We start from the raw sequence: 71,433 nt of genomic DNA, 5'->3' as shown, positions 1-71,433 counted from the left end.
TGTGCATGAATTATGTTTCATTTCAACAAATGTCTATGGAGAACCTATCATGTACCAAGGCATTGTGCTTGGAGCTAGAGACTAAGTAAATCAGTCCTCAAGAAGCTCACAATCCAGAGAAAGAAAAAGATAAACTTAATTCCACCTCTGGGTATTAAGCCAAGAAAATTAAAACGTACATCTACATAGATTTGTTCAAGAATGTTCACAGCAAAAATATTCTTTTTTTTTAACTGTAGTTGACAATGGGTAACTATATTCTTAATAGCTCCAAACAGGAAACAGCCCAGACATCTATCAACAGGTGAATAGATAAATGAAAATTTTAGTACATCCATACAATAGAATACTACTCAGCAATAAAAAGGAACAAACAATTGCTTTTATGTAACAGTGAGTTTCAAAAACATGCTGAGTGAAAGAAGCCTTGCGTAAGAGTAGTAAGAGTACACACTATGTGATTTCATTTATATGAAGTTCTAAAACAGGAAAAACCATCAGAAGAGTGGTTGCCTGGGGTGGAGGCAGGATGGAGGTTGCTAGGGAACTATCTGAGTGATGATAATATTCTATATGTTATTAGAAGTTGGATTATACAGATGTATGCACTTGTCCAAATTCAGGAAATATACACTTAAAATTTGTGTATTTCATTGTATTTGAATTTCATGTCCAAATAGAAAAGAACTGTTGGAGTACCTGGGTGGCTCAGTGAGCTGAGCATCCAACTCTTGATTTTGGCTCAGGTCATCATCTCAGGGTCATGAGATTGAGCCCAGCCTGTGGCTCTGCCCTTGGTATGGAGTCTTCTTGGGATTCTCTCCCTTTGTCCCTGCCCCTGCCCTTGCACGCTGCTCTCTCTCTCTCACTCTCTCTCTCAAGTAAATAAGTAAATAAAATCTTTTTTAAAAAATAGAAAAAAACTGGGGCGCCTGGGTGTCTCAGTGGTTGAGGGTCTTCCTTTGGCTCAGGGCATGATCCTGGAGTCCCAGGATCAAGTCCCACATCAGGATCCTTGTATAGTGCCTTCTCTCTCTGCCTGTGTCTCTGTTTCTCTCTCTCTCTGTCTCTCATGAAAAAATAAATAAAATCTTTAAGAAAAAAAAAACTGTAAAAGAGATTGATTAATTGTGTACATCTAGAAGTTTTTATTTTTTATTTTTTAGATTTTTTTTCGTATTTTTTTATGATAGTCACACAGAGAGAGAGAGAGAGAGAGAGAGAGAGAGAGGCAGAGACACAGGCAGAGGGAGAAGCAGGCTCCATGTACCGGGAGCCCGACGTGGGATTCGATCTCGTGTCTCCAGGATCGCGCTCTGAGCCAAAGGCAGGCGCTAAACCGCTGCGCCACCCAGGGATCCCCTCTAGAAGTTTTGTTTTGTTTTTTTTTTAATTTTTATTTATTTATGATAGTCACAGAGAGAGAGAGAGAGAGAGTCAGAGACATAGGCAGAGGGAGAAGCAGGCTCCATGCACCGGGAGCCTGACTTGGGATTCGATCCGGGGTCTCCAGGATCGCGCCCTGGGCCAAAGGCAGGCGCCAAACCGCTGCGCCACCCAGGGATCCCTCCTCTAGAATTTTTTAAAGAGTAGTGTACTGATGTCTAGAATTTATTGTGACATGTATCAAAAAATATGGATTAATAATAAATGAATAGCAGCACGGAAAGATGAATAGATACATAATAAAAATAAGCTTGATAAAGTGTTAACAGTAGATACAAGATGCTAGAGAAGTGGGTGTTAACCATAAAATTCTTTCAACTTTGCTGTACATTTGAACTGTTTCACAATAAAATGTCAGGGGTGATGAGATAATGCTGTATAAGTCAGACTTTGATAAATGGTATAGTAGAAAAATTGTTTCTGCTGGGGATGGATGGTAACAGGGGTCGAGGACAGTCTCCTAGAGAAGAGTTCCAGGAAATGAGCCCAATACAGAAGATTTTAAAGGCAGAGGAAGGAAAGGGGGGAAGAGGCATGCCAGTGGAAAAAAGATGGCAGTGGGAAAATGCAAGGTCCCTCCAGGAAGCTGCAAGCGGCAGGAGGGATTTTGAGGGCAGAGTGGCAGAAGAGGAGGCCAAGGCGCTGAACTGTGCCCAAGCTGGGACAGCCCTGAAAGATAGACAAAGGCATCTGGCTTTGACTCTGTAAACAATGGGGAGCCACTGAGCTGGATAGGCACACACGTGTGTGTGTGTGTGTGTGTGTGTGTGTGTGTGTGTGTGTGTGTTTAAGTCTTTGTCATCTAACAGCCAGGGTAGAGAAAGACCAGGGATAGAGCTAGCAGTGGGGAGAACAGCAAAGTAGGTGGTCAAAGTTTTCTACTACTTTTATTAGTCAACAATGAAGGCAATTTTTTTGTGACAGAAAAAATGGTTAAGATGTAACCTTCCCCGAGGTGAGAAGTCTTTAAGTGAGTCAGGCAGATAGTTCAGTTGGTCCTAATTCCCAGCTCTCTTGGAATTTTGATCTCCCTAAATCCTTCCTTTTTCCCTCTGAAGCAGTCAGCTGTCAGTAGACCTGCCCTCTGACCCTCAGCCACAGTCTAGAGGATGCAGCTCGCCCTTCAGCGAGAACACACTGGGAGTAGGAACTCCTTGTCTGGAAATTGGCTGTGCTGGCCTGCTTGTCCTCCATGATTCTTCCAGTTTCAAGACTTCTCTATCCTGGTCTTCTTACACACAGCCTCCCAGGCTCTCAAACGTTCATTTTCCACCTCCCTAGTGGCAAGGAATAAGAGTTTTCAAACGTACATTTTCCCCTTGACTTGCAGGTGTCTTTTTGATCACAGTCCCATCATCTTACCTGTCCTATCTCCTTCTTCCCAGTCTAGACTGTCACTATCACTGCGGTATCCAGCTTCTCCAGCTCCTTCGCTCCTGGCAGATCTGAGCTGGGCTTGAAAGAGCCCTGCTGGCATATCAGATATCTCTGAGCCTCAGGGGCTGAATGCGTGAAAGAGCTGACAATTCCCACCTCCCTGGGGCCTGCACCGGGTTTCTCTCCTCCATGCCTTCCTTCCATTTCCCGAAGCTCAGAGTGGACATGTAGCGACTTACCTAGCTCCTCTTTGCTTAGTAGCAAAGTGTGTAGCGGTCCTTACACCAGTCCCGCAAGGACAGGACAGAAATGCCCCATTTTCTCAACCCTCACTGAGTTCAGAGAGAGCCCAAAGTTTTACATATATCAGCTTTAATTCTCACAATGTTCTCTCTTTAACAGATAAGGAACTTAAGGCTCAGAGAGACTATACAACTTGTCCAAGGTCACACAGCCAGTTCTAAGAAATTCACCACCAGTGTATCAGAACAGTTTCACAGTGTTCTATGCACCCAGCACTGATTTTTAAAAATATATACTATCACCCCTACAACTAGACTCCAGCAAGGCCCGAGGAGCCTGCCCAGGGGTCCAGGCGTACGCATGGGAAGATGAGGGGGTGGCAGATTGCTCATCAGTCTGGGGCAGCAAATCGAAGGCCTGGCGGTGGCATTTGTAGCTTCTTGAGGGACACTAGGAGTTCCTCAGACTCACCCATTCACTGAGCAAATCCTGAAACTTGCTCTGAGGATCAGTTGTTGAGGGGAGAAAGAGACCAGCAGGGGAGGGCCTTCCAGACTCTCCGAGACACAGAGTCAAGAAGCTCAGAAATGGTGAGGCACGTGCAGGGCAAGCCTGTCCAGAGAAGCAGGAGCAGAGAGGGAGGGAAGACTCTAATAATGGTGAGGGAATTTGATGGGGTGGGAAACGAACCGAAGAAGTGTGTATACACATACAGTCTCCAGAGTACTTAAACTGTCCCGAAGAGCTCATGGTTTTCTCATAGGAGAATCTGTAGCCGCCTGAAAAGCTGTGTGCCCATAGTGAGTGACCTCAGAAGGTCTCAGCAGGTATGGGTCAGAGAGTGTCTGCTGCCGTGGTCAGTGGGGGTCCCTCTATGCCTCCAACACTCTCCCAGCAGGCAGACTATACATGTTTAACCTTCTGTGGGTGTCCCCAGCACCATGCCTGTGGGCTCAGTGAAAGCTTTGGGAGAATACAGCTCAGAGGCCACCCCCAGGAGGCCTTCCCTGACTCTTCTAGGGGGAAAGAGTTTTCATGTCCTCAGTTATCTTCTCACCAGATAATGAGTGCTTCCTGCCTTGGGCTGAGCCACCTCTGAGTCCTCCGTGGCATGCACTGCTGTGTCTTCACTGTGCTGTTCATTTTCACTACCTCATCAACTGATAGGGCTCACAGTCTGCTGGGTAGATAACACCAGACTGAGACTGCTATGTCCCCCAAGGAGGCTGGGTCCCTTAGGGTCCCACTTGGCCCTGAGAGCCCATGAGTTCTGAGCAGACAAATCTTCCCACCATCACCACGGTAATTTGAAATACATCCAAAAATTCTTTTGAGATTTTTCCATTTCACAGGTAACACCTACTTCCCCTCCCTTTGCATGTGTACCAGATTTAGTGATTTGCTTCTCGCGGACAGATGAAATGCAGAATGCAGCAGAAGGGATACTATGACAGGAGGCCAAGCAATGAAAAGGTATAGCTCCCCCCTGGCTCCTTTCTCTCATACTGCTCACTGGGGGAAGGTCAGTTAGCATATCCTTAGGGCACTTGAGCAGCCCTGTGGAGAAGCCCCTGTGAGAAGGAAGTAAGGTCTCCCTCCCAAGCCAGCAGCAGCCTCCCAGGCTTACAGAGTGAGCTGCATGAGGGAGGGGTGTCTCCCAGCCTCAGTCAGGCCTTCAGATGACTGTGGCCCCAGCAACACATGTTTGCAGAGCTTGAGATTCCAAGCCACAACCGACCAGCCAAACCAGGCTCCAATTCCTGATCCGCAGAAACTGTGAGAGAGGGATGCCTAGGTGGCTCAGCGGTTGGGCATGCCTGCCTTCCGCCCAAGTCGTGATCCCGGGATCCTGGATCAAGTCCCGCATCAGGCTCCCTGAGAGGGGGCTGCTTCTCCCTCTGCCTATGTCTCTGTCTCTCATGAATAAATAAATAAATCTTAAAAAAGAAAGAAAGAGAGAAACCATGAGAGATTACACGTTTCTTGTCAAATTAAGCTGCTAAGTTTAGAGGCAATTTGTTGCACAGCAGTGGATAACTGAGACATTATCCTTTTCCCCAACTGCCTCGCTCCAAGATCCTTCTGCTGCAGCCAAACTCAACCACTCGCTGTTCAAAGCAATACGTTTTGATTGAGTATCTTGTGTGTGCCAGCCCTGGCCAGACTCAAGGGATATGGCACTGAGCCGGCTAGACCAGCGTGGGCTCTGTCTTCATGTGCTTAAGTGCACACACACTCCAAACATTTACAGATCTGCTTTGGTCCATGTTGTGCCCTCCATCCAGAAAGCTCACCCTGCCTACCCCTTATACTACAACTGGAACATATTTGTTTTTTGTGTTTTTTTTTTAAGATTTTATTTATTTATTTGAGAAAGAAAGTGAGCGAATGAAACAGAACACAAGTGGGGGAAGGGGCAGAGGGAGAGGGAGAAGCAGACAGTGTGTGGAGCAGGGAGCTCTATGCAGAGGCTCAATCCCAGGACCCCAGGATCATGACCTGAGCCAAAGACAGACACTTAACCAACTGAGCCACCCCAGAGCCCCTGAACATGTTTTTGTTTGTTTGTTTTTTAAAGATTTATTTATTTATTTATTCATAGAGACACAGAGAGAGGAGGCAGAGACACAGACAGAAGGAGAAGCGGGCTCCAGGCAGGGAGCCCGACGTGGGACTCGATCCTGGGCCTCCAGGATCACATCCCGGGCTGCAGGAAGTGCTAAACTGCTGCGCCACCAGGGCTGCCCCCTGAACATGTTTTAATTGATTTTTCTCCTGCAGGGCTGAACCCAAACATTGTCTCCTCTATGAAGTTATTCTGATTGCCCCACTGGACATTATGTTTCTCATCTCTGAATTCCTATAATGCTTTATCTCAAGCAGCCTTAGTTTGGCTGCTTAACATCTTCTTTGTATTATTATTATGTTTATAACCTCCCTTATTAGCAGCTGGAGAGTCCTTGAAGGGGATGCCTTATTTATATCTGTACTCACCACATAAGCAGTGTACAAAGTGCCACATGCATAGTTAACATGCAGGAAATGCACATTATGCAAATGAACAATGTGAATGGCTTATCCATAATATAACAAAAACAAGCTGAATGCCAGCAGAGAAAAACAAATGCAATGCTAGGAAGTTGGGGGAGGGAGATGCCAAGCACTGGGAGAAAGAGCAGGAAGTATCTATGAACTAAGTTCTATTAAATTCTAATAATATCCACCATACAACACCTCTATGATCCAGCAATTCTTGTCCTAGTCATACACTTTTTTTTTCCTAGTCATACATTTAAGAGAAGTAGATGCATGTGTCTAAAAAATTACTTGTACAAAAATGTTCAGAGGGGCACCTGGCTGGCTCAGTCAGAAGAGCATATGACTCTTGATCTCGGGGTCATGAGTTAGAGCCCCATGTTAGGTGTAGGGATTACTTTTTAAAAAAAAAAGCTAAAAAAATGTTCAGAGCATCTTCGTACGTAACAAGCAAAAACTAGAACTAACCTAAAAATCCACAAAGGAATGGATACACCAACTGTGGTATAGTTAGAACACTGCACAGCAATAAAAAAATAAAAATAAAAAAATAAAAAATAAAAAAAACTTACTACTAGTTCATACATCATCATAGGTAAATATCACAAATATTGTATTAAACGAAAGAGGGATCCCTGGGTGGCGCAGCGGTTCGGCGCCTGCCTTTGGCCCAGGGCGCGATCCTGGAGACCCGGGATCGAATCCCACGTCGGGGTCCCGGTGCATGGAGCCTGCTTCTCCCTCTGCCTGTGTCTCTGCCTCTCTCTCTCTCTCTGTGACTATCATAAATAAATAATAAAAAAAAAAAAAAATTAAAAAAAAAATTAAATAAACGAAAGAAGTTGAGCACAAAAGAGTTGATAAATTCAATAATAAGTAATTCCATTTAGGGGATCCCTGGGTGGCTCAGCGGTTTAGTGCCTGCCTTTGGCCCAGGGTGCAATCCTGGAGTCCCGGGATGGATTCCCACGTCGGGGCGCCCGGCATGGAGCCTGCTTCTCCCTCCTCCTGTGTCTCTGCCTCTCTCTCTCTCTCTATGTCTACCATAAATAAATAAACAAATAAAATCTTAAAAAAAAAAAGTAATTCCATTTATACAGGCAGTACCAATCTATGATGATAGAAGTTAAAACAAGGATTACCTCTGGGGGTGGGGTCATTGCATAGGGGGGAAGAGCAAGAAAGAATTTCCTGGGGTGCTGAATTTTTTAATCTAGGTAGTGGTTAAATGGATGTATATGCAGGTAAAATTAATTGACCTGGATACATATTGTGTTTTACTGTATGTAAATTATACCTTAATTAAACAAAATGAATAAAACATTCATAACTCTGTGTTCTGCCTGAAACAGGGAAACTTAAGGGACCCCACGACAAACTGCTGTATTGGCTCCTTCTCCTGCTGTCGTTCTTGCTGGGACCTACACCCCCACCTCACACATGCCTTGTAGAACAAAGTATGTCCTCCTTGTAAAGGTAGAGGATTTAATGATTTCTTTGGAATCTTCCAACATAATAGATAACATCTAAGGAGTGACTGGGAGGGGTCTTCAGGAGCCAAGCCCACTGATTCATCAAGACCTTTGGCCCCAGGGTATAAGTGGTTTCTGGAGGACACCTAAACACTCATCTTTGTTCCTGAATTAGTGAGAAGACACTGTGTACCAGGCCAGGGTCCTCAATAAAAACTGCAAGCCCAGGGCACCTAGTGACTCAGCTAAAAGAGCATGCAACTCTTTTCTTTTTTTGAGATTTTATTTTTAAATAATCTCTACATCCAACATGAAGCTTGAATTTATAACCCTGAGATCAAGAGTCTCATGCTCTATCAACTGAGCCAGCCAGGCACCCTGAGCATGTGACTCTTGATCTCTGGGTTGTGAGTTTGAGCCCCAGGGTGGGTGTAGAGATTACTAAAAAAATAAAATAGGGGCACCTGGGTGGCTCAGTGGTTGAGCATCTGCCTTTGGCTCAGGTCGTGATCCTGGAATCCTGGGATCGAGTCCCACATCTGGCTTCCTCTGAGAAGCCTGCCTTTCCCTCTGTCTATGTCTCTGCCTCTCTCTGTGCGTCTCTCATGAGTAAATAAAATCTTTTAAAAAAATAAATAAATAAATAAAAAATAAAAAAATAAAATAAACTTAAAAAAAAAAAAAACCAAGCCCCAAACAAAGACAAGACTTAACGTTACTTTTAGTCTCTCAGATGCTCTACTGTATCTAGACTCTCTTGCTGTGTCTATACTCTCTCAGTATCTAGATACTCTCTCTGTATCTAGATTCTTTTAAGTCTTCAGTAAACTCTCCTCTCACTTCTTCTTGCCTTGATTTCCATCCTGAGAGAAGCAAGGACTCTCTTGGCTGGTCCAGAGGGACCCACTCTGGGTCCTCGGACCCTAACAGCTTGCATCAAGCTCAGTGCTCCTCATACGAGACTCATAATACATACAGACTAAGTAAATTAATCAAAGCACATCGGTCAATAGACTTCATTATCCTGTGTTGTGACCTCAAATCCAGTATGTTTTCTCCCCACACCATCAAGCAACTCTCAGACACTAGAAGGATCTCCGACAATTCAGTTCACCTTCTTCACACACCATTCACAAGTACAGATTGTAATCTGAACTCTTTTGACCAACTGAAACTAGAGGTTCCAACAATCTCTTCCTTGAGTTCAGTTAATTTGCTAATACAGCTCACGTGAGAAACATTTTACTTCCTAGAATACTGGTTTCTAATAAAGGGATATAACTCAAGAACAGCCAGAGGGAAGAGATATATAGGGCAGGGTATATGAGAAGGGGCTCAGAGCTTCTAGGTATAGTTAGAGCTTCTAGGCTCTCTCTGAGGATACCACTTTCTTTCTTTCTTTCTTTCTTTTTTAAGATTTTATTTATTTATTCGTGAGAGACACAGAAAGAGAGGCAGAGACATAAGCAGAGGGAGGAGAAGCAGGCTCCATGCAGGAAGTCCGATGCTGGACTCCATCCTGGGAATCCAGGATCATGCCCTGAGCCAAAAGCAGACGCTCAACTGCTGAGCCACCCAGGCGTCCTGAGGGTACCACTTTCCCGGACCTCCACATGTTCAACAACCTGGAAGCTCTTCAAACCCCATCCTTTTCTTGGGTTTTTTTGGAGGCTTCCGGACAGAGGCATGATTGATTAAATCATTGGCCACTGGCCATTGATTCAAACTCCCACCCCTCTCCTCTTTCCAGATGTCAGGAGAAAGTTCCAACATTCTAATCACGTGGTTGGTTTCCCTGGCAATCAAATCCCTTTCTTAGGTGCTTCCCAAAGGCACTTTACTAACATAAACTCAGGTGTGGTTGACTGTGATTTCTTATGAATATCAAGATACCTTGACATTCTTATCTCTTAGGAAATTCCAAAGTTTTTTTTTGTTTTTGTTTGTTTTTTATGATTTTATTTATTCATGAGAGAGAGAGAGAGCGAGGCAGAGACACAGACAGAGGGAGAAGTAGTCTCCATGCAGGAAGCTCGACATGGGACCTGATCCCAGGTCTCCAGGATCATGCCCTGGGCTGACGGCAGCGCTAAACCGCTGAGCCACAGGGCTGCCTTTTTTTTTTTTTTTTTTTTAAGATTTTATTTATTTATTCATGAGAGACAGGGACAGAGAGAGAATTCCAAGGTTTTAAGAACTTCATGCCAGGAAATGGGAATGAAGATCAAATATATAGTTATTATAAATCAGAGGGATGCCTGAGTAACTCAGTGGTTGAGCCTCTGCCTTTGGCTCAGGTCAGGATTCCGGGATCCCAGGATCAAGTTTTGCATCAGGCTCCCTGCAAGGAGCTTGCTTCTCCCTCTGCCTGTGTGTCTCTGCCTCTATCTTTGTATCTCTCACGAATTAAAAAAAAAAAAATCTTAAGAAAAAAATCAAAATATCACAGCTCAAAGTATCATGGTAGGTAGGATTTCAGATAAGCATAGATCAGTGTTATACTTGCCAAACTTACCTGGTAAAGGAATAGCTTATCTTCCCGAGGATTCTTGGTAGAGTTTGGGTTCAAGCCTTAAGCTCTTAACACTTTCTTTTAAGTTGTGACAACAGATAACATAAGGGAGCCTGGGTGGTGCAGCTGTTGCGCATCCGACTCTTGATTTTGGCTCTGGTCCTGATCTCAGGGTTCTGAGGACAAGCCCTGCATCAGGCTCCGTGCTCAGCAGGGAGTCAAATAAAAATTTGAAAAATACACATAACGTAAAATTTATCATTTTAGTCTTTCATAAGCATACAGTTCAATGACATTAAGTACGTTCACGTTTTTGTGCAACCAGCACCACCATCCATCTTTAGAACTTTTTCATCCTCCCATATTGAAATTCTGTATCCAATGAACACTAACTCCCCTCTTCTCCCTGCCCTCCTGCCCCCCAGCCACTGATAACAACTGTTTTACTTTCTATCTGTATGAATTTGACTTCTTTGGGTACCTCATGTAAGTGGAATCAAGCAATATTCGTCCTTTTGTTTCCTGTCTTGTTTCACTCGGCATATTGTCTTCAAGGTTCATCCACATTGTAACCTGTGTCAGGCTTGCATCTTTTTAAGGCTGAATAATATTCCATTGTCTTTAACACTTTTTTAAAACAATTCTTTGGGACGCTTGGGTGGCTCAGTGGTTGAGCATCTGCCTTCGGCTCAGGTCGTGATCCCAGGTTCCTGGGATCAAGTCCCACATCGGGCCCCTGTTGGGAGCCTGCTTCTCCCTCTGCCTATGTTTCTGCCTCTCTCTCTCTGTGTCTCTCATGAATAAATAAAAACTTTTTAAAAAAAGTTCTTTAAAATACTTAATCCCAGGGCACCTGGTGGCTCAGTGGTTGAGCATCGTCCTTTGACTCAGGGCCTGATCCCAGGGTCCTGGGATCGAGTCCCACTTCCAGCTCCCTGCGGGGAGCCTGCTTCTCCCTCTGCCTATGTCTCTACCTCTCTGTGCATCTCTCATGAATAAATAAATAACATTTAAAAATAAATAAATAGGGCAGCCTGGGTGGCTCAGCGGTTTGGTGCCGCCTTCGGCCCAGGGCCTGATCCTGGAAACCTGGGATCGAGTCCCACATCGGGTTCCCTGCATGGAGCCTGCTTCTCCCTCTGTCTCTGCCTCTCTCTGTGTCTCTCATGAATAAATAAATAAAATCTTTAAAATTAAATAAATAGGGATCCCTGGGTGGCGCAGCGGTTTGGCGCCTGCCTTTGGCCCAGGGCACGATCCTGGAGACCCGGGATCGAATCCCACATCGGGCTCCCGGTGCATGGAGCCTGCTTCTTCCTCCGCCTGTGTCTCTGCCTCTCTCTCTCTCTCTCTCCCTGTGACTATCATAAATAAATAAAAATTTTAAAAAAAAAATTAAATAAATAAATAAATAATTTAAAAATAAATAAATTAAATAAAATAAAAATGGATGTTTTATGAGCATCCTTGCCTTGAGCATAACTTGAGCTTTTCTTGATGCTTCAGCATTGACATTGCAAATCCTTCTTCTGTCAGTGCCTCAGTTTCTCTCTACAATGAAAGGACTCACACAGGTCTTCTTCATCACGGTGACTGGGGCTTTTGCTTTCCAGAATACTTAGCCCCTGGGATGCCTGGGTGGCTCAGCGGTTTAGCACCTACCTTTGGCCCAGGGTGTAATCCTGGAGTCCGGGTATCAGGTCCCACACCGGGCTCCCTGCATGGAGCCTGCTTCTCCCTCTGCCTTGTTGTGTGTGTGTGTGTGTGTGTGTGTGTGTGTGTGTGTGTCTATGTCTCTCATGAATAAATAAAAAATCTTTATTTTTTTTTAATAAAAAATCTTTAAAATAAAAATTAAAAAACAGAATCCTTGGGCCCTGACTCCATCTCTCCCTTGGGCAGGAGTGGGTGGACTATGTGTTCTCTAGGCAGAGAAGGGATATAACTTTTTGGTCAGCATCCCTTCTTGGCCTGGAAAGTCCATCATGTGGGGCAGATAAACACAGTACAATGAATATAGACAATGATCTTGTACTATAATTATGTAATGTGATAAATATCCTGACACAGATGTGGGTCTTCCAATTGAATGAGGAGGGCCACCACATATGGGGTGCTCCAATTGGGTGGAGGCCAGAGGTGTGGGTGGTGAAAGAATTCACCCGAGGCAGAACAAAAGAAATGCAAGTATATTGAATCCAGAGCAAGGGAGCTGCAGGGCAGGACAGCAGAGGAGAGGCTGTGTGGGGGGCAGGGTGTAGGGCCATAGTCAAAGGGCAGAGTAAAGAGAATATGGGGACTTATGGAAATTTTCCCTTTTTTTGGTAATCTTAGGAACTGTGCTTGGTTGTAATTGGTCAATTAGGGGCTATGGTTATTTCAAGGTGTGTCGCTTAATGAGCCTGTTCACATTCAGCTTGGTGGTTGCTGTTGGGCCACTTTGCCTTGTTCTCCAACAAGCAATCATATTATGACATATACATGTATCAAAATAACACATCTCACACCTTCAACTTACACACGTTACACATCAAAGTTATTCAATAAAATTAATTAATTAAAGTTAATTAAATTTAAAGTAGGGGCAGTTAAGTCAGAGGAGATGAACTCAGGAAGTCTGATGCCATAGCTGAAAACACACGTCTGGCTCCTTCATCATGACAAGCCACTCCCCTCCCTGCTCAAGCCGGTTGGGTGAAAGCCACCTGCAGGCATTTCTCCTGGCACATGTCACCTCAGAACTCAGCCAGAGATCAGCAGTGATGTCAGTGGGAAATCCCGGGCAGTTGGCACTCGTACCCAGGATCCAGCCTGCAGAGAGGGACATGGCAGCCTGGTTTCGCTCTCCGGGGCACCCAGGTGAGAAAAACGCTGCCTGGAAGTGTAGTTAACAGTCTAGGTATGAAAGGAAGCCCCTGCCCCAGAGAACTTGGCTGAGATTCCACAGATGTCATGCAGCAACCAGGTTCTGTATCAGCCTGTCCCAGACCTGAGACCCACGGATGTGTTCCACATCCTTCCTTAAAAGCATAGAAAGAGGGATCCCTGGGTGGCGCAGCGGTTTAGCGCCTGCCTTTGGCCCAGGGCGCGATCCTGGAGACCCGGGATAGAGTCCCACGTCGGGCTCCCGGTGCATGGAGCCTGCTTTTCCCTCTGCCTGCCTCTCTCTCTCTGTGACTATCATAAATAAATAAATAATACCTTTAAAAAAAAAAAAAGCATGGAAAGATGGGATCCTTGGGTGGCTCAACAGTTTGGCACCTGCCTTCGGCGTGGGGCATGATCCTGGAGTCCCGGAACCTGAGATCGAGTCCCACATCGGGCTCCCTGCATGGAGCCTGCTTCTCCCTTTGCCTGTGTCTCTACCTCTCTCTCTCTCTCTCTCTCTCTCTCTCTCTCTCTGTGTCTCTCATGAATAAATAAATAAAATCTTAAAAAAAAAAAAAAAGCATGGGAAGAGAATGGGGTGCCTGGGTGGCTCAGTGGTTGAGCATCTTGCCTTCAGCTCAAGTCGTGATCCTGGGGTCTTGGGATCGTGTCCCATGTTGGGCTTCCCTCAGGGAGCCTGCTTCTCCCACTGCCTGTGTCTCTGCCTCTCTCTGTGTGTCTCTCATGAATAAATAAATAAGACATTTTTTTAAAAAAGCATGGGAGAGAAATGTGACATTATGCACTCCAAAGTCACCCTGTATCTGGGCTATAGTCCTGGCTCCTTTATTACAAGCTGTGAGGCTTCTAGATGATTTCTGAAAGGTCGCAGTTTGCCCTTGGCAGATTGATTTGAAGGTCATCCTCCTCCTCAGCATCATGTTTGAGCTCGACTGGAAGGGAGAGTAGGTTGACTATGTTAGCTGTGGTTTTGTCATCCACAACAGGCAAATGCAAAAAAGACAAATGGGAAGCACACAATGGGCAGGAGTAGAAGGCTGTTTCCAGGCTGTTTGTGGACCTACTTGCTCAATTTATTTATTTACTTTTATTATTTTTTCAAGTAAGCTCTATGCCCAACATAGGGCTTGAACTTGTGACCCCAAGATCAGAGTTGCATGCTCCACCTACGGAGTTAGCCAGGCACCCCCCTACCCGCCGCTGATCTGCTCAATTTAGAGGATCCTATTTGGCCAACAAGCAAGACAAATACACACTTTGTTCCAAGACAGACTCTGAGGGGGCTGTGTTTAAAATGATTCCTCTGGCTCCTCCCGGGGCCCTGGGCACTGGAGGTCTTGCTCATTCATCAAGAATGAAGCGCCAAGCAAATAATTTGGGGCCCAAGCATCTGGCATGAGCACTGGCTTTGTCACTTACCAGCGGGTGATCTGGAACAAGTAGGTTAAATTCTATAAACCCCAAGCTGCAAGTCTATAAATCAAACAGACATACACCCTCCATCTCACAGGGTTAGTGAGTGAGTCGGGGGAGATACCACTTGGGTAAGTACTTGGTAAATAATGGGAATACCCGAATGACAGGGATTATTATTATGAACTAACTCCGTGGCCAGGAGTTCTGCATTCTGGTCTTGGCTCTGCCCTTCCTCTCAGAGTGAGTCCCCCCCCCACCCTCTGCCTTTGAATAGTTGAGCTGGATGAACTTCTCTGTGTGATGGAGGCTGCCGATCAATGATAACCGTGGTGGGAAAAGCAGGGAGTGTGAACCCTGAGTGGGAGGGCCAAGCGAGGCAAACAGACTAGCAGCACCCAGGGTTGAATGACACAAAGAAGAGACGAAGTGGCACCCCCCCCCCCCAATGTGTGGCATCAAGCCAAGCTTCTGCGCTCACTGGGTATAAGCAGGGAGGCCTGGCTGGTCCTCCTCAGTTTCCTGAGTGGCTCCAGGACATACAGAGCCAAGCGCCCTAAGAAGCAGGCCAAAGCTGGGGCGGGGCCTCTGGCCCTGCTGCTTTGAAGGCCAGTGGGAGCAGGACTGGTGTGTGCAGGACCGGCAGACATTATGTCATCCGTGCATCTGGAAACCACAGACCCACCCTCCCAGGGCTCTAGCGGCCCTCCTACTTTCTGACCAGGATCTCTGAGTTCCGCTCCCTCTGTATCCCTAGTCCTCCCCATTCCAGGCTCCCCAGGAACTGAGCTAGGACCTCCTGGGCTCCTGTCCAAGCAGCTAGCTCTAAATTCCCTCACCCTCCCATCCCCGGGGAGTAAACAATCCAACGTTAAACAAAGCCGGCTGCCTCAGCCTTGAGGAAAAAACACTGGGCATGTTGAGTGCTGTGCTTATTGTTTATTTCTTTGTACCCACGCTTTGTTCCAAGATAGAACCCGAGGGGGCTGTATTTATTGTACATCTCCTGTCCCCTCTCTGGGCTTTCAGACACTGTGAATCTTGCTCTCATTCACGAGGTCGGTGGGGTGACTGGGGTGACGGAGCAAGTGTGTTTCAAGACAGAAACTTGAGTGTTGGGGCGCCTGGGAGGCTCAGTATGTTAATCAACTGACTCTTGATTTGGGCTAAGGTCATGATCTCAGGGTCATCAGATTGAGCCCTGCATCAGGCTCCACACTAGATGTGGAACTTGCTTAAGAGTCTCTCTTGGGCACCTGGGTGGCTCAGTGGTTGAGCATCTGCGTTTGGCTCCCAGGTCCTAGGTCCCAGGGTCCTAGGATGGAGTCCTCCCTCCATCAGGCTCCCCATAGGGAGCCTACTTCTCCCTCTGCCTATGTCTCTGCCTCTCTCTGTGTGTCTTTCATGAATAAATAAATAAAATCTTTTTTTTTAAAAAAGAAACTGGAGGGATCCCTGGGTGGCGCAGTGGTTTGGCGCCTGCCTTTGGCCCAGGGCGCGATCCTGGAGACCCGGGATCGAATCCCACGTCAGGCTCCCGGTGCATGGAGCCTGCTTCTCCCTCTGCCTGTGTCTCTGCCTCTCTCTCTCTCTCTCTGTATGACTATCATAAATAAATAATAAAAAAAAATTTAAAAAAAATAAAGAAAGAAAGAAAGAAAGAAACTGGAGTGTTAGATCCCAGTTCTGCCTCCTTATTAATAGACAAGTCTCTCAGCTTGTCTGAATCTCAGTTTCTTTGTTCACAAAATGGAGCATGGTTAATAATAACGCAGACATCCCACGGCTGCTGCGAGTATGGTATGACTCAGGGCTTGCCAGGTGGCTGCATGCAGTCAGCACTCAACATAGATGACCTGCCTGGTGTCCGATAACCTTCCTCACTGCCCTGGAGGGGGTTGTTCCAAGCTCTAATTGCTAGGCTTCACTACCAGAGTGTCTGATTCAGCAGTTTCGAGCAGGGGCCTGAGATTTGCATCTCTAATCAGCCCCCAAGGGCTGCTGCTGTGGGCAGCCCAGAGGCCACACTTTGAGAACCTCTGTGTTAGACAAAGTTGGCACAGCCCTCCTCTCCTCTATGAGGAGGAGGTGGAAGCACTGCGCCCTCTACTCCCAGCCTGGCACACAGGGAAACTCTGGGATGAGCCTGTGAAAAGCAAAAGACTTCAGGTATTTGTTGACAGAGAATCGACTTACCGTAAAATTCACACGTTTTATGTGTACACATTTGTCGAGTGTTAATAAATGTACAGGATTATGCCAGCATCTCCACAATCCGGTTTTAGAACACCCTTGCCACCCCCAGGAAGTTCCCCCGGTCTGTCTGTAGTTGGTCCCCAAGCCCACTCCAAGTGCTAAGCAACCACTAGTCTGCTTTCTGTCTCTGTTTTGCTTTTTCTAGAAATCTCACATACACAGACTCATACAACACGTGGTCTTTAGTGTTAGGCTTCTTTCAGTCATTGCAATGTTTTTGAGGTTCCTGTATGTGTCGGGAAATTCTCCCTTTTCACTCCTAAGTGGTATTCCTACGTGCGGGTGTATCACAGGTGGGTTTGTGTGTGTGTGTGTGTGTGTGTGTGTGTGTGTTTAAGATTTTATTTATTTATTCATGAGAGACACACACACAGAGGGAGAGAGAGAGAGAGAGGCAGAGACACAGGCAGAGGGAGAAGCAGGCTCCATGCAGGGAGCCCGACATGGGACTTGATCCGGGGACTCCAGGATCACACCCTGGCCCGAAGGCAGGCGCCAAACTGCTGAGCCACCCAGGGATCCCCATCACAGGTGGTTTGTATGCTCAGCGCTGATGAACACCAAAGTTGGTTTTGGGTTTGACTAAAACTGCTATGGACATCCACATGCAAGCCCTTATGTGGATGTGTGTTTTCTTTCTTTTTTAAAGCACTCGTGAACAATCTTTAAAAAAAAAAAAAAAAGATGTTATTTATCTATTTGAGAGAGAGCACAAGCCAGGGAAAGAGGGGCGGGGCGGGGGAGCAAGCTACTCGCTGAGCACAGAGCCCAATGTGGGGCTCAATCTCAAGACCCAGAGATCATGACCTGAGCTGAAGACAGACGCCTGATCCACTGAGCCACCCAGGTGCCCCTGGATATGTGTATTCAAATGCTGCTTTAAAGGTAAACTGAGGGGACGCCTGGGTGGCTCAGCAGTTGAGCATCTGCCTTCAGCTCAGGGGTGATCCTTGGTCCAGGGATAGAGTCCCACATAGGGCTCCCCACAGGGATCCTGCTTCTCCCTCTGCCTATGTCTCTGCCTCTGTCTCTGTCTGTCTCTCATAAATAAATAAATAAATAAATAAATAAATAAATAAATAAATAAATAAAATATTTTAAAAAATTAAAATAAAAAAAATACAGGTAAACTGAGGGCATTGAGCAGGGAGTCTGCTTCTTCTTCTGCTCTCCCCCCTGCTTGTGATCTCTCTCTCTCTCTCTCTCTCTCTCTCAAAGATAAATAAATAAATAACCTTAAAAGAAAAAAAGGAAATTCACCAAGACCCTTCCCCACTCCTCAGGGTATCTGCAGCCAATGCCACTAGAGATGTGAGGTAAGGGATGGATTCCAAAGGGCCAATGGGAGAACCCAGCCTCTCTCACCAGAAGCTAAGCAACTGAGATCAGACTCAGACCCCTCCCCAGGCCCCTCCACCCTGCAACCTCACCTCACCCACTGTCGCTGCCCTCCTCCCCCCTCAAATCCCAGAAGTTTCACCATAACTGAGATCTGGCGATGAAAGGATTTTGCCTTTCTGTTAAATTAAATTGCTCAAAGCAGCCAACAGCGAAGAGAATGAAAACAGGATTGACCCAGATCTCTTGAAAGTCCTAGGGCTTCTGAGCATCACGAGACCTGTGATGTTCCCAGGGATGAGACACTGTCCAGTCCAAAAGTAGCATCCTCTTTGTGCATAGTAGTCAGAATGAACTAAGGACCCAAACCCTGGTCTTCTACCCCAAACCCCCTGATTCTTTATGGCTATTCAGCTGCCCGGACTTCATGTCTAAAGCACTTAGACTCGAGAGAAAGAAAGAAAGCAAGCAAGCAAGAAAGAAAGCAAGAAACCAAGAAAGCAAGAAGGAAGGAAGGAAGGAAGGAAGGAAGGAAGGAAGGAAGCAAGCAAGAAAGAAAGCAAGAAAGCAAGAAAGCAAGAAAGCAAGAAAGCAAGAAGGAAGGAAGGAAGGAAGGAAGGAAGGAAGGAAGGAAGGGAGGAAGGAAGAAAGGAAGGAAAAAAGAAAGCACTTAGACTCTGTTCCTTATAGCTCAGGGACAGGGAAAGTATTTTTTCTGCTCCATGTCCCTGGAAACTTCAGCTTCTATCTGCCGCAGGGTGCCACACAGCACCAAAGCTATGATCCTGCACACATACACTGTCCCTTGCAAGGGCCTGGGAGGAATCAATAGAGCAAAGGCTATTGAGTGGCCTTTGCCCGGAGCCAGGTCCCCTCTCCAGTTCCAGTAAACCTCCCTTGTGTCCAGATAGTTTTTGGGCTCAAATCTTAGGTCAAGCCATTTGGTAGAGAGGGTTCTGAACTCAGAGTCCAAAGATCTGGGTCTGCATTCCTGTGCAGACCTGTGACGGCAGTGACCTCAGGCCCTTTTTACCTATGGTGGGGGTGATGCTTTGCATCCTACCTGTCTCGGGACAGCTGAGGTAACAGGAGGAGATTGGTGGGGGGTACCTGCTGTGAAACTCATAGGGGCTAGAGACCACTGGTCTGACAGATTCAGGGAACAAGAAAGACTTCTCTTCCAGCACCAGTGAGAGTGGAAACAAGGGCCCTTTGAGGGAAACAGCCTCTCAGGAACTGCCATGGCAGCGATGGACAAAGTTACGTTTTTATGTAGTAATAAAAGGATGGGGGACTTAGGCCAAACTGTTGGGAAATGCCTGGGCATTTACTATATTGTGGAAAAGATGATAGCAAGTGGGACAAGAATAAAGGCCCAGAAGGTGAATCTCAGCCCTGTCACCTACTAGCTATGTGACCTTAGGCAAGTTACTTAACATCTCTGGGCCTCAGTTTCATCATCTATAAAATGGGAGTAGTCATCTCCCAAGGTTACTGTGAAAATTAAGTGAAAGAATGTATGTGAAGTTCTTAGCTCATTAGCTGACAATATGTATACCAGAAGTGGCATTTTTCTTCAGGTTTTATTTATTTTTTAATTTTTAGAAAGATTTTATTTATTTATTTATTTGAGAGAGAGTGCTTGTGCATGAGAGAAAGCCTGAGCAGTGGGGAGGGGCAGACGGAGAAGGAGAAGCCTTCTCCTCCCCCCACTGAGCAGGGAGTCTGATAGGCAGATGCTTAAACAATGGGGCTATACAGACACCCCATGTTTTTTTTTTTTAATGCTTTGACTCGCTCTTCATCTTTTATGTATTTATTTTTAATATTTGTTTTATTTATTTATATATGATAGTCACACAGAGAGAGAGAGAGAGGCAGAGACACAGGCAGAGGGAGAAGCAGGCTCCATGCACCGGGAGCCCGACGTGGGATTTGATCCCGGGTCTCCAGGATCGCGCCCTGGGCCAAAGGCAGGCGCCAAACCACTGCGCCACCCAGGGATCCCCCCATGTTTTATTTTTAATAAAGCACTTCCTGAGTGCCTGCCATCTTTTTGATCATCTATTTGTTTCTTCATTTGTCCATTCAGTAGAAACGTTCAAGTGCCATAGTGTGCCAGAATCCATGAAATACTCTATTAAAAAATAAAGTGTAGGGGAGCCTGAGTGGCTCAGTCGCATCTGACTCTTGGTTTTGGCTCATGTCATGATCTTAGGGTCATAAGATCGAACCCTGAGATGGGCTCCACACTGGGCATGGAGCCTGCTTAAGAGTCTCTCCTTGGGCAGCCCGGGTGGCTCAGCGTTTTAGCGTTGCCTTCAGCCCAGGGTGTGATCCTGGAGACCTGGGATTGAGGCTCCCAGCATGGAGCCTGCTTCTCCCTCTGCCTGTGCCTACTTTCTCTCTCTCTCTCTCTCTATCTCTGTCTCTCAAGAATAAATAAATAAACATCTTAAAAAAAAAAAAAGTCTCCCTCTGCCCCTTACCCTCTAACTCTAAAAAAAAGGAGAGCTTGAAAAGGATGAAGGGATTTTTTTAAAAAGTGAAGATTTATATAGTGCTGGGCCACAGCTCTTTTACACACATTACTTCGTTTTACCTTCCCACATCCTCCAAGGAGAGGATAAGAACACAGAGGCTCTGGGGATGCGGCAATTTTCCCAAGATACCAACTAACACGTGCCACAGACTTAAACTCAGGTCTCCAGAAATCCAATTGACTTTACAGGACACCTCACTGCCAGAAGGACAGGGCAATTAATAAATGAGTAAGATGGGACCCCTCCCTACAAGTCTCCACTACTGATGCTCCCAGAACCCTGGACACCTCCCTTCATTGTTGTCTTTTCTGGGGTGCCCTATTAGAGTTAACTACACTGACTCATCTCCATATTCTAGGAGCCTTCCCAGAAAGAGGTGTTGCATCTGGTGGACAACACCTGTGTCCATCTGGCTTAGTTGCCAACAAGGGAGCAGGAACCAGGTCATGGCAGTGCCCCAGCTGCAAAAGGGCTGAGAAAGTGAAGGTCTAGCTTCTATCTGGAAGAGTGGGATTCAGAGCAGAAGAGTGTTCAACAGCTATGGAAGCCAAAGAGAATGCCAGATGTTCTGTGTCCTGGCCTGAATCTGAATTGGAGCGGGGTGGGGGCGGGATGGAGCAGAGAATCCTTCCAGCAGAGCCTCGGAGTCCTTCTGGGGGCTCAGAGCCAGGATCTTAGACTTCTGAGGCCAAAGGTGTTCAGGCGGATGCCTAGCCAAGGAGGCCTCGCTCTGCACAGGCATAAAGACACAAGCCTCTGACCTTGCCCTATCCGGGTGCATTGGCAGGGTTTGCAGGGATTTGGTCACTCACAGTGCAGTGGGAGTCTCACTATTTAGAGGCAGGTATGGCTCCCACTGGGGCACCAGCTTGGGGAGGAGTCCTCAGGTCTAACATTGAGCATTCCAACCAACAGGGCTCCGCCGAGCTGTGGGTTCCAGGGGACAATCTGGATACCCACAGTCTGATACCCTAAAATGTACATGAGCCCTCTACCTACCTTGGTTTCTCTAAGGCAAACTATTGAGACTAGGGAAGAGCCAGAGAAACAGGAAAAGAATGAGAGAAATGGCAATTAGGATAAATGTAAGATAATCGCATGAACAAGCCCAACAGAGAGAGAGAGAGAGAGAGAGAGGAGGGCGAGGTGACTGATGCTGCGGGGGGGGGGGGGTGGGGGGGGTGGGGGGGGGTGTCAGGTCAGCTCTGGGGGAGGAGAACTGAATCTGGTGAAAAGGAGGCGGGAGTTTGCTGTGCAAAGCCGGGGAGGGAAAGGTGTTCTGTACGAGGGAACAGCATGTCCAGGGACAAAAAGCTTGGAGCAGGCAAGTTGCTGAGGAATGCTGACAGCTGGCTGGCTGGACGGGACACAGGAAGCAGGCAGGGCAGGCCAGCAGGGCAAAACCAAAAACCGGAACAGGAGACCTGGCCATGACCTTCGGAGGGAGACCAAACCGCTTTTGGGAGGTTGAGCAGTTTTGCATTTGAAAGGGCAATTGGCATCTGTGCTGAGAAATAAAGCGGTGTTTGGAGTGTCAATGCTGTGCCCAGAGGCTTCATGGGAGCATTTTTCTTTCCATCACAGTATGTGAGCATTTCATGGATGGGGACAGGGTTTTCTATGGGAGTAGAGTAGCCTGTGTGAACCGAGAGCAGCACAGAAGGGACCTTGGCAGAGCCACACCACACCCTCCAGGGTGAGGACTCCCTCACATGGAAGAGAGCAAGTTTATTAAAGAATTCTCTCAAAAAAAAAAAAAAAAAAAAGAATTTTCTCTGGGGCACCTGGTGGGCTCAGTCAGTGGAGTATGCAACTCTTGATCTCGGGATTGTGAGTTTGAGCCCCACATTGGGTGTAAAGGTCATATAAAAATAAAATCTTTAAAAAAAATTCTCTCTTTTGATCTTAAGATCTGAAATCTGAGTACCCTCTCCGGGCCTTCATCGCACCACACCAGGTCACAACACTCAACACCTTAAATGAGCCATCTGTTAAGGAACCCCCAGACAGAGGCTTTTCGGTGATGAGGCCCACGTGCCCGATGCTTGGCAGACACTTAGTAACAGCTGTTGGATGAAGTCTTCTGTAAATAATACCTTTGGTGATTTCCTAGCTTCAGCCAACTCTTGGTCACTCTGGTTCACCGAAGTCATGCAGAAAGGAAGGGGCGCCACGCACCTCTGTCATGTGACCCAGGGCAAGCATGTTCCCTCCCCAGTCAGGTGAGTCAGGGAGGGAAGGCTTCCTGGAATAGGAGAGGCCTAGGTGACCCCCAGGGGAAGTGGGGCTTGGGCTCAGGAGTGAGGACAGAGGCTGGTGGAGGCCACGTGGGGAAAGAATGTCAGCTTCTCACCTCTCGATGCCATGTCTCCGCACCCGTGAAAAGCAAATTCTCATACCTGCCTCGGCAGGCTCTTCTGAGGTGGTGGGTGTCGGGAGAGGGTGGAGGAAGGAAAGAAACCAGCCCTGCCTGAGCCAGCATACGGACCAGGTCCTCTGCTGGGCGGCCACTCCATACCTCCTCGCTATGTGTCAGCCTCAGCAGGTTATTGGTGGTGAGTCACAGACCCTCCGTACCTGTTTACCCACCGACTGAGTGGGTTCAGTAATGACACTGACCTGGTAGGGTTTCACGAGGCCTTGGTGTGAGGTTTTTGTTGCTCTCCTGATCTTGTCTGTTTTTGTAGCTATGTGGAGGATGAGGTGAACCAGACACCGAACCTGCTGTATGTACCCTTTGGGGTGGACTCCTAACTCACCCTGGAACTTGTGAGAACTTACCAGAACTGTTCTAAGTTCCTTATATATGTATCAAGTCATTTAATTCCCAATCCCACCTGCTGTTATCCATATCTTGCAAGTCATAAATCTAAGGCTTCTGTCCCCCTTTGCCTTATTCGCTCAGCTGCCCACCAAATACTGTGCTTACCAGGTGCTCAGTAGCCTGGCTTTGGGTCAGCCCACACTTGTCAACACACCCAGTCCTCCTGGGCCAGCCAGATGTCTGGGCAGGCCTTGGAGCTCCCAGGCCTGTCACCGCACCCTGTCTCAGCCCCACCTGGCCACCTTCCCTGCCCAGCTGGATAGCTCAGCAGCTGCCAAGGCCTGTCATTCTTCCCCTGCGCACCCAGTTGTTTGGGTGCGGGCAAATACCAGGCAGGTGAGGAGCCATGGCTCCTCCACAGACCTCGCTGCTTTCACCCTCAAGGTACAGGGTAGGCATAGGCCAGGGAGCAAGGAAGAAACAAGGTGTCTCCCAGGCTCAGGAGTGCTGAGACTGGATGGCCGCTGAATCACGGTGTTAACTCATCTGGAAGCCAGAACAAATGCCTGTAGGTGTCCAGCTGGATCCAAGGAGAGGCATGGCATCCTTGATGCTGAGTACAGAGCTGTCATCTGCCCAGGTGCAGGGACAATTTATCTCGCTTTTCAAACTTGAGGCAACTGGTCCCAACTTCTTCCCCCTATTCTGAATCTTTCAGGGCCCATGATGAACCCAGGAAAGAGGGGGAAAGCAAAGCTTCCCAGCATGAATTAGGAAACTAAGTCTCATGGGAATTTGACAGCATTGCAGTTGCCCCCAGTGGGGTTTTCTGCCCTCAAGAAGCTGAAGCTTAAACATAGAACTGAAGGCCCAAGAGGGGTGGCCCATCACCCTCCTCAGCAAGCCAGCCAACACCAACCTCCGCTCTTCCCACCACCCCATGCTGCCTGGCATTGGAGGAAGGAAATGTCCTATGTCAAAGTACTTCTAATAGAAAAAGAAGACAAAAATAGGTGATGAATGCTAAAAAGGACTTTGAAAATAATCTCCCAGTCATTCTAGGAGCCCATTCTTGGTGGGGTAGGCCCAGCATCTTGCAGAAAGGGAGCATATCAGACCTTAGGGCACTTTCTCTTTTCCACACTCTCTTCTGTGGGCCCCTTTGCTCACAGTCTCTTACACACTTGGGGCACAGGCCCCTGGCTGCTTTCTCACCCCGGGGTTCACTGAACTCCACCTGTCACCTGACCTGTGTGTCCCATTCACCTTCCTGTGACCATAGACCATGCCTTGACAATGAGGCAGATGTGATCAGCTGCAGAGGTGAGAGGGAGGCTGGACCCTCATTGTCTTGTTTGGGCAGCAGCAGGCGTTACCAGGGTAAAGCCTGCAAAATCCAGCACAAAGCTTTGTCAGTCACTCACTCCAAAGCTCCCCACCCAGGGCTTCCGGAAACCTTGCCTTCTTGCTCTGCACTAGTCAGGCACTCTCTTCAAGCAGGCTCAGCACTGTGTGAGAGCCTCATACGAAGTGGCTTCAATGAGGAGAAAGTCAGGAAAGTCCTCGGACTTGGAACCTGCTGTTTGTTAGCCAACTAACTAGAAGCAACTCATCCACTTTGCTGAGCCAGAATGTTCTCACCCAGAAAATGGGGGTAAATTCCACTTGATAAGACTCAAGTGAGACTGGCCCCATAGAAAAGAAACCGGCATCCCCCAGATCAGCCCTCAGGAACCCCACTGTCATGAGATTCTCCATGGAAAAAAGGCTCCATGGGTGAATAGGTTTGGGAAAAGCTGTACCTTCTAGAATGTACGCTGGTAGATCAATGATTCTAAGACATGCCATAAAGAAGTCAGGTGGAAATTGCTTAAATCAGTGTTTCCCAGACTTGACCCAGAAATCCTTTTTTTTTTCTTTTTTCTTTTTTTAAAATAAGCATTCTATGAGGTGGTGTTCTGGGTGTCCCTTTTGGAAATGTTAGATGGCCGTGGGCCTTGGAGAAAGGCAACAAGTCCACTTTTGTGGGAGGAGAGTGTTTAATTTAAGAGGAGGGTGGCGGCAGGCTGGAACTTAGGTGAGCCTTCCGCATGCTCCTGTGCTGTGGGAAAAAGTGGACCCTGACATTGACATGATGAAGGGCAATTTGATTGCACTGATTAAAATGTTGAAGGCTCAAGGCACCTGGGTGGCTTAGTTGGTTAAGCATCTGCATTCGGCTTGGGTGATGATCCCAGTATCCTGGAATTGAGCCCCATGTAGGAATCCCTGCTCAGCAGAGAATCTGGTTCTCCCTCTCCTGCTGTTTCTCCTTCTGCTTGTGCTCTTTCTTTCTGTCAAAATAAATAAATTAAATTTAAAAATGTTGAAAGGTCAGGGGCCCTTGCTGGCCCAGGTTTTTTTTTTTTTTTTTTGGCCCAGGTTTTGTATTTATTTATTTATTTATTTGTTTGTTTATTTACTTATTTATTTTTAAATTAAGAAGTCTCTACACCCAGACACCTGGCTGGCTTAGTGGTTGAGTGTCTGCCTTTGGCTCAGGTCATGATACTGGGGTCCTGTGATGGAGTCTCTCACATAGGGCTCCCTGTAGAGAGCCTGTTTCGCCCTCTGCCTAATGTCTCTTCCTCTCTCTGTGTGTCTCTCATGAATAAATACATAAAAATCTTAAAAAGAAGTAGAAGAAGATAATGACTCTACACGCCCAAGATGGGGCTTGAACTCACAACCCCAAGAACAAGAGTGGCATGCCCTCTTGACTGAGCCAGCCAGTGCCCCCAGATTCTTGGGAGGATTTTGAAGAGCAGTGTTCTAATGCTGGGTGGGGGCACCCTCAAAGTTAGTCTGTGATTCATTTGTTGTCTCTGGTCTCTAGGAGCCCACAGCCTAGAAGGGACATGTGCACAAGGGATACCTGCCTACCCCGTTCCCACCAGAATGCAGTGAGTGTCTATTTGGACTTATATCTGTATTATGTTTACTAATGTGCTTGTTCCCTGTCCTGTCTTGCATTACTGGCCTTCCTTCTGGGACTCTTCCCTGTGCTTTGGTAGTGTATCCTTTAGAAGTTCATCTAGTTCAGTTCTCTTGGTGTGGAACTTGTTATTTTTGTTTATCTGTGATTCTTTTTATTTTACTTTTATTCTTATAAGGTGGCTTTGTTGGTTGCACCATTCTAGTTGAGGGAGACTTTCTGCACTTGGTGGGTAGTGTCCTGTGGTCTTTAGTCTCCGATGGCTACTGATGAGCGGCCACTAAGTGTCCCTGTGTAAGTGTTCTGGCCTTCTGTGACATGGGGCTGCATTCCAGGACTCTGGGATCATGACCTGAGCCAAAAGCAGACATTCAATTAACTAAGCCATCCAGGGGCCCTTACGTAATTTTTTTTCTTTTTTAAGATTGTATTTATTTACTCATGAGACACAGAGAGAGAGACAGGCAGAGACACAGGCAGAGGGAGAAGCAGGATCCATGCAGGGAGCCTGACATGGGACTCAATCCCGGGTCTCTAGGATCAAGCCCTGGGCTGAAGGAGGCACTAAACCGCTGAGCCACCGGGGCCTCCCGCCCTTAAGTAATTTAACATATTTCTCCAGTGAATTCTCTTCATTTGGGTCTAATCTGTAGTTTAACCTATCAATTGAGTTTTATATTACTTTTTTTAAAAAAAGATTTTATTTATTTATTCATGAGAGACACACAGAGAGAGGCAGAGACATAGGCAGAGGGAGAAGCAGGCTCCATGCCGAGATTTTATTTATTTATTTATTTATTTATTTATTTATTTATTTATTTAAGAGAGAGAGAGAGAGAGAGAGAGAGAGAATGAGCGTGAGCAGAGGGAGAGAGAAAGGGAGAAGCAGATGCTCTACTGAGCAAGGAGACTGACACAGGGCTCCATTCCAGATCCATGGGATCATGACCTGAGCTAAAGGCAGCCGCTTAACAGAATGAGCCACTCAGATGTCCCTATAGATTTCAATAATTATTCACTTTTATAAAAATTATGAGTTCTGGATGTTAATTCAGAAAATTCCTAGTTACACAGTCTGCTCCCCAGACACAAGGATTTGGCTCATGTGCTTGTTTCCAGAGTAAGTTAGTAAATTTTTTGGCATCATTTGAATTTGCTTCAGGGACAGTGCTTGTCTCCAACCCCTGAGGCAATACAATGCCTATGTTTAAACAGTAATTTTATTTTATTTTATTTATTCATAGAGACACACACAGAGAGAGGCAGAGACACAGGCAGAGGGAGAAGCAGGCATCATACAGGGAGCCTGACGTGGGACTCCATCCAGGGTCTCCAGGATCACGCCCTGGGCTGCAGGCGGCACTAAACCGCTGCGCCACCAGGGCTGCCCTAAACAGTAATTTCAAAATAAACAGTGATAGTACAATGATTCTGAAATTTAAAAAAACCTTTTGTGTTTCAGTCATTCTGTGTGACTAGTTATAATTCTTATTTGGTTTGGCTTACATATTATTTATGTATTAATTGGTTTAAATTTTAAAACATGAAATAGAGTGCAAACTGTAAGGGGTTTTTCTGTCATTTTTTTTTTAAAGGTTTTATTTATTTATTCACGAGAGACACAGAGAGAGGCAGAGATATAGGCAGAGGGAAAAGCAGGCTCCCCGCAGGGAGCCCAATGCGGGGACTCAATCCCCAGACCTGGGATCACATCCTGATCTGAAGGCAGATGCCCAACCACTGAGCCAACCTGGCATCCCTTGTCATTGTTTTTTAAGTAGACACTATACCCAGCGAAGCCCTAATGTGGGGCTTGAACTCATGACCCTGAGATTAAGAACTGAGCTGAGATCAAGAGTCAGACATTTAGCTGACCGAACCACCCAGGTGCCCAAGGGGTGATATTTTTGATAGTGCCAGTCTTACCTTATACTTAAGCTATTTTACTGAATCTGCATATTGGCCTAAAATGGAAATTTATTTGTTCATTGTTATTCTTTTTATTTATTATTTAACGGCTGGTATACTCTAATATTATTTATTATTGCAACAGGCCAGTATGTAAATGCAAGTTAAAAATATATATTCATGTAATTAAAATTATCAACTCACCTTCTTTCCCTACTTTGGTGGTAATATTTATTTTATTTTTTATTAAAAACTTTTTTTGCTGGTTTGCTTACATTTCAATAAGACAATTAAAAAAAAAAAAAAGACTGAGTTCCGTGTAAAAAGGACATTCCCTGGAAGTGTCAGCAACGATGAGGACATATGTGCAGGAATGGCACAGGAGTCCTGGGTCAGAGGGTTGGGGGTGTTGCCGGGACTCATCCTATGTAGATGAGACCTGTAAAATCCAGAGAAGTTAAATATTTTGTTCAGGGTCACACAACTAGTTAGGAGTGAAGCCAGAATTGGAACATAAGCCTTCTTATTTCTCGATTAGGGCCAAGCAATTGCTCAGGACCATCCAACAGGGAAGAGTTTAGGCATTGAAAACATTGAGATGATTCCCACCCTGTGTCATCCAAAATAAACCATGAATGAAATATATAGAAACCCAACAAAAGGGTGCCTGGCTGGCTCAGTGACTCTTGATCTCGGTGTTGTGAGCTCGAGCCCCAGACTGGGTGTAGAGATTAGTTAAAAATAATAAAATCCTGGGCAGCCCCAGTGGCTCAGTGGTTTAGCGCCTCCTTCAGCCCAGGGCCTGATCCTGGAGACCCGGGATTGAGTCCCTGCATGGAGTCTGCTTCTCTTTCTGCCTCTCTCTCTCTCTATCATGAATAAATAAATTTAAAAAATTTTTAAAAGAAAGAAAGAAACCCAACAAATATCTAGTGTCTTTCCATGATGACCACTTTGCTGTATTTATTAAAATATACACTGATGGTGGTGCGTCTGATTGGCTCAGCCAGTAGGGCTTGCAACTCTTGATCTCAGGGTTGTGAGTTCGAGTCCCATGGTAGATATAGAGATTATTTAAAAAGAAAAAATACATCAATGGGGCACCTGGCTGGCTCAGTTGTAGAGCATGTGACTCAATCCTAGGGTCTTGAGTTCAAGCCCTGCATTGGGCGTGGAGCCTACTTAAATAAATGAAAATAATTAAATATATGTTTTAATATACACATATATGTTATATGTGTATATATATATACACACACTGATAATGCACCCCTACCCCCTCCTTTTTGTTTCCAGTTTTGGTGCTCCTGCTTTGCACTACGTGCAGCACATGCTTAAACTACGCTTTTGGTTACTGCGGCCTGAACAAAGAACAGCCGCAGCTTTGCCTGTGCTCAGGGCAGGCAAGATGTCCTTAAATGTAGCTGGAAGCCAAGGGTGAGTTGGGGAGCTCCTGCAGAAACTCCAGCTCCTCCCAGTTACTGGTTCAGGGGAAGAGAAGCTGGAAGGCTGAGGCCTGGGAGGCTAAGCTGGGGCACTATCGCCACCTGCTGGCACACCCCGCCTACGGCAGTGGTCGCAGCTGCAAGCCCCGCGGGGCGAAACGAGAACAAAGGATGCCTGTGGGTGGAGGCGGCGGGCTGCGCGATCGGCCTTTGCGGGAAGAGCGACCCGCTCTGCGGTGGCTGGCAGGGCCCGCCTCCTGGGAAGGGTGAGCGCCCTGACCTGCGAGTGCGCAAGCTGGGAGCGCTAGCGCTGGCTTGAACTTCACACGACTTCCAGGCATCAGCATTTGCAAATCCGCATGGCCAGGGTCTTAAGATCTTAGAATCGTCAAGGTCACTCCCACTCCCAGGACCCTCCCACCCGGTCACAGTCGTGTCGAGGCTGGGAACTGCCCGAGATCATCCGGTTCGCCGCTGACGCTGTTTCTGCCTCCCTCCTTGTGGCTCCTCCGCCCTCGCCCCAGTGTGGGCAGCCTTTGTTCACCAAGGTCGTTGGCGGTCGTGGGCAGCCTTTGTTCACCAAGGTCGTTGGCGGCGTTCCGGCCCGGCCCGCAGAACTCTGCCTTATCTCTCAGGCCTTCCTGCGGCACAGCCCGTGGCTCCCCACTCCCCTTCCCCGGCCCCTGTCCCCCGGCCCCCCGCCACCGGCCTCCAACCCGTCCCTGCCCCTGCTCCGGCTCCCGCCCCGGGCCCGGCCCGGCCCCGCCCCCCGCCCCTGCCGCTGCGCCTGCCCCCGCACCGACCCCGACCCCTGCCCCGGCTCCGCCCGGCCCCGGGCCTCTGACATCCTGCCCTCCCGCCCCTCACGGCTTCCCTGCGGCCCTAGGCGTCCCGCTCCCGGGACCTGAACATCCAATGCCATTTAGGTGCTTGGGACAAGCTGCTGTCACCACCCTGGATATTTCTCCAGAGCAGTTCCTCACGTTCACCCTCTGACCACCCAGGCATCTGGACACATCTGTTCACAGCTGCCCTGTCCACACAAGAGCTCAGCGCGAAAGTTCTCTCCCCTTCGACTTCGTTCTTTTAAAATAACATCATACTTACAGAAAAGTTGCAAAAATAGTACAAAGAACTCCTTTATTCTCTTTATCAAGAGTCATTAATTTTGGGGGGCGCCTGGCTGGCTCAGTCACATGCAACTCCTTACCTCTGGGTGTGAGCTCCAGCCCCACTGTTGGGCATAGGGTTTACTTTTAAAAAAAAAGAGGCCCTGGGTGGCGCAGCGGTTTGGCGCCTGCCTTTGGCCCAGGGCGCGATCCTGGAGACCCGGGATCGAATCCCACGTCGGGCTCCCGGTGCATGGAGCCTGCTTCTCCCTCTGCCTGTGTCTCTGCCTCTCTCTCTCTCTTTCTCTGACTATCATAAATTAAAAAAAAAAAAAAAGAGAGGCACAGAGCATCCCGGGTGGCGCAGTGGTTTAGCGCTGCCTTCAGCCCAGGGCCTGATCTTGGAGACCTATGATCGAGTCCCACGTCGGACTCCCTGCATGGAGCCTGCTTCTCCCTCTGCCTGTGTCTCTGCTGCGTTCTCTCTCGCTCTCTGTGTCTCTCATCAATAAATAAATAAAATCTTTAAAAATAAGAAAATAGGCGATCGGCTCTCTGCTCCTCCCCGGTCGACAGACAGCCGCATCTTCTGGTGCAGCCGCGTCCCCAAGACACGGTGGTGAAGGTTGGAGTGAACGGATTTGGCCGTATTGGGCGCCTGGTCACCAGGGCTGCTTTTAACTGTGGCAAAGTGGATATCGTCGCCATCAATGACCCCTTCATTCATCTCAACTACATGGTGTACATGTTCCAGTATGATTCTACCCATGGCAAATTCCACGGCACAGTCAAGGCTGAGAACGGGAAACTTGTCATCAACGGAAGTCCATCTCCATCTTCCAGGAGCGAGATCCCGCCAACATCAAATGGGGTGATGCTGGTGCTGAGTATGTTGTGGAGTCCACTGGGGTCTTCACCACCATGGAGAAGGCTGGGGTTCACTTGAAGGGCGGGGCCAAGAGGGTCATCATCTCTGCTCCTTCTGCTGATGCCCCCATGTTTGTGATGGGCATGAACCACGAGAAGTATGACAACTCCCTCAAGACTGTCAGCAATGCCTCCTGCACCACCAACTGCTTGGCTCCTCTAGCCAAAGTCATCCATGACCACTTCAGCATCGTGGAGGGCCTCATGACCACTGTCCATGCCATCACCGCCACCTAGAAGACCGTGGACGGCCCCTCTGGGAAGCTGTGGTGTGACGGCCGAGGGGCTGCCCAGAACATCATCCCTGCTTCCACTGGCACCGCCAAGGCTGTGGGCAAGGTCATCCCTGAGCTGAACGGGAAGCTCACTGGCATGGCCTTCCGTGTCCCCACCCCCAATGTGTCAGTTGTGGATCTGACCTGCCCCCTGGAGAAAGCTGCCAAATATGACGACATCAAGAAGGTAGTGAAGCAGGCATCAGAGGGCCCCCTCAAGGGCATCCTGGGCTACACTGAGGACCAGGTTGTCTCCAGCAGTGACTTCAACAGTGACACCCACTCTTCCACCTTCGACGCCGGGGCTGGCATTGCCCTCAATGACCACTTTGTCAAGCTCATTTCCTGGTATGACAATGAATTCGGCTACAGCAACCGGGTGGTGGACCTCATGGTCCACATGGCCTCCAAGGAGTAAGGGCCTCCTGGACCACCAGCCCCAGCAAGAACAAGAGGAAGAGAGAGGTCCTCAGCTGCTGGGGAGTCCCTGCCCCAACTTAATCCCCCAACACACTGAGAATCTCCTGACCTCCAATTTACATCCTAGACCCCGAGGAAGGGGAGGGGCTTGGGGAGCCCTACCTTGTCATGTACCATCAATAAAATACTGTACCCAGCCAAAAAAAAAAAAAAAGAAAAGAAAATAGGGGATCCCTGGGTGGCTCAGGGTTTAGCACCTGCCTTTGGCCCAGGGCGTGATCCTGGGGTGCCGGGATCGAGTCCCGCATCGGGCTCCCGTCATGGAGCCTGCTTCTCCCTCTGCCTGTGTCTCTGCCTTTCTCTCTCTCTGTGTCTATCATGAATAAATAAAAAAATTTAAAAAAATAAAAATAAGAAAATAAAAAGAGGCACAGAGTTTCCTTTAAAAAAGGCATTAGTTTTCTTAAAAAAAAAAAAGGAAAAAGTCATTGATCTTTTACATTTGTCCTATTTGCTTTCTCTTCTATATCTCCCTTACACAGACACATTTACATCTTTTTTTTTTTTATTTTTATTTATTTATGATAGTCACAGAGAGAGAGAGAGAGGCAGAGACACAGGCAGAGGGAGAAGCAGGCTCCATGCACCGGAAGCCCGACGTGGGATTCGATCCCAGATCTCCAGGATCGCGCCCTGGGCCAAAGGCAGGCGCCAAACCGCTGCGCCACCCAGGGATCCCTGTTTTTGTTTTTATTAAACTACTTGGAAGTAAATTACATCAGTCTTTTTTTTCTTTCTTTCTTTTCTTTTTTTTTTTTTTTTTTAGAGAGTGGAGGAGCAGAAGGAAAGGCTCCATACCCAATGTGGGAGCCTGATGCTGGACTTGATCTCAAGACTTTGAGATCATGACCAAGCTGAAGTCAAGAGTCTGGCACTTAACTAAGCCCCACCCTCCCTACTTTTTCTTTTTTTTAAGTAGGCTCCACACCCAATGTGAGATTTGAACTCACAACCCTGAGATTAAGAGTCCTATGCTTTACCGACTGAGCCAGCCAAGCACTCCCCTACATCATAGTCCTTAACCTTAACGGCAGTGTTATATACTGAGAATAAGGATATCCTTAGATAATTATAAAATTCAGGAATTTAACACTGAAGCAGGGGCAGCCTGGATGGAGCAGCGGTTTAGTGCTGCCTGCAGCCCACGGCGTGATCCTGGAGACCCAGGATCGAGTCCCATGTGGGGCTCCCTGCATGGATCCTGCTTCCCCCTCTGCCTGTGCCTCTGCCTCTCTCTCTCGCTCTGTATCTCTTGTGAGTAAATAAAATAAAATCCTTAAAAAATAAAATACTGAAGCAATCTTTTAACCTAATTAATAGTCCATATTACTATTTTGTCAATTGTCTCAAAAATGTCCTTTACATCATTTTCTTTTTTATCTTGGTCTAGGATCCCATATTTCATTTAGTTGTCAGGTCTCTGGAGTCACTAAACCGCTGAGCCACCCAGGGATCCCCTGGAGTCTCCTTTAATCTGGAACATTCCTCAGCCCCTCTGTTGTGTATGACATCGACATTTGTGAAGAATATGGGCCAGCAACTCTACAAAGTGCCTCAATGCAGACATTTCCTTTCCTCCTATATCTTTTGCTCTAAGTGCCAGTGGTCTGCCCAGTTCCTCAGGTAGGGAGCCAGGGCGCCATCATGGTCTCTCCCTCCCCCTGCAACCATCCACCCACCACCAGATCCTAGTGTTCACCCCCCATCTCCCATGCCCATAGCTTCCCCTGTGACTGTGCGCTCATCATTCCTCCCCAGCCAGCCAGCCTCAGCCACTACTGCTTCACACAGGCTGGCTTCCCAAAGTGTGGACGAAGACTGTGGCATCAGGAGCTTGTTAAAAAGGCAGAGTCTCTTGGCGCCTAGGTGGCTCAGTTGGAAAAGTAGGCCACTCTTGATCTCTGGGTCATGAGTTCAAGAAAATGCAGAATCTCAGGCCCCATCCCAGGTCTATGGAACCAGAATATGCATTTTATTTTTTTAAGATTTTATTTATTTATTCCTGAGAGACGCAGAGAGAGGCAGAGACACAGGCAGAGGGAAAAGTAGGCTCCACGCAGGGACCCCGATGTGGGACCCTGGGACTCCGGGATCACGCCCTGAGCCGAAGGCAGATGCTCAACCACTGAGCCACCCAGGCGTCCCAGAATATGCATTTTAATGAGTTCCCCAGGTGTTACTTCTGCTCCATTAAGTTGGAGGAGCCCTGCTCTCAGAGATCCTGAAGCTTACAGAGCCCTCAGCTCCATCCATATCCAAGGTCCTGGGTGTCCTCCTCTACTAACCTTGCCCTCCCAAACTTGTTCCCTACCTCATCTATATTCATGAATGTGTGCTGTTTCGCCCTCCTAGTCCTTTCCAAATGCCCTAACTCCTAACACTTCTGCGCATCAGGCTTAAACATACATCACCTCCTGGGTGGTATGCTTCCTTCTATCCCTCTTGAGCACTATTTGCTCCATACCTGTCTAAATCCTAGCTTCTCTCCCATGGAAGTATCACTCCCATGCGCTCCTGGTTTCAAAGTGACTATTTCTCTAGCTAGTTGGTGAGCCCCTTGAGGAAAGCCTGCCTGCTATATATACATCTCCTCATCCTCAGTGCCCAGCACAATTGAAATGTTTGTTGAATCAGTATGTGAAAGAAACAGCTCTTCTTCCATCGATGCCCTTCTTCTGCGTAGATCTGAAGTGGGTATTGGGGCATCCAAATATCTAAGTCACAGAATGTTGGGACGGGTAGCCACAGTGGAACATCTACTTTAAATGCCCTTTGTGATCTACGAGGAAAGGCTTCAGGGAGGGACAAGTGACTTATTGCAAGTTCCTTGGCTGGAAGGGTGGGGCCTGTGAGTCATCACTGACTCATGCTTTGCCCTTCCTGGAGCCAAGTGCCCTTATGCAGTTTGGTATGAGAAACAAAGTAGTAAAAAGCAAAGTGAGGGTCGCCTGGGTAGCTCAGTCAGTTGGGCATCCAGACTCTTGTTTTGAGCTCAGGTCGTGGGATTAAGCCCTGCATTGGGCTCAGGACTCAGCACAGAGTTTGCTTGGGATTCTCTCTCTCCCCCTCTGACCCTCTCCATATGCATGTACTCCTCTTCAAATACATAAATAAAACCTTTTAAAAAAAAGATTTTATTTATTCACTCATGAGAGAGAGATTTATATATATAGAGAGAGAGGCAGAGACATAGGCAGAGGGAGGAGAAGCAGGCTCCATGCAAGGAGCCCCATGTGGGACTCAATCCCAGGACTCTGGGATCACGTCCTGAGCCGAAGGCAGACACTCAACCACTGAGACACCCAGGTGTCCCACATAAATAAAATCTTAAAAAAAAAAAAAAAAAACAAAGATGCAAAGAATGTGTACAGAATGGAAATATTTATGCAGCTTTAAAACATGAAAAGCAATTCTATATTTGCTTACTTAGGAAACAATCACAATGCCAGTGATAGCAGTTACCTTGGGAAGGAATGGGTGAGACTGGACAGTTAACCATTAAGCTTGAATTCACAAACCCGAAGCTCAAGTTGCATGCTCTACCAACTAAGCCAGCCAGGTGTGCCCCCAAAATTAAAATTTTACCCAATTTTTTTTAGTGAGTTGTTTTTCCCAAGAGTCTCAGGTAACTAGCTCTCAACCAAACTTCCAATCAAGGCTCAGAGGGCAGGGTACATTTAGAAACAGAACTCTGCCTGTTATTGGAGCATATGATGAACATAGGTTAGGTTTGGGGTTCTATCGTAGCACATGGGTTAGAGTTAGATTTTTTTTTTTTTTTTTTTTTTTTTTTTTTTTTTTTTTATTTATGATAGTCACAGAGAGAGAGAGAGGCAGAGACACAGGCAGAGGGAGAAGCAGGATCCATGCACCGGGAGCCCGATGTGGGATTCGATCCCGGGTCTCCAGGATCACGCCCTGGGCCAAAGGCAGGCGCCAAACCGCTGCGCCACCCAGGGATCCCAGATTTTTTTTTTTTATAGGCAACAAGGAGCCATTAAACTCTCCAGTATGAATGGGTGACCTAATTAGACATTTAGCAAGTTGATTGTGGCAACAATAGGCTAAACCAAAAGACCAGCTGGCTTTTGCAATAATCCAGAAGAGTGTTACCTGCTTGGAGCAAATTTAAAGAGCAAAGTCAGGGAGGAGTTAGGGAGAAGACTGTCTCTGAGTAGATGTTGTTGAAGCTTTGTAATGGGCAGAAAAGAGGTTCATTGGCCTATGTTTGGAGTTATCCATGATTTAAAAAAAGCCAATTTCTTGTAGAAATCATATCTACTTACATGACAAGTGAATCAAATCCTAATTATAAGAATGAATACTTGGGGAAAAGTTTTTTTTTTTTTTTTTTAAGATTTTATTCATGAGAGACACAGAGAGGCAGAGAGACAGGAAGAGGGAGAAGCAGGCTCCTGGCAAGGACCCTGATGTGGGACTCGATCCCCGACCCAGGATCATGCGCTGATAGATGCTCAGCCACCCAGGCATCCTGGGATAAAGTTTTCATACATGAACTAGAAAGGAACTGTCTTCTCAAGTAATTTGGGTAAAAAAGATAGGTTCAGGGCAGTCCGGGTGACTTAGCGGTTTAAGTGCCGCCTTTGGCCCAGGGCGTGATCCTGGAGACCCAGGATCAAGTCCCATGTCGGGCTCCCAGCATGGAGCCTGTTTCTTCCTCTGCCTGTCTCTGTCTCTCTCTGTGTGTGTCTCATAAATAAATAAATTAAATCTTAAAAATAAAGATAGGTTCAAGGAAACCAGTACATAGCTCAAAAACAAATGCTGAAGTTTTAAATTATTTTGAAAACTTGAGGAAGGGACACCTGGGTGGTCCAGCAGTTGAGCATCTGCCTTTGGCCCAGGGGGTGATCCTGGAGTCCCGGTATTGAGTCCCACATCGGGTTCCCTACATGGAGCCTGCTTCTCCCTCTGCCTATGTCTCTCCCTCTTTGTGACTCTCATGAATAAAATCTTAAAAAAAAAAAAAAAAAAAAAAAGAGGAAAGGCAGCATATCCAAAATAACATTTTTTTTTTTTTTAAGATTTTACTTATTTGACAGAGAGCGAGCATAAGCAGGGGGAGCAGCAGAGGGATAGGGAGAAGCAGGCACCCCATGGAGCAGGGAGCCCAACATGGGACTCGATCCCAGAACACCGGGATCGTGACCTGAGCAGAAGGCAGATGTTTAACTGACAGCCACCCAGGTGACCCTGTGGTCTAATTAATCAAAACTTTTGAATCTTTTCACTAGGAAGATGGACTCTGGTCTCTTGGAAAGTGTTGGAATATGGGATGCATTAAGAGTACAGCCATCGGATTTTTTTTGCAATTGAAAATCATCTCTATATACACTCTGTGCACTCTCTCCAACATACAGTGTGACAAAAGTTGAGTGGAGGGAAGAGTGGGGATGCTTACATACCCGAGGTCTCCTTGGAAGGATTAAAAAAAATTCTGGGAGAGGAAATGGGATGTGAGTTGAGAGCGCTCCGGTCCCTTTAATAATCTGTGGACTTGGGATCCCTGGGTGGCGCAGCGGTTTGGCGCCTGCCTTTGGCCCAGGGCACGATCCTGGAGACCGGGGATCGAATCCCACGTCGGGCTACCGGTGCATGGAGCCTGCTTCTCCCTCTGCCTGTGTCTCTGCCTCTCTCTCTCTCTGTGACTATCATAAATAAATAAAAAAATTAAAAAAAAAAATCTGTGGACTTGTTCTCTCCTGTCTTCCTGACCTATAAATATGTAATACTGGAGATAAGAATTACAGGGGACTTTCTTTCCACGCTGACAATTCCAAAATAGTTAAAATAATGTCTCTATTATAGATGCAAATAGAAGGGAATCAATGTCTCAATGAATCTTGACTTGAGGTGGGACCAAGGGTGAGATATTTTAGGTTTTGGCATTTGCTGCAGGTTTAGGAAGATCTGTGTGTGGGCTCATGACTTCCCAGCACCCGTCCTATTTCCTTCGGCGGCATCCTCTCCATCAGAGCACAACTGAATCTCCTATCTCCTTTAGGAGCCCGATGTAGGACTCAATCCTGGGACTCCAGGATCATGCCCTGGGCCAAAGGCAGGTGCTAAACCGCTGAGCCACCCAGGGATCCCCAGGATCCTTTCCTGGGGAAATTGAACTGTTGCTTCAATGCCAATGGTTTGGGTAAGCTTTGGATGGCCCTATTTCATCTTGTAAATCAATCTGAATCGCAAGTTTTTGGAGTCAGGGCAGCAAGTAGAAGTCGTTCTGCCCACCCCCAGAGCCATGCCACACAGGAGCCCTTTGGCCTCTTGAAATGTAACCACCCTTATACTGATTTTAGTTGAATATGATTCCTCCAAAGAAAACACAATTCTCTTCAAATCCACCAAGAACTAGGCAGAGAACATGGGTTCAGGACTGTTTTTATTTTCAGAGCCTGCAACAGTTGGTCGGCCATGCTGGGTAAGCTGGTCCAATCTGAAGGCCATCCCACCTCCCTTCCCAGGCATTCAACCAACAGAATCCCTACAAACAAGATTAGAGACCAACTGAGATGTGTCTCAATGTGTGGTGAGAGGAGGGGGAGAGGCCTTCCTTTCTTCCCGTTCCCCTCCTCCCCACTTACTTTTTCTAACAAGATTGTTTTATAGCCAAATGCAACTCAAACCCATAACAGCAACAAGCCATCTCCTATACCACTGCTTCCCTCCCTACCCCCCAAAGGGGGAAGCAAAGTAAGCAGGGAGACTGGCTCTTGTGTTTAAGACAAAGCTGGCTACACCCCAATGGAGCAAAGATGGTGAAGAAGCTGGTGCCTATTGGTGGGGATAAGCAGAGACCAGTAGGCCTGTCCAGAATCAACCAAGTCAACCCCAGCTCCTTGGATAGGAGTTGTTCCTCTGAGACCCCCATTTCCAAGGGGTTAGATGAGGGGGCAACTAGTGATGATTCATCACTTCCTGTCCCTCAAATTCAAACATGATAAACCTAAAGTTTTACCTTCAAAATCCACCACGCTGCCTCCTGAGAAACACATTTAATACAGTCATCTATCTGTATGCCAGCACCCACAGCCCTCTCCTAAAGCCCAGGGCTTCCAGCCCCTATTTTCACTCTTGGGTGGCCCAGCCAACACTGATTTGATACTCCTTGACTCATAAAATGCCTATTTTTAGAAAATTAAAAGCTATTCAAGAGTATCAGAGTAATAGAAGACACTCGGTGTATGCTCCCCTCCCCCATCCCACAGAGCCCCCCCTGCCTTGGTCCCCGCCTACTCTAGGACACCTACACTACCACATTTCAACACTGGCCTGGGGGTGGTCCAATGGAAGCTGTCTGAAGTGCTTTCCTGACTGTGACTCCTATACCAGCCAACATCACAAGGAGCCGGGGTGAGGAAGAACAGGGTCACTCCCCCACAGATCTCAGTGGCCTTCGAGGTAGGTCTGGGAGGTTTAGCTTATGTCCTGTAGCCAAGTCGGAGTCCTGTGCCTGCTCCTACCAGTACCTCAGTCCTTGGCTTTAAATAGCAGCAGCCCCAGTACCACAGTGCCCCCTGGGGGTGACAGAGCTGGTTCTGTCTCTCAACACAAGTTTGCCTCTTCTCCCCCATTTTTTTTTTTTTTAAAGCAGAGGTAGTCCCTGGGATGATAAAACCCTACCCAGAATGGCAGTATTATGACTTAAAGAAGCAGTTAAATAAGTCTCCAGGAGTTAAAAAAAAAAAAAAATTAAAGTGATTGATGAAGTTGAATAAATTAAAGATATGGGTTATCCCACAAAGACCATTCCCTTCCCAGGCTGTCTTTGGTATTTGGCCAGCAGCATCTCTGCTCGTGGACTTCTCTCCCCGCCCCCGCCCCACACCCCATAGAACAGCACCTAGGAAGGCCCCAGGTGGCCTGTCCGACAGTGGTGGTGTTGAGAAGTCAGAACTTCTTGAAGTAGTACCCAGAACCGTACTGTGGCAGGCGACAGCCCTGGCAGACAGTCCCGAGGCAGAAGGAGAAGGTCTTACAGAGACAGAAGAGGCGTGGCCGGCAGGATGTTCCAGCCCCGCAAGTGCAGCAGTAGGCGCACAAGCCCCGGGTCCTCTCTCCACATGTCATGCCCGTGGCTGGTCCCTTTGCTCAGGTTTCTCTGCAGCCAAGAGGGAAGGGGGGAGGCACAGAGGGCAGCTCAGGCTGCTGCTGTCTGGCATGGCCGCCCTCACAGCTTCTTCAGACGGCTATACATCTCCCTTTTGCTCTTTTCCCCTGCCCAGGTCCGGCTCTTGGTGCGGAACTTCTTCAGGTCTTCTTTGAAGTCCTCATGGTGCATGGGCCGGTAGCTGGGAGGCTCGCAGTGAGACTGCAGACGACAGAGGACGAGATGAGGGGCCCATGCCTCACACTCCTAAGCCGGCTCTCCCCCCATCTGGGCTTGCAAGGCTGGGATGCGCAGCAGGGCCTAGGGCCCTTCTTTGTGTGAGGCAAATCCCCAGACCCCGAACAAGAGACAGCCACGACAAGCACACGGATCTGCCCATCCAGCCTGGGTGAGGGGTGCACTGTGCTCTCCAGAGACCTCGCCTCACCTGGCATTTCAGGAAGAATTCCTTGTACCCGCCCTTCAGGACATACAGCTCCGGGTAGTGGAGTTTGGGATACTCGTTACCAAGCCGATCTCTCTCTCTCACGTACCGGCACCTAGCAGCGAGGAGGCAGGACAGAGCAAGGTTAGCTCTCCTAACTTGGGGCAACCCGAACCAACGGCACGGTGAGCACAGCAGTCCCGAGCGAATACTCCTGACACACAACTTCTCACTTTCTCAGTCATTCTTAGAAACCAGCATTGAGCTGTGGGTCCCAGGCCACATGTGGTCTTTAGGAAGAGTTCATAGGGAGATGGATGGTCTCTCCCAAGCTGTCCTTCCTCCAGGCTCAATGGCCCTACTGTCTGGCCCCTGCCCACGGTCCTCTATGCTACCACCCACACCTCATGTGGAGTGATGGCTCCCCATTGCAATCTCCGCTCACCACACCCTCCAGCTCCTCACCACTAGGGTCCCTCCCTCACTTCCTAACTAAGCCAGCTGCTTTCTTCCTGTGGCTTTTAAATAGGCAGAGCTTGGGATGCCTGGGTGGCTCAGTGGTTGAGTGTCTGCCTTTGGCTCAGGGCATGATCCCAAGGTCCTGGGATGAAGTCCCTCAGTGGGCTCCTAATAGGGAGCCTGCTTCTGCCTCTGCCTTTCTTTGTGTGTCTCTCATGAATAAATCAAAAATTTAAATAAATAAATAAACAAACAAGCCAGCCAGCCAGCAGCCGAGCTTGCTCCTGCCTCAAGGCACCTACTTGTACCCCTGCATGGAATACTAAATACTCTCACTAATACCCTCACCTGGTATGGCTTCTTACCTACCAACCCTTGGTACAAAAGCCAAAGTCCTTACAGTGGCCCCCATCTGGGTACCCTGCCCCTGCCTCCTCCCCCATCACCCTTTACTCCAGCCACTCTGGCCCCCTTGCTGCTCCTCCAAACTTCCTGGGAGCACCCACCTCTCATCTTATTTGTCTCTGAAACAGAGTAGTTAACATATTATTTATTAACACAGAGTAGTTCTAACTCTAACACAGAGTAGTTAACATATTATTTATTATATTTGTCTGCTCCTGCCCAGTCTGAAATGCAAGCTCCGTGAAGGCGGGGCTTTTTGTTCTCCTACATTTTGCTGTTCTCCACAGTAATCAGAACACTATTTCGCATGTGAGAGGCAACGGGAAGTACCTGTAGAGTGAGTGAACGTTAGTCCTCACCCAAATCCTACCCCTTCATGTGATCACAGTTTTGTGCTTAATGCAGGACAAGTCCTTGTCCTCAGGAGGTTGGTGGGGAGACAAGTTCCTGTTGTAGTTGTGTGTGTAATTCTATGTGTGCTAATGCAGCAAAACAGAAGCTGCTGATGAAGTCAGGTGAAGCACACGCGGGCAAGTGGCCTTTTTATTTTCTTAAAGAAAAAAAAGATTATATTTGAGGGACGCCTGGGTAGCTCAGTGGTTGAGCATTTGCCTTCAGCTCAGGGCGTGATCCCGGAGTCCCCAGATCGAGTCCCACATCGGGCTTCCTGCAGGGAGCCTGTTTCTCTCGCTGTCTCTCATGAATAAATAAATAAAATTAAAAAAAAAATAAATAAAAACATTATGTTTGAGCAAGAGCATGTGTGAGCAGGGAGAAGGGGGCAGCCGAGGGAGGGAAATAATCTCAGGCAGACTCCCCGCTGAGCATGGAGCCCACATAGGGTTTCATCTCACAACTTTAGCATAGAGTCTGACACTTAACAGACTGAGCCACCCAGGCGCCCCCGTGTGGCCTGACTTTAGAACTGGTTCAACATGAAAAGTCTGCACAAGGATCCAGGCTTAGGGGGCCTATGAAAAGTCTACTTTGTCCTACCCCAATCAAGGCTGCATTCCACCCAGCCTCAGCCCTCACCCCCGTCTCCAGCTGGCCCTCTGTACTCCCAGCACCTACCATACTAGCCAGAGACAGGGCTGGGCTGGAGAAGGCCTAAAGCCCTTGGCCACAGAAACTGATAGGTCAAGCCTATAAAAAGCCATACTCAAGGAAGCTGTTCATCAAATCGACTGCTTAATAGATAAGGATTTGGGCACACATCTGCTACACATGAATTTGAAATTTCACAAAAGTGAACATTTACAAGTCATGTGCGCAGGCTAAGGCATGGAAATGATTCAGGATGTGGGAGAGGGTGCTTGCTCAGTATGCTGAAGTACGCCCTGAGGGTGAGCCATCCATTGCCACATCCCACCAGTCTCCGCAGGCCTGAGCCGCAGAGCCCAGTTTCATGCAGTACTCACATGCGAGGGCCTCGCTCAGAAGAGAACTCGCAGTGGAACACGACAATGACGCGCTTGCCATCAGAAGGTACAATGGGCTTCTTTAGTAAGAAGTCCTCAACCTCCTCTTCCATGTGCAAGTTCACTGCACCCTGTGAAGGCACCAGAGACTCTTGGAACCTGGGCATAACATACTTGCCAATGATTCTTCTGTGAGAGTCACCTGTAATTGGGCACCTCATATTCTGTTATGACTATGGCAGACAGGAGTGGTATTTATGAATTCGGAACTTTTGAAAGCTACTAAGACACTGGCAAATACTAATGTTGTATTTATTTAATGTACCCTTTAATTGTATTTCAACCCTATTTTATTGGTTAAAAGATGAAGTTGGCACAACCAATTACTTCTTTCCTGGGAAAGCATGACCCAATGCCTGCCCTCCACCCTGCAGCTTAATTCAACTACAGACTTAGAGGCACCACTAAGTATAGCATAGATTAGGACATGTCACCAGACTGGCTTCTGGTCAGAAGCCTTGGGGTGCCCAGGCCTGGCTTAGAAATCAGTGGGCACCACCTAAAAATGCCCTTGATGGTGATGGTGTGAGGCAAAGGACAGGCAGCATTTGCTGTACAATGTGGTGAAGAGCAGTGTAGGGCAGGGAACGTTCTTCAGTGCACTAGGAATCAAATTGTCTTTTAAAAAATCTCATAACCAGGGCAGCCCTGGTGGCTCAGCGGTTTAGCAACGCCTTCAGCCCAAGGCGTGATCCTGGAGACCCGGGATCGAGTCCCATGTTGGGCTCCCTGCATGGAGCCCGCTTCTCCCTCTGTCTGTGTTTGTGTCTCTGCCTCTCTCCCTCCCTCTGTGTGTGTGTCTGTCATGAATAAATAAAATCTTAAAAAAATATATTATGTGTGAAATTAATATTAATATTAAAAAATTAAAATCTCAAAACCAGCACATGAGCTATTAAGTAGCCAGATGTTACCACCTCTCTCCTTTATTTTACGTTTTAATTTTATTTTATTTAAAGATTTTATTTATTTATTCGTGAGAAACACAGATAGAGAGAGCCAGAGACACAGGCAGAGAAAGAAGCAGGCTGCATGCAAGGAATCTGATCTGGGACTCAATCCTGGGACTCCAGGATCACACCCTGGGCCGAAGGCAGATGCCCAAACGCTGAGCCACCCAGGTGTCCCTTATTTTCATTTTTTAAAATAGGCTTCACACCCAGTGTAGAGCCCAGTGCAGGGCTTGAACTCACAACCCTGAGATCAAGACCTGAACTGAAGATCAAGAGTCGGACGCTTAACCATCTAAGTCACCCAGGCACCCTGACCATCCCACACCCTTTTAAAAATCACAGATTCTGGGACACCTGATCCCGGGATAGAGTCCCACATTGGACTCCCTGTATGGATAAATAAGTAAAATCTTAAAAATAATAAATAAAAGAACCCATACCTTGATGTGGCCTCCCTCATATTCATACGGGTACCGGCAGTCAATGATAACAAATTCTTTAATGAGGTTGGCAAACTTGCCGTTTAAAACAGATGCCATCTGTGGAGACAAAACCCAGGAGAATCAACTTTGGTTGTCAGGAACAACTAGATCCAAATACCTCATGGATGACAGGATCCAAAAAGAGGACTTACAATTTCTGGAGAGATGTATTTTAAATCCTGATGCTTCCCAGCAACTGTATGAAAGAGATAACCCTTAAAAAAAAAAAAAAAAAAAATTTTTTTTTTTTTTTAAGCAAATCTCAAGGCTGATAAATATAACAATTATAAGCACACCAGCAATTACTCATTAAGGCAACTGGCTGAATCAAGAGCTCACCCATCCCCATGGCCATTGGCAAGGTCATTATGACAAATATAACCAGTTTCAATTCAAGTGGAAGGTTCCACCAATGGAGACACACCCAGTCTTTGCTCCTTCTTCCATTCAGATGGAGTTGTTGCCTATTTTTAATCCCCTTATGTGTCCCTTTTTCTTCAAAACTCACCTGGCTGAAATATGAAATATGGTCCAGACCCATACCTTCCACAATCTTCTAGGTGAGACAACTCCCTTTTATTTCTTCCAGGCTGCTCACACTGCCCTCAAAAAACTTCCATCTACTGTGTGGTCGACAGCATGACAGGTCTTACTGACCACAGGATAAGTTGTTTGAGAGAAGGAACTGGGACTTAATTTTGGAATCTTTGCTTAACATGTAATAGTAAGTGTTTCAACAAATGTTAGCTAAACCAATGATGCTCTGGTAGCCTTCACATGCATCCTATGTGTATAAACAAGCTGCTACTGATACATTCCCTGTCCCACCCTCATATTTCACCACAGCCCAAAGACAGCTAACTCTTCCACTCAGCAAATCCATACATATCAGGCCATCAGCAGATCTCCCTCTGCACTCCCCTGAGGGCCTTCTCCTTCAAAGGCTATATTTCTCTGGACAACAGAGAAATTAAATTCATCAACCTTGGATATTCTAAGATAACCTTTGGATATACAATTGTGTAGTAAGGCTACAGGTTTATTCTTATTTCTTTGTACTTTACTGCATTACTATTTTTATAATCAGAAACACAGTTTCCAAAGAGCCTGGCCTTTGTGTTGGAGCCAAGGTGGCTGGTGGGTGGCTTCCTACTTCCTCTGATTAGTACCAGTAAGGTCTATAGTCCCACAGAGACCAAGATATATCTGATCATGAGTCTGTTTCCTTATCTTCAAAAAGGTTAAATTGTGTCCCCTTAAGGGCATTGCCAAGAGCCACTGAGTGAGGGAGAAAGGCAGGGGAGCCTTCTAGGAAGCACCTAAAGCCCAAATCACCTAGTCAGAGCAGCTCTCTTTGCATCTACTTAGAATTACCTTGGAGAAGTCTCCTATAAGATCCCTTGGGTCATTATCCAAAATGTTCTCAATGGTCCCTTTCGGGGAAGATATCAGGGATAAAGACTGATGTAGAATCTGTAACAAATCAGAGGTAGAAAATGAGGCCAGGGTTCTGAATAGGACTTTTGAAAACATTCACCTAGAACATGTCACCAGGAGGAGAGTGACAGGGCAGCCCGGGTGGCTCAGTGGTTTAGCGCCTGCTTTCAGCCCAGGGCCTGATCCTGGAGACCCGGGATCGAGTCCCGCATCAGGCTTCCTGCATGGAGCCTGCTTCTCCCTTTGCCCGTGTCTCTGCCTCTCTCTGTGTCTCTCATGAATAAATAAAATCTTAAAAAGAGTGACATGTAAATGTCTATATTTAGCAAATAAAACATTTTCCTTATTTGATTGAAAAAGAGAATATGGGTCACTGGCTAGTTCTACTATTATTTTAGCATCTAACTGAAATGTTCTGAAACTAAATTTTCCTTCTTTTCTACCTTTTTTTTAAAAGGGAAATTAAGGGGCACCTGAGTTGGTTCAGTCAACTGGGAATCTGATTCTGGGGTCCTGAGATCAAGCCCTGTGTTGGCTTTCCTGCTCAGTGGGGAGCTTCTTCTTCCTTTCCCTTGCCAATGTATGTTTCCACTCACTCTGCTCTCTCTCGGGGGGTACAATGAGCATTCCTAAAGGATACCATGGTCTCTAAATACTATTTTCCACTAAAAGAAACCAGGACTTGGCACGGGTTTCTCAGCAGTTAAGTGCCTGCCTTTGGCGGAGTTCTGGGATCGAGTCCCACATGGGGCTCCCCACAGGGAACCTGCTTCTCCTTCTATGTCTCTGTCTCTCTCTTGAATATATAAATGAAATCTTAAGGGATCCTTGGGTGGCGCAGCGGTTTAGCGCCTGCCTTTGGCCCAGGACGCGATCCTGGAGACCCGGGATCGAATCCTACGTCGGGCTCCCAGTGCATGGAGCCTCCTTCTCCCTCTGCCTGTGTCTCTGCCTCTCTCTCTCTCTCTGTGTGACTATCATAAATAAATAAAAATTTAAAAAAATAAAAAAATAAATGAAATCTTAAAAAGAAAAAAAAAGAAAAAAGAAACTAGGGCTTGAGGGTGTCTGGCTGGCTCAGTTGGTAGAGCATGCCAACTTTTGGTCTCGTTTTATTTTTTTTTTTTTTTGAAAGATTTTATTTATTCATGAGAGACACTCCCACACAGAGAGAAGCAGAGACACAGAGGGAGAAGCAGGTTTCATGCAGGGAGCCTGATGCGGGACTTGCCAGAGTGAGAAGATAAACAATCTTTAGTCCCAGGTTGGGCTCCTTGCATGGAGCCTGCTTCTCCCTCTGCCTGTGTCTCTGCCTCTATCTCTCTGTATGTCTCATGAATAAATAAATAAAATCTTAAAAAATAAAATAAAATAAAAAAAATCCTCTCTGAACGTATACAGTACTTCCACAAATAAGAGATAACCCAATAGAAAAATGGGCATTCACTTGGACTAGCAATACAGAGAGGGAAAATCCAGGACCAAAAAAAATGACTATCAGGGATATAAAAACTAAAACCGCAGACACTGTACACTCACCAGAATGGACACATACAACAGATGATTCTCACAAAAGTAATGCTGAACAAGAGAATCCAAACATAAAAGAAATACATACAGTAGGACTTCAAGTTTATAAGATTTGAATACAGGCAAAGCTCAGCTATAGCAACAGAGTTCAGATCAGTGTCACTGAGGGAGAGAGCGCAGGAGGGGCTCTGGGCTGCTGCTAATGTTCTTTCTTGGTCATGGTTAGCATTTACGGAGATATGTTTATTTTAAAGAGAGGGAGCATGCATTTTGCCTTTCCCACAGGTGACCAAAGAGTTTGATGCACGGAAGTTTCTCTTTGAGGAACATTCTGCCAATAAATGAAGAAAGAATGACAGAACTTTCTAAAAAAAACTATTAAAAAAAAAAATGACAGAACTACAGGATCACTTTTTTGAAACCTTGGTTAAATGAAATCTAGGCAATCATCATCAATGACTTCCCAGCAATGTGTCTCCTGATTAAAGTAAACAAAATCACCCATGAGATATTCATGCCAAAGAAAAGGAATCTCAATCTCATCAAGTCTTCCTAGTGTTTAGAGGCTTATGGGCAATATAAAGGAAAGAAGACAATATTAGAAGATCCCAAAGGACTATGGGAACTTCTACAAGGCAAATGGCCTGAGTTCTTCAATCACTAAATTTCAAGAAGGAAACAAAAAGATGGGAGCACAGGAGCCCAAATAATAAGAGACCTAGTGACCAATTGCAATGCACAGACGTTATTTCAACCCAAATTTGAAATGCATTTAGGAGACTATTAGAAATGATACTGGGGCACCTGGGTGGCTTAGTCAGTTAGGTGTCTGACTTGATTTCAGCTCAAGTCATGATCTCAGAGCTGTGAGGTAAAACTGTGTCAGGCCTACTTAAGATTCTCTCTGTCCCTCCCACTGCCTCTCCTTCCATAAATGAATGAATGAATGAATATATAAATGGGGGAGGGGGTAAATATAGTAAATGTACATAGGTTTTGCCCTAGCAACCCCATTTATTCCCCCCAAAATAAGCATGCAAGGACAGTGAATATTGTAATTGTTTATAGCATTTGAAAACTAGAAACAGGGAGGGACGCCTGGGTGGCTCAGTGGTTGAACGTCTGCCTTTGGCTCAGGGTGTGGTCCCAGGATCGAGTCCCACATTGGGCTTCCTGCATGAAGCCTACTTCTTCCTCTGCCTGTGTCTCTGCCTCTCTCACTCTCTCATGAATAAATAAATAAAATACTAAAAAAAAAAAAACTAGGAACAATCTAAATTTTAATCAACAGGATCATAACAAGGATAACAAGATCATAACAACAGGAACATAACAAGGATCCTCATGCAGCTCTTTAAAAATTATAAAAATCTGTTCCCCCAAGCCAAAGCACTGGGAAAAAGGCAGCCTATCCAGACAGAAAAGTTTTAGGCAATACCACCACTGTAGCAAAACACTAAGGGAAAAAGGAAGGCCCTACAACACGCCTGGTCAGCAAGTGGGGAGCTTAGACTTCCAACCCTCGCCCAGCTATCATTAAGTGCTTAGTTTCCATTCCACTGGGATGGTGTCAGCAGAGGCCTAGTGCAGACCTTGAACTCTTTACTCCTACCCAGCAATAATGACCCCACCCATTGTGTCAAGGGAGGCTGTGCTGGGGAATGCTTACCATCCCTGCAGTATCAGAGGCCTAAAACAGAAAATTTACATAGCCCAGAGTCTTACAATACCCAAAACACACAGGATACAATTGAAAAATCACTTGTCATACCAAGAACCAGGAAAATCTCAACCTGAATAGGAAAAGACAATCAATAGAGGCCAACACCACAACACAGATGTTGGAATTATCTGATAAGGGTTTTAAAGCAGCCATCATAAAAATGCTTCAATAGCCAATTACGAACATATTTGAAACAAATGAAAAACAGTAAATCTTAGCAAAGAACAAAATGGAAATTTCAGAACTGAAAAAACACAGTATCATTCTTCTTGAGCACAAAGGTACCTGCAAAACTAACCTCTTGGGGTTTCTCTGGACTTGCTACCTCTTCGGGACTGGCCCCAGCCATGCTCTTTCTCCGCTTCGTATTTCCGGGTAGGTACTCCTCCTGAGATCGGTCTGGTCTTTTTAACACTGACCGGGCGATGGAGCTACATGTGGAAGAAGAGTCAAACAGCTTGCATCGATTGCCCTAAGAGGGGGGGAAAAAAAGAGACCCATCTTCCATTAAAGCCTGCTATCTTGAGGGGTGCCCAGGTGGCTCAGTCAGTTAGGCAGCTGACTCTTGATCTCTGCTCAGGTCATGGTGTCAGGGTCCTGGGATCAAACTCTGCATAGGGTCTGCACTCAGTGGGGAGGCTGCTTCAGGATTTTCTCTCCCTCTGTCCTTCCCCCTGGTTGTTTGAGCTCTCTCTAAATCAATCAATCTTAAAACAACAAATAAAAAACAAACAAAAAGGGCAGCCCCGGTGGCGCAGCGGTTTGGCGCCGCCTGCAGCTTGGGGTGTGATCCTGGAGACCCGGGATCAAGTCCCACATCGGGCTCCCTGCATGGAGCCTGCTTCTCCCTCTGCCTGTGTCTTTGCCTCTCTCTCATGAATAAATAAAATCTTAAAAAACAAAACAAAACAAAAAAAAAAACCCAAAAAAACCTGATAGGTATTTCCCAAGCTTCCTTACTCTATACATAATTTATGTCTTTCAAGAGACCTAGTAAGTTTAGTCAAAGCATTTGTACTGAGATAATCTATTTCCTCATGACTATGCACATTAATTTAATACTATAACTTGTTAAGTGGTCTCAGGAGGATAATTCATAGGCAGTGATAGTTTAAAAATGTAAGTATATCAGGGTGCCTGGATGGCTCAGTTGGTTTAAGCATCTGCCTTCGGCTCAGGTCATGATCACAGAGTCCTGGGATCAAGCACTGCATCAGGCTCCCTGCTCAGTGGGGAGCCTGCTTCTCCCTCTCCCCGCCTGGTTGTGCTCTCTCTAGCTAGCTCTTGTTTCTCCCAAATAAATAAATAAATAAATAAACAAAATCTAAAAAATATATATATACATATAATAATAAAATAAATAAAACCTAAAAAAAATTATCAATTTCTATGTATACCTAAGGATATGGGGCTCTGAATTTGTACTGTGACAGTATCTAATGTTCTCCAGGTATTTGCACAATGTGAGGCTGTATACCTCGCTTCCAGCTTTGTTTGAAAATATCTCTGATGGAAACAGAAGTCTATAGGCTATATACTGATAGAAAATCTCTGAGTTACTGTTCGGCAAGTGTGGTGCTAGATGATGAGATACAAACACAGGAGAATGTTTAAAAAAAAAAAAAAGGCAAATAGTCTTCAGACTAAAGGCTTCATATTTGAAGTCTTATTCCAACTACCCTAGATGTTAGAGCTAGAAACAAATGCGGTCCTTCCCCTAATCAACACTCCTTACAAAACAAAAAACAAAACACTCCTTACTTTACAAATTGGGAAACACGTAGACAGATAAAGTGTATCACTAATGGTCCCCATTTGTGGGTAGCTCAAGTGGGATCTAAAACCCAGATCCCTAAGTCTTGTCATTCCACTTGACCTTTGATTGTACTCACTTAAGGCGGCATAATTGAGGGCACACCTCTACCATCACAAATGCTTTGGAGAAGGCAGGAGACAGCAGGCTCTCTATCTACTAAATGCACACAAAGACACCCAACAAAATTAAGGACATATTTTAAGAGTGCCTCTCACACTGACAACTTTGGTGTCACTCTCATGACTTCTCCTTTACCACTATTAACCTAAATACCACCCATTCCTAATTTAGGATTCCTTCAATCTATTCCCTCCTCTCCCCATAATACAGAAAAAGTCTTTAGCACTTTGCCAAATAGTCATAATCAGCTCCTGAGTGGCCTGTTTGTAACTGACTCCTCCTCCTTTCCAGTTAACAGTCACACTCACTGAATCTTTGTGTCCCTGGGGAAATCCATCCAAACATTTTAGACTGGCAGACAAGTGACATCTGTCACAACCTTGCCCCTGCCCACCGCACATCCCATTCGCAGCTTCACAGGGCTACGTGCTATGTCCTGAGATGAACTGTTCTTTCATAAAATATATCCTGCTCCTCAACAAGTCCCCACATATCCTGAGACCCTGGGTAAACATGCCCTCTCTGAGGGATCGCCCCCCAACTTCAGCATATGGCTCTTTCCAGGATAATGGACATTACTGCTCTTAAGTGTCCACAAGGCCCATCCATTCAATGGGATACACATGGCCCCATGCATGCATTTAACAAGGCCACACATCCAGGGTAAGCTGCTGTCTGTTTCACCCTCTGGTGCTCCATAACTCCAGTACTACCCTGAGACCAAGACGTGGAAAAACAACCTACTCCTGGCTGTCTTACTGCTTGAAGTGTGAAGTTTTAATATGGGATCTGAATTAAACAAAGATGTAACTCAGGATGACAGTGGGACAAACCCTATCAACCTGGCTAGAGAAAGAAAAGTCTCTTTGTGAAAGCACAGACTAAAAGTTCATCTACTGACCCCTCAAACTCCTGGAGGAAGCAAATATTAACGGCCACAGCAAGCACCCTGACCCTTTTCAAACTCAGACCACCTCTTAGAGCAGGTCAACCTGTGGGAGCCTGAGGGGGGCTCTGCTCCAAAGGCGTGAGGTGGAACTTCACTAGCCACTTTCAGACTCTTTTCCAATGAAGTAGTCATCCAGGGATATGCTTATATCCATAATAGTTGTAACCAAATGCCTGGGTGAGTCAAAGGCAATTCTAACTTAAACTAGGCAAGAGAAACACAAGTATCTGTCCTAAATACGTGCTGTGAGTGAGTCTATACAGGAGAAATGGAAAAACATAAAAATTATCTAAAATTTCAATTATCTACAAGTAATACTCTCAGGAGCTTTAAGCTCCGAAATAATCCTAAACTCCATATGGAAGATACCTGAAATAAAACAGAACCTTTGAGCAGGAAACAGAGATAAAATGGTGTTCCAAATGTTTGGCAGACTTTGTGCAAATGTTGAAAGGCAAGGACAAAACAACCAAACAAGCCTAGGAAAGAGGAGAGCCAGAGACCCAGGGAGAGAAGACAGCCAGCTCCCCATCTTGCAAACAGGAGCTCTAAAGAGCTCAGAGTGCCCACGCAGGTGTGTTCCTCAATAGCTGCTGAGAGGGATGCTGTGTTCTGAGGCCAAGCAAGGCCCCATCCTGCGAACTCAAGCCAATCCCCAGACTAACCCATACCTCCACCTACAGCTTAGAACGCAAAGGTGTCATCAATCACTGCCACTTGTGAGGAATTCAATTTAGCAGATATTTTCCTGAGATCTTAAACTAGAAAGAAAGAGTTGTATCGATAGGACATTAATACACACACACAATATTAACTTGACCAAGAATGGCTGGGATAAACTAGGAATTATCAAAACAAGAACTATGTGTATATACATTAGCCAGACTTCCTCACATACCAATGAAGATAAAAGAAAACTTGAAGAGCCAGCGTGTTTTACAACACCAGAGAACACTTGACCAATCAAGTCAAAGGGAAACTCATAAGCCCAAAGACAGAATCTCAGATGAAACCCTGTGGTGATATGGACAGAAGGATTAGTTTTCCATTTAGTCTAGTCCACTCTGTCCCAGAGGCCTAATTACTCAAGGCTCCCTCCAGACACACCAGGACAACTTACAAGGTTTGTGGTTCTTCTCATGACAAGGGGAGCTGTCCAGAGGCTTGCCATGCATGACGGGGTCTCTTCATCATTCTAAAAGAGAAAAGCTATTTATTATAAAGAAAGATTCAGCAGTGGGACACCTGGGTGGCTCAGCAGATGAGCGTCTTGCCTTTGGCTCAGGGCATGATCCTGGAGTCCCGGGATGGAGCCTGCTTCTCCCTCTGAGAAGTATCAGACAGGCCTGGATATGAAACCTCTAATGTTCACTCCTCCTTCCCACTCCCCAGTATGTTAAGGTCAGAAGAGCATCACATTTCACAATTCAGACATCTGAATGTAGCTACAAGCATCCCTTCCACCCTGAGGGTACATGAGGAGGTAGCCTTTGGCCCTCCTGTGTTACGCCAGCTCATCCTACGTTTCTCTAGTTCCAGGTCTCTTGCACAGAATAGACTGTCAACTCTATCAGGGTAAGAAGGATCCTCTCAGGTCTTCTTTTGAAGATGGCATTAATCCCACCCCGAACTGGGAGCAGAGTCTCAATAAATTCTCACCAAATGAACAAAAATATCAGTCACCCCAAAGGCCTGGGGAATTATTGTTCTTTCTCACATGACTTCTCCAGGGTACTTAGTGGAATGAGTAAGAACATACATACACAACACACACACACACACAGCACCTTTAGATTCTCTCCATCAAGAAGGTCCATGAAGCCATCATCCTCATCAGACAAAGTGGCCGTCACAGGGGACTGGGGCATAAAAAGAGGAAGGAAATTCCCTGGCTCGCTGCCATCTCTTTCATTGGAGGAAAGCTGGAAGATAGAATTCACAGCTTGTTAATAATTGATCAGATTGGATTTCCTTGGATGGGTCACTAGATTTTATGAGGAAACATACTGCATTTATTAGAAGTAAAATTTTACTCAAAGAAAATGCAGCCTAAGGTGTTAAAGGATTTGATGTCTATACATGGTCCTGAGTAAAATCAGGCCTGGAAACCTTCACAAAAATCTCTTCTCAGAAGCAATTCACCTTACAGTGGGATCTGGGGAGAGCCTTTGACGAAGAGCAAAGTTTGCTGTATCAGAGGACTATAATTGGTGAACAGTGATCAACATGCAGGTTGTGATACAGTATGAAAATCAGCTGCAATAGGGAAGGGTGAGAAGATAATCTCTGCTCACAGAGCGTCCTGGAGAATGCTTATGTAACTTTAGCTCCTACGGAAGTAAAGGGTGGCCTCATTCTAGAGAGTCTATCCTGGTCCATTAGACTTGGAATTTAAATGACAGGTGCGGGCAGCCCCGGTGGTGCAGGGATTTGGCGCTGCCTGCAGCCCAGGGCATGATCCTGGAGACCCGGGATCGAGTCCCACGTCGGGCTCTCTGCATGGAGCCTGCTTCTCCCTCTGCCTGTGTCTCTGCCTCTCTCTCTCTCTGTGTGTATGTGTGTGTCGCTCATGAAGAAATAAATAAAATCTTTATAAATGAATGAATGAATGAATGAATGAATGAATGACAGGTGCTCAGTTTTTTAACTGAGGAATTACTGTGTGCTGGCCACTATGATATCATCTTAAGTGCTTAGTCCCAGGGGTGCCTGGGTGGCTCAGTGGTTGAGCATCTGCCTTTGGCTCGGGTCATGATCCCAGGGTTCTGGGATTGAGTCTTGCAGCAGACTCCCCGTGGGGAGACTGGTTCTCCCTCTGCCTATGTCTCTGCTTCTTTGTCTCGTGAATAAATAAATAAAATCTTTAAAACAAAACAAAACAAAACAAAAAAACCCTCACGATACATTCAGGGGTGCTAATCCTTTTCTATGTATTTAACAAATCAGGAAACCAAGAGGTTACCAAGATCACAAGGCTCATCTGTTTGACTCCAAAGCCCACGCCTCTCTCCCCACTACATTTTCTCCTAGGAGAACCATTTCTGGAATAAAAATAGGGGAATCTCAAAAAGCAACCCTATGTTGTTGTTTTGGGGGAAGCCCCATCATAAAACTAATATATATTTAATATAGGAAATTTAGAAAGATGGCTCATAAGTCTACCATCTAGACTTGAAACATTATTAATACAAACATTGCTGATAGTCCATTACATCTTTTCCAGGTGCTTCCCAAAACCAGGAAAAATGATCAGTTATCTTTTTCCACAGTAAGGAAGCAGTCTCAACCTAAGTCCTACAGAGAATCCTTCAGACCCAAATCTCTTTGTGACAGGATGGCATTAATCCTCAAGTTGCCCTCTGGTTTTTGGAGTCAGTTGCCCACCTACTGAGATATCTGCTCTGCAGCTGGCCTACTCTGGTTCAGGTACCAACTTGTTTCACTCACGGAAGCTCTAGGCTTCCTTTGATTCTCCACAAATGTACCTGAACGCACTCTGGGGATGGTGGCAAGTTTTAAACCAGCAAACCAAGGGGCGGGTGACTTTATTGTGGGACAACAATATCCTCTGAAGGCTCACACTGTATTACTATTATTTGTGACCGAGGTTCTGGTATCCCTAGTGCACATGTGATACAGCAAATGATGGACAAGTCACCTATAATTAGAGATGGCCAGGTGACCACAATAAAACCCAATGCAGCAGTCTTCAAGAGGCACACTAAAGATACTTAGTTTTGGATACCCAGTGCTTAAAGAATTACTGTGTACTCAGGAATCTGGAGATTTTGTTAAATCCTAGTGTTCTACCTACGTGTGTCCTTTTGGCAAATCAGCCCAACCTCCCTGACCAGACGTCCCCAATCTATAAAATGGGTTAACACCAGCTACTTCACAGGCCTATGAAGATTAAAGACAGGAACATATATAAAAGTGCCTTATGCAAATGCTAGACAGAGCCATGATACTGGGTGAACCTCAGACCACAAGCCAGACTGTATATTTTCACATGCAAGTCCCCAGGAAAACCTGGAAACCAAATGTGGCCGTTTTGTTCAAGTTGGGCCTCACTAGCCTTCGCTAGCAGATCATCAGGAGGCAGCTTTGGAAATGGTGATGCCTCTTTTTGGCAAAAAATAACCCTGGGATAGGTGGCCCCAAATACTGTCAAGTAGCCCAGAGGTAAGGATTCACTAGAATCCTTAACAGTTCTTAATAAGCCACTTTTGGAAGAAGCCAAGTACTGTCCCCGAACACCACCATGTTGGGAACCTCTTAGCACTCAGGAGGCGCTATGAAAGAGCAAGGTTCGAGACATATAATTCCACTGTACACACATTTAGAAGAAAGACTCAGGATGCCTGCAGATTATTTCCTCAGGATTGACAAAGTCAAATATTCCTTGCTCAAGTTCCATATTGCAAACATACCATCTCTCACTCTGCTTCTGTCTGCTTTCCAGGCACATCAAAACCACCAAAACATGTGACAATCTAATTTCAAAAGTCAAGGAAAAGACAACAAGAGCTACTAGAGTGTCTTTGAATCCAGGTGAAAGTGAGTGCTTTAATTCTGTTCCCACCAGGAACTCCCCCATGAAAGCCAGAGCACATACCATCCGAGCTGGGGCAGAGTTCTGCCTCTGTGTGAAGAGATCTTTACTCTCCTCAAGTCCATGAGAGTGCAGGCAGCCACGAGATGCTGGTCTTACTGGCTTCTTAAACTCAAAGGCTTCCTGCAAGATAGCAGTCAAGACATCTTCCACTGTCCATGAAAACCAGGGCCCTAACTGTAGCTTGGGTGAGAGTCAAGGGAGCAGGCACTGCTCACCTTTGTAACTGCCTCCAAACTAAGGGTTTACCGATTTCTGAGCTTCACTCAAACATTGGATCGGTGTCTACGATTTTCAAACATCCTGTCGACAGCTAACTCCTAAGGCAGCATGTTTTTCTCTCACCACAAAGACTATTTCCTGACAAAAACATAATTATCTTCCAAGTACACAAAGCAACAACTTCCTCAAAACCAAAGCAAAGTGCTTCAATATTATTGCCTGTGAATGGGACTCACAACTTTTCACACTCAATTTGTTTCAAGATTTTATATTTTCCACCTTCTTCCTAACCAACAGGAGGTAATTATTTTCCACTTATAGTGATTGTACTCCATACTAGAAGCAATGGGAAATTTAAAAAACTATTGTTTTACTCAACAACATGAATGAATCAATCTCACATGTTGAGTGAAAGCCAGAAGTGACAGAAGACATTCTGTACGATTGCATTTACTTTGAGTTTACTTTTTATTTTATTTATTTTTTTAAAAAAAGATTTTATTTATTTATTCATGAGAGACGAGAGAGAGAGAGAGAGAGAGAGAGGCAGAGACACAGGCAGAGGGAGAAGCAGGCTCCATGCAGGGAGCCCGACATGGGACTCGATCCCAGGGCCTCCAGGATTACACCCCAGGCGGAAGGCAGCACTAAACCACTGAGCCACCCAGGGTGCCCCTTACTTTGAGTTTAAAAGCACTTATAATCTCCCTACCCAAGATAGCCACTTCGCTTGTAAGTGCTCAGAGTGGTCACAGGCTAATCTCAGAGTATCTGCATGCCGACACAGCACTAAGTACTTCCTGTGCATTAACTCATATAACCATCAACTACAACCTGATCATCCCCATTTTACAGATGAGGAAATGATGCCTTGCAGGTTAAGTGAGGTGCCTAAGATCACAAGAGCTCTTTAACTACCACCTATGCTGTCCCCCTCTCCGGAACAAAGTTCCAAGCAGGCAACCCTGGGAAGAGCCAAGGGCAGGGGAAAAACCAGGCAGCAGTACAGCTTCAGTGTGTTCAGTAGAAAGCACTATATACACAGAGGCTGAGGCAGTGCTCTAAGCACTCAAGGCAGCACTCAACTCACTTTCATATTCTCCCTCTGAACACCTCACAAGTTGCTAAGGGAATCAATGGGAGAATTTATGGAGGCAGTAGGTTGTACACAAAGTCAGAAGATGATGATTATGAATTGTGGCATTTTAGCAGGCAATGGAATACAGGATGAAATCGACATAGGATATAGAGAGAATAAAGGCCAGAAAAAAGTTGAGCCAATTCACTGAACTGTTTTGGATGCCTACCCTGTGCAAGGCACCTGGCAGGTATGAGAGAAAAGCCAGGCCGGGGTGTTCTTTTGGATGGAGCATCACAAGCTCACCCTCTAAGCAACCAGTTCAGTTACTCTGCGATTCCCCGAGACCTGTTGGCCCTGTTCTTACAAATACTGCCAAGAAGCCTTTCCCTAAGCTTACAACTCACGCCAGGGTGAGCACAAACAAGCAGGGCCTCGAGCAGACCCTTCTGGATAAGGGCATTCATGGATATAATTACTCCTAAAGGTACCATCTGAGCAACTCCTCCTTGCCAGGAATCATTTTAAATGCTTCATATACATTATCTTATTTCATTCCACAATGCCCTAAAAGTTACTCCTACTTGTATTTTATAAGCAAAGAAATGAAGCCTAAAAAGAGGTAATGGGTCACACAGCTAGTAAGCAGGATTCAAATCTAGATTTCTCTGACTGCAACGACCATGCATGACTTTGGTGACGCTCTAGTCTGCCAGAAAGCAGCCCAGCCACACTCCTCTGTAAGCCACTGACACTTGTGACTTTACCTCCATCCTCTGTTAGTATATTGATGCCACTCACGTTTTCCTTGTTCTCATCCTGGTCCATCAGCTGAAAAACATCATGGTCAAGAGAATCAGAATGGCTCCTTTTCAGGGCTGGGCTACATCCCAAGAGCTTCTGCTGTCAAAATGGGGAAAAAAAAAAAAAAAGACATTGAAAAAAGGGTACAAAAAGCAATTCAATGAAACTCAGGTTCAAAAGAAAAACAAAAATGGCAGTGGTGGGAGGGTAGGGTTTAGCTCCTCATACACTGCAGGAGGGAACCAAGAAATGTGGCCAGGGTTCTACGCTGTCACAACATGGAACAGAAGATCCTGCTACATGGCTTTCCATCCAACCTCACAAGATAGGTCTATGGCCTTCTCAGCAGGGATTTAGGGTGCCAAGTCAATCCCCAGACATCATTTGCAAAAAAAAGAATGCTTCCTGTATCTAAAATGGTAGTCAGAACTGAAGGTGAGTTGCTTATGTGTTTTGAGTGCTACAAGACTAAAGAAAAGTAGTCTTTGCTGTCCAAGTGAAAGTCTACCTACTATCAAGGTCACCCTAACAGCTAAGGAGGTAGATAATACTAATTAACTCAAGATAAACAAGAGAATTAACTTACAGGCAGGAAACTTATTCTCCTCATGGGATTTTCAAGGCTGCAATGAGATCAGAAGATAAACAATGAGACTAAAACAAGAGAAATATTAGCAGATGCAGTGTCTAGCCTATAGTTTGGGGAGGGCACAAACATTCCCATTTTAGGCAAGATGCAAGTACAGGTTTCTGAGACTGTCCTGTTCTCACAAGCACCCCCAACATTACTGGGCTTCTGGGTAAAATGAGCAAGCCTGGTCTTCTTTTAAAATACACATTTCTCTTAAGGCTATGATGTCAGAGGGTAAAGTAAAAGTTTGGGTGAGATTCCAACAAGAGAACACCAAAAATTACAGCTACAATAAAGGACGGGAAGTCTTAACGACTACTAACACAAACTACTTTCGATAAAGGCACCAGACTTATTTATAGGATCCAGAAGTTTTACTAGGGTTAGCTAAATCCAGGGCTCTTGTCCAGAACACAAAGAATTTCAATAAAAAATTAAGAAAAGTCTTTTCTAAGCACAAATTTTAAAAAAGCAGTGAATACATACTTTTCTTTACTGTCCAAGGGCCCAGGAGAATCTAGACAGAAGCCTGTGGAAATAAAAAAAAAACCTCAGGAAATAATACACAAAACGCCACTTTGTCATTAAATAAACAAAAATACTATTAGTATTTTCTTTAAGCCATCAATCAACTCACACCTTGGACTTTTGCCAGAATTAAAGTGGTGTCTCTAATTGTCAAAAACTTCATATTTGCACAAGTCTCAACATTTTCATAGTATATCTTCTACCAATCCCCTTTACCTATTTGCAAATACCATCAAGGGAACAGGATGTGAGAATTAAACATAATCTTCTAATGAATGGTTGGTTATTCAAATAGAGATTACCCAGGTAATTTTCTGTGAGTTCTGACTATGGAAAGAATAGGTAACTGTTTTCTGGAATAGTTTTGACTTCAAATATTTTATCTTGTCAGATCATATGTGTAATTTGGGTTTTTTCTTTTTTTTAATTTGGGGGTTTTGAAAAATACATTTATCAGTCATGTGACAAACAAGCCAAGTATTCATGGCCTTTAACAAAATAACACCAAGTAAGGTGCTCATCTCACCAAAGGGAGCAAGGTGGAAGAGACACTGCTCTCAGTATGGCCCAGACCCACCAGTGTCTGCCTATTGCACACCTCTCCTCATGAGATCCACATAACTTTGCAGAAAGTCAAGTGTTAGTTCTGATATTCTCATTTGCCATGCTGCCACAAGAATCCTATCCCTAGTTCTTAAGAAGCTTCCATTTTAAGATCTTTGCTCTTGTAGTTCCCTAGCCTAAAGCATCTGTGCAAATATAAACCCTGCAGTAGCATGAAGTTGTGAATTAGAGTAAAATGCACGGGGCCCATCTCCTCCACGGCAGGCTCACTGAAACAATGTCATCACACTTTCAATAATTTGGCCCTGCATTTCAACCAATACACCTTTCTGGTCTTGGTGTTATGGTTCATTGCCCACCTACTCATCCTCAAGATCTAGCACACTCTACCTCCATGCAGACACTTGACGCTGGTTTCCTCCAGAAACTACCATAGGGCCTTATCTGGCCTATTTTAAGGGTATTGGTTACTGAATGCCATGACTCTGGTTTACTGTCTCAGGTAGTCACCAGACTAAGTTCCTAGGTGGGGCACACGATCACAGCACATTCCAAGTTTTGATCCTCACACAGTACACACATAATAAATGGTAGAGACTAAAGGAATACCTGAATCGGTTGACTCAGAAGAGCCCATTCTCTGCAGACTGCTGTTTCTCACCTCCAGCGCCTGTTCATATTCACTGAAAGCAAGAGAAAGAACTCTATGTATTATTTTTTTTTTATGATAGTCACACACAGAGAGAGAGAGAGAGAGAGAGGCAGAGACACAGGCAGAGGGAGAAGCAGGCTCCATGCACCGGGAGCCTGACGTGGGATTCGATCCCAGGTCTCCAGGATTGCGCCCTGGGCCAAAGGCAGGCGCCAAACCGCTGCGCCACCCAGAGATCCCTATGTATTTTTTAAAAAGATTTTATTTATTTATTTATGAGAGACAGGAAGAGAGAGGCAAAGACACAGGCAGAGGGAGAAGCAGGATCCCTGTGGGGAGGAGCCTGATGTGGATGGATCCGAGGACCCCAGGATTACAACCTGAGCCAAAGGCAGAGCGCCTCAAGCACTGAGCCATCCAGCTGCCCCTCTTTCTACTTCCAAAACATAACTGCAAGGTTACACATAGGAGACAGGCCACGAGGTTAGACAAGTATCCAGGCTGCTATCAATCATCTACTTCTGGGCCACAACACAGAACCCACTTTGCCACCCAAAACACTCAGCACTTGAATATAAAAGATGCATAAGTGGTGGGAAGGCATGGCCTGGGTTACACTGTAGGCAAGAGGACTATGATGCTGGAGTATTTTCTGAAGGGAGAGCATGTGTTCTAGCTGCTAGGATGAAAGATAAATTGGACAAGTTCCTGCTTTTCAGAGGTTAGAAATGTACAAGACATGTGCTTACAAAGAAAATGGGACATCCAAAATCGAAGGGAAAGCAACCCCACCAGAAACACCGTGATGCAAGTTTTGCTAGAAGGAAAAGTCCAGGGAGCTTCTGAGGATGGAGAGTTGAATAAAAAGCCTGGCCTTAGGAAAGGAGGGGTGGACATCAGGAATGTGCACGTGGTGAGGAACGAAGAGGATTTTGCACAAACGACAGGAAAGAAAATGCCATGTGTCTGTAGAAAAGGAACAAAGCTCGCAGGAAGCTAAGATCCTGCGAAGTGGTTCAGGAAAGGGTGGAAGTGAGGCGCCTGAAGGGTCTGCTTTGCCCTCTTGGGGGGAGATTACAAAGAACTTCCCTGGATTGGGACAGAAGGAGAGTACAAAGCAATCTGAAATGGGTAGCCTAAGTGGGGAACCCGGGCCGACCCCACCCCCTACCGGGCCGGGCTCGGGGCTGAGGGCGGCCCTGGAGGGTCCGAACGGCCTCTCCCGCCCAACATTCCGCCTGGGGGGGGAGGGTGCACATGGCGGGCCCCAGCTCAGCGGGGCGGCCCACGAGCGGCGGGCAGGTCTCGCCCGGCTCCGGACCCGTTTCCCAGCCAGATCCCCCCCGCCCGCCCCACCGAGAGCCATCTGGGAGCGCAGCGGCCTGTGGCACCGCTCGCCAGCCCCTCCTCACCTGCCTAGTCCCTGCAGCTGGTCCATGGTGACCGTCAGGTTGGTGACAGGCGACAGGCCCCCCGAGGCTGACGCGCCGAACAGCGCTTTCACGACGGGCTGCGGCGCGGGAGGCGGGCTGCAGGCGAAGAGCAGGCGGCGGCGGTGCGGGGGCTCTGGGCCCAGTTCCATGGCGGCACCCGGCCTCCCAGGGCTCCCGCTCCCTCTTCCTCCGCCTCCGCCGCGCCGCCCCGCCCCGCCGGCACCGGCCTCGGCCGCGCGCCCCGCCGCGGGCGCCCGCGGGTCAAACACAAACACGACCCCGCGGTTCAGGGATGCGGCTGCCGCGGGCAAGCGGCGCGGACGGGCGGGTGTCTAGACCCGGCAGGCGCCAGGCACATGCACGGGTGCTTCCCCCGCACCCCGCGAGGCCAGCGGGCGGGCGGGCGCCGGCAACCTGAGGATTAAATCCAAACAAACGCGTCGGGTCGGGAAGAGAAAGCGGCCAGGGCCGCAAGGCAACGGCCAGGGCTCACACTCTCTTCACTTTTCCCTCACCCCCTTGCCCGAACCCGGGGTCGCAGAGCACCAAGAGGACTCTCACCTCTCTTCCGGACTGTCGCTGCCGAGGCGGCCTTTCGCGGTAATAGCTGCTCACTAGGGACCGCCGCTGCCCCGCCCCCCTTTCCTAGTTGGCGCCAAACGGAATCCACCAATCAGTAAGCAACTTCGCCTCCTCGCTCCGGAAAGGCAGCTACGCTGGACCAATGAGAGGGGAAGAAGGAAGCAGCTCGCGGGGCTCTGAGGGGTCATCCGCTTTCTGAAAGGGGCGGGGCCGAGAGGAGGCCAGAGCAGATCCGAATGGATAGGGGCTCAGAGGTCAATGAAAACTCCCAGCAGAACCTGGGAGGCGAGGGTAGAGACCGAGACGCCTCTCTTGCCCCGTTGCATGCTGGGGAGCGTAGTTCCCAACCCGCACCGTGGCCCGGGAACCTCCTACCCGCGGAGGGGCCACGACTGCGTAGCCCCTTCCCTGAGGTCCACACGCGGAGGGGACGCGCAGGCTGGAGAGAGCTGTCCTGACCACTCGGGGTCCAGCCGTGGCTCGACCTATAACCGTGCGGTGCTGTAGGCCACTTCTCCCTTCCTCCCGGGCCTCCAGGCCCCAATTCTTGTAAGAAGAGTAGGAACCGAATGGCCCAACGACTGGGCTCTGTGACCTCTAGGCCCCAACAACAAAGCGCTTAAGGCTCCTGCAGTGCTAGCCACGGACACACAAGACTCGAGTCCTGCACTGCAGGCTGCTGGACTCCACATTCATTGCTCACTTCCGTTCTAAGCTCATACCATACTTTTTCAGAACCATTTCCTTCGTTTCTACCCTTACCCTATTGGGAGCTCCTAGACAGCAACAACATAAATACAATAAATACGTAATACGTAAATACATCATACATATAGTATTTATGTGACAGACACTGTTCCAAGTGCTTTATATGTATTAATTCATTTAATCCTTACAACCCTGAGAGGGAGAAATTATTCCCATTTTATAGGTGACCATATATATATATATATATTTCTTTTTAAGATTTTTATTTTTATTTATTTGACAAAAAGAGAGAGAGCAAGAGAGAGAGAGAAGCAAGGCTCCCGGCAGAGCCAGAGCCTGATGCGGATCTCCATCCCTGTACCTGGGTCCCACCAGAGCAACCAGAGCAGAAGGCAGACACTTAACCGACTAAGCCACTCAGGCGCCCCTGTGGGTGGCCATATTTATTTTTGTAACTCCTGCATCAGTGACAGATCCTAGATTGAATGGTTTTATAAAAGTGATGGAGCTGCAAGAGCACTTGTCTGTAGACAGCATGCATAGAGCACACGTTCTGCTTATCTGCTTATTTAAATTGTATATTTTGGGTGGTGATTATGACCATTACCTCTGGTTAGGGCCAACCATTAAATTCATTAAACTAAGGGTTCTTTTTTAAGATTGTATTTATTTGAAGAAAATTTTTTTTATTTATTTGAGAGAGAGAGCAAGAGAGTGGATGAGTGGGGGGAAGAGAAGTGAAAGAGGGAGAAGACTCCCCTCTGAGCAGGGAGCTAGTTGTGGGGGCATGATCTCAGGACCCTGAGAATATGACCTGAGTCAGAGGCAGTCACTGAACTAACTGAGCCACCTAGGTGCCCCAAATTGTTTCTTTGAAAAACTTTGGCTGAGAGGCCTGGGTGGCTCAGTGGTTGAGCATCTGCCTTTGACTCAGGGAGTGATCCTGGGGTACTGGGACCCAGTCCCACATCAGGCTTCCCACGGGGGAGCCTGCTTCTCCTTCTGCCTCTCTTTCTCTGACTCTCATGAATAAATAGATTACTTATGAGAGACAGAGAGAGAGAGAGCGAGCGAGAGAGGCAGAGACATAGGCAGAGGGAGAAGCAGGCTCCATGCAGGGAGCCTGAAGAGAGACTCAATGCGGGGACTCCGGAATCACGCCCCAAGCCGAAGACAAATGCCCAACTGGGGATCCCTGGGTGGCGCAGCAGTTTGGCGCCCGCCTTTGGCCCAGGGCGCGATCCTGGAGACCCGGGATCGAATCCCACGTTCAGGCTCCCGGTGCATGGAGCCTGCTTCTCCCTCTGCCTGTGTCTCTGCCTCTCTCTGTGTGTGTGTGTGACTATCATAAATAAATAAAAAATTAAAAACAAAACAAAACAAAAAAAAAAAACTGCTGAGCCACCCAAGCGTCCCAATAAGTAAAATCTTTAAAAAAGACAAGAAAAGCTTTTGCTTTTATAGATTTGTGTTACGCAAATAATACAAATAATTATAAGCTTAAAAAATACAGATCAGTACAATTTAAAAAAAATCATCTGTGGGGCCCCTTCAGGGTCTGCCTTCAGCTGGGGTCATGGTCTCAGGATTCTGGGATCCCCCTCCCTGCTCAGTCGGGAGTCTCCTTCTGCTCCTCCCCCCACTCTCCTGCTCAAGCTCACACACTCTCTCTCAAATAAATTAAAACTCTTAAAAAATCATAATTTTACCATCTTCAAAGACACAAATGTCAACATCTTAAACTTTTTGCATGTGTGTGCAGTGTAAATATACAATCAGTATTCGTTTCATAGTCAAAGAAAGGAATTGAAAGCTCTCCCTCCTTGCCTAAGCAGACATTCCCAAAATGGATCAGCCCAAGAGGGCTAACATATTGAAGCACTTCCACCAGCGAATCCAAGTACTGGAATAAAAACCTGATATTTGAAATGTGAAATGGAAGCAAAAGGAAAAGCATCATTTCACCAGAACACTTCCCACATTCACTTAGGGCATGCTCTCCAAAATCCAAGAGGAGCCCTAGGGTAAGGGAGGAACACTACACTGAGTGGGAGGCCTGAGTTCTGTTCTTTTCTTTTCTTTTTTTTAAAGATTTTATTTATTTATTCACGAGAGACACAAAGAGAGAAGCAGAGACATAGGCAGAGGGAAAAGCAGTCTCCATGCAGGGAGCCCGATGTGGGACTCAATCCTGGGACCCCAGGATCACACTCTGAGCCAAAGGAGGTTGCTCAACTGCTGAGCCACCCAGGCGTCCCAAGGCCTGAATTCTTTTTTTTTTTTTTTAATTTTTATTTATTTATTTATGATAGTCATACAGAGAGAGAGAGAGAGAGGCAGAGACACAGGCAGAGGGAGAAGCAGGCTCCATGCACCGGGAGCCTGATGTGGGATTCGATCCCGGGTCTCCAGGATCGCGCCCTGGGCCAAAGGCGGGCGCCAAACCGCTGCGCCACCGAGGGATCCCACCAAGGCCTGAATTCTAATATGATTCTGGGACAAGTCAATTTTTGCTCATTCATTCAGTCTTTAGTAAGAGCCTACCAATTTGCTAGATCCAAACAGGGTCAGTGTTTCCCTGGACCTTTGCCTGAAATGGCCTTCTCACCTCCATAGTCACTTCACTCAGCAAACATTCACCCATTCCAGGAGAGCTCTACCCTCAGACAACCTAACTGATATATTCCCTAGTTATCATCCACCTTACAGGCACCATATGTTTACATTTGATTCAGTGATTATTGGATTGGGGTGAGTACCCCCCCAAATGACTATAAACTTAAAGGGTAGGGTCCCTACCCTTTTGAGCCCCTTATATAGTACCAGCCAGTGCCTGGTTCAAGGGACTCCTCGAACATAAAGATTGGATACATGTTACAAAGAAAAAGTGTGACCCCTGCGGGGGGGGGGAGGGGGGGAGAAAAACTATGAATGCATTGAGTGTTTAAGAAGGGAATCTGAGGAGTGCCTGGGGCTCAGTGGTTGAGCATCTGCCTTTGACTCAGGTCGTGATCCCGGTCCTGGGCTGGATTCCTGAAGCAGGCTCCCTATGGGTTCCCGCTATGGGGAGCCTGCTTCCCCCTCTGCCTGTGTCTCTGCCTCTCTCTCTGTATATCTCACGACTAAATAAATAAAATATATATATATATTTTTTAAGATTTTATTTATTTATGAGAGACACAGAGAGAGATAGAGAGGGAGGCAGAGACACAGGCAGAGGGAGAAGCAGGCTCCATGCATGGAGCCTGACATGGGACTCGATCCTGGGTCTCCAGGATCAGGCCCTGGGCTGAAGGTGGCACTAAACCACTGAGCCACCCGGGCTGCCCAAATAAATAAAATCTTAAAAAAAAAAAAAAGAAGGGAATCTGATATGTCCAGAAGGATAAATCCTTAGGAGATAGGAGAGAGTATTCTGGGCAGAGGGACAGGCTGTAAGCAAGGGCTCTGAGGCTGGCCAGAGTCTCTTGTGCATAGCCGAGAACAATGGGAGAAGAGGAGGGTGGGGAGGGCCCAGACTCTGCAGGGGCTTGTGGGCTTGAAGACCACATTCTGGAACTTGGCCTTTATCTCAAAGGCTATGGGAAAACAAAGTAACTTTTACATTTTAAGAAGATAACCCTAACCCTGGCTGTAGAATGGGGAATTGATTCCAGAGCAGCAGTGGTAGAGCTGAGGAGATCAGTTTGGAGGGTATCATCACCAGGTCCTACTAGGAGAAGGTGGTGACTTGAATGAGGCAAGAGATGATGCAGAGGTGGGAAGGAAGCCTCTCTGGTACTTGAGAATGGTGACAAGAGGCAGACCACAACTGGGTCTCTTAAATACTGAGGTGCCCCAGCAGGGTTCCTGCTTCCTCCCTGACATTCCTTGGCAACCACAGAAACTTGGCTTTTTTTTTTTTTTTTTAAGATTTTGTTTATTTATTCATGAGAGACACACACACAGAGAGAGAGAGAGGCAGAGACACAGGCATAGGGAGCAGCAGGCTCCCCACAGGAAGCCCCATGTGGGACTCCATCCCGGGTCCCCAGGATCATGTCCTGGGCCAAAGGCAGCACTAAACCCAGGCTGCCCAGAAACTTGGCTTTTATTTTACTTTATTTATTTATTTTTTTTAAAGATTTTATTTATTCATGAGAGACACACACAGAGAGAGGCAGAGATACAGGCAGAGGGAGAAGCAGGTTTCATGCAGGGAACCTGATGTGGTATTTGATCCCGGGACTCCAGGATCACACCCTGGGCCAAAGACAGGCTCCAAACCACTGAGCCACCTGGGGATCCCTGAAACTTGGCTTTTAAATCTGCATTAGGAAAAAATAAAAAAATAAATTTGCATTTTGCTTGGAGAAGGGAGTCGTCTTGTAAAAAACAAAAACAAAAACAAAACAAAATCCAAATAATTTTCCATCCATTTATTAGACTTAATTTCTGGAGATAAAAGAAACATTCCTTTTCTAATTTCATGTTTTACTTGTGCCCATCCTCCTTTCACCCAACTATGCTAGAGACAGGTTTGGGTTTCTGCCTGGTTATGGCAGGCAGCATGAACTCCTCCCACCCCCCCCACCGCACCCCCCTACCCCCATCCCCCGCCAGGCTATCAGGCAGGAACCTGTATATAATCTGCGTCTTTGGGGCACCTGGGTTGGTCAGTGGTTGAGCGTCTACCTTTGGCTCAAGTCATGATCCTGAGGTCCTGGGATGGAGCCCAGACAGGGAGCCTGCCTCTCCCTCTTCTTCTGCTGCTCCCCCTGCTTGTATTCTCTCTCTGTGTCAAATAAATAAATAAATAAATAAAATCTTTAATTAAAACCCCATAGGAGTTTAAATTTAAATTGGAGTTTAAATTTAAATTTGGTTAATTAACATATAATGTATTATTAGTTTCAGAGATCGAGTTCAGTGATTCATCAGTCTTATATCATACCCAGTGCTCATCACATCATGTGCCCTCCTGAATGCCTGTCACACAACTGTCCCATCCCCCCATCCACCTCCCCTCCAGCGACCCTCAGTTTGTTTCTTATGATTAAGAGTCTCTTGGGGCACCTGGGTGGCTCAGTGGTTGAGGATCTGCCTTTGGCTCAGGTCATGATCCCCAGGTTCTGGGATCCAGTCCTGTACCAGGCTCCCTGCATGGAGCCTGCTTCTCCCTTTGCCTGTGTCTCTGTCTCTCTCTCTCTGTGTCTCTCAGGAGTAAATAAATAAAATCTTAAAAAACAGCAACAAAAAATCCCTATGTCTTAGATGCTATCAAGATGAAGAGGAGTATTTAACAATCAGAGGTTCTCATATCCTGGTTCTACATCACAAACATCTGGGAATTTATTTATTGAATTGATGATCCATTTGTATGGCACAAATTCAAATGATACCAAAAAGGCCTAGAGATTTACTCTAATCCCTGTGCCCACTACCCTGTTTTTTTTCCCTGTTGGTCACCATGGTGGCCAGCTTTTTTTGTGTCTCCTAGGGTCTGTGTCCATGCTAAGAAGTACATGTTCTTCCACATACACTTTTGATTTTTCATAGACACAACATGTTATAAACATTGTCCCAAACATTCCTTTTCTCACTTGATTGGTTCAATATCACAGATAGAGTACTTCAGTTTTTTTCTTTTTCTTTTTTTCCTTTTTTAAGATTTTATTTATTTATTTAAGAGAGAGGGAGACCAAGAGCAAGCATTCATGTGAACGGGGTTTGGAGAGGGGCAGAGAGACAGTTTATAGCAGACTCCCCCCTGAGCAGGGAGCCCAACACAGGGATCCCAGGACCCTGAGATCATGACCTGAGCCGAAGGCAGACACTTAACTGGCTGGACCACCCGGGTGCCCTCCTCAGTTTTTTTCCTGATGGCTACCAATTTGGGGAGCTTTTTTGAAAATATAGATGCTCTGGTCTCCCTTGAATTTTTTGATGTTGCAATTTTTGAGTGAGGCCCTGCCTGGAATCTGTGAGATCAGAAAGCTCTCTAAATTGTCCTGATACACAGTCAGGGTGGGGGACCACTGAACTGTATGATACGGATTTTAAGGACATTGAGGACTAAAGATCACATACATTATTTAGATACACAATTTGTATTTCCATTACATTGTGCTATGTAACAAGTTTTGTAGGTTAGTATTCTGAGCACAGGCTATGTCTGATCTCATGGCTCAATGTTTGCTCTAGAATGACAGTCTTTTCTAGTAGGTGCCTCTCCATTTTTTCATGGGTGCTTCTGAACAGTTACCCCGCCCCCTACTTCTTCAGCTTTATCCCCGCAGGAACTCCCAAGTTCTAGTCTCCAGTTGGGATCTCCTTCCTGAATTCTAGCCCCTCGTCTGAATCCACCTAGAACAGCCCACTGGCAACTCAACTCTACTTGCTTCAAGTTTGCATCTCTTTTCCTTTCAAGCTTATGACTCTCCCCAGGGCCCTTGGCAGAAATGGCACCATCATCTATTCGTTCTTCCTCCCCACTGCTGCTCTGGTATAGCCGGACTCCCAAACCCTGGCCTGAAGTGATCTTTCTAAATGCAAATCTGATCTCTTCCTCTGTTCAAAGCCCTTCCTGTAACCAGCACTCCCAACATTACTTAAAGCAGGGGCTCTCATACATTTTGGACCTGTTACCCAGAATACCATTTCAAAGTGTTTCTTTTTTTTTTCTTTTTTTCAAAGTGTTTCTAATACATCACTTATTCATACTTCACACAATACACTATTTTCTATTTTATTTTATGTCACTTAAAACATCCTGGTAATGAGGGGTGCCTGGGTGGCTCAGTCAGGTTAAGCATCGGACTCTTGATTTCAGCTCAGGTCCTCATCACAGGTTTGGGAGATCTAGCTTGTGCTCGGTGTGGAGCCTGCTTAAGATTTTCTCCCTCTCCCTCTGCCCCTCCCCACCCCTCTCTTTTTCTCTAAAACAACAAAACCCACAAAGCAATCAACCAACCAAACAAAATGAATGTTATGATTAAAAAAAAAAAAAAAAAAAAAAAGATCGGCTTTTTAAAAATAAAAAAAGGGGGATCCCTGGGTGGCGCAGTGGTTTAGCGCCTGCCTTTGGCCCAGGGCGTGATCCTGGAGGCCCGGGATCGAATCCCACGTTGGGCTCCGGTGCATGGAGCCTGCTTCTCCCTCTGCCTGTGTCTCTGCCTCTCTCTCTCTCTCACTGTGTGCCTATCATAAATAAATAAAAATTAAAAAAAAAAAAAAAGATCGGCTTTAAAAAAAAAAAATGAATGTTATGATTGCCTTCAACCTATAGTTTCAAAAGCAATGGGTGACAGGCTGAAG

General features: G+C 46.5%; 1 protein-coding gene across 6 annotated transcripts; it reads right to left on the bottom strand.

Annotated features, from left to right (window-relative positions):
* Positions 1–38,799: 38,799 nt before the first annotated feature.
* On the bottom strand, positions 38,800–63,159 carry CDC25A (cell division cycle 25A). 6 transcript variants are annotated; one of them, XM_025988910.2, is made up of 15 exons: positions 62,827–63,159; positions 61,372–61,445; positions 60,157–60,199; positions 59,626–59,662; positions 59,037–59,138; positions 56,939–57,058; positions 54,111–54,245; positions 53,444–53,518; positions 49,737–49,910; positions 46,123–46,221; positions 44,901–44,963; positions 44,707–44,805; positions 43,254–43,384; positions 40,972–41,083; positions 38,800–40,745 (listed from the first exon to the last, which is right to left on the bottom strand). In XM_025988910.2, exons 1-15 carry the CDS (start codon positions 62,994–62,996, stop codon positions 40,605–40,607), a joined length of 1,575 nt encoding a protein of 524 aa, XP_025844695.1. In that variant the 5' UTR covers positions 62,997–63,159; the 3' UTR covers positions 38,800–40,604. The 6 variants fall into 6 exon arrangements, with proteins under 6 accessions (XP_025844695.1, XP_025844701.1, XP_072577111.1 ...); XM_025988916.2 differs by having other exon boundaries at positions 59,037–59,135; positions 62,827–63,069; XM_072721010.1 differs by having other exon boundaries at positions 59,037–59,066; positions 62,827–63,069.
* Positions 63,160–71,433: the final 8,274 nt, after the last annotated feature.

Source organism: Vulpes vulpes, chromosome 9, assembly GCF_048418805.1.
Source record: "Vulpes vulpes isolate BD-2025 chromosome 9, VulVul3, whole genome shotgun sequence".
Classification (NCBI taxonomy): Eukaryota; Metazoa; Chordata; class Mammalia; order Carnivora; family Canidae; genus Vulpes; species Vulpes vulpes.
This window is presented reverse-complemented; position numbering and strand designations above follow the sequence as displayed.

Bases quoted from the DNA above. Each gene is read 5' to 3' on its own strand.
- CDC25A (XM_025988910.2), bottom strand. From the start codon at position 62,996: ATGGAACTGGGCCCAGAGCCCCCGCACCGCCGCCGCCTGCTCTTCGCC. The intron at 61,446-62,826 runs GTGAGGAGGGGC...TCTTGCTTTCAG, and splicing joins CAGCTGCAGGGACTAGGCAG to TGAATATGAACAGGCGCTGG. The intron at 44,806-44,900 runs GTAAGTCCTCTT...TTGTCTCCACAG, and splicing joins AATACATCTCTCCAGAAATT to ATGGCATCTGTTTTAAACGG.